This window comes from Triticum urartu, chromosome 4A, assembly GCF_056163025.1.
Source record: "Triticum urartu cultivar PI428250 chromosome 4A, HENAU_Tu73, whole genome shotgun sequence".
Taxonomy (NCBI): Eukaryota; Viridiplantae; Streptophyta; class Magnoliopsida; order Poales; family Poaceae; genus Triticum; species Triticum urartu.
The window spans coordinates 20,342,891-20,414,979 of record NC_141876.1 but is presented as its reverse complement, the minus strand read 5'-3'; the positions used below and the strand labels follow the sequence as shown (position 1 = coordinate 20,414,979).

At 44.1% G+C, this 72,089-nt stretch overlaps 2 protein-coding genes across 2 annotated transcripts; one reads left to right on the top strand and one right to left on the bottom strand.

Annotated features, from left to right (window-relative positions):
• The first annotated feature begins 62,622 nt into the window (after nt 1-62,622).
• Nucleotides 62,623-67,948, top strand: LOC147974519 (uncharacterized). The gene is made up of 3 exons (XM_087520065.1): nt 62,623-63,380; nt 65,572-66,093; nt 67,450-67,948. The coding sequence occupies exons 1-3, from the start codon at nt 62,677-62,679 to the stop codon at nt 67,508-67,510; spliced, it is 1,287 nt and encodes a 428-aa protein (XP_087376191.1). The 5' UTR covers nt 62,623-62,676; the 3' UTR covers nt 67,511-67,948.
• LOC147974520 (protein FAR1-RELATED SEQUENCE 5-like) lies at nt 63,685-65,356 on the bottom strand. The gene is made up of 3 exons (XM_087519494.1): nt 65,282-65,356; nt 65,097-65,195; nt 63,685-65,010 (listed from the first exon to the last, which is right to left on the bottom strand). The coding sequence occupies exons 1-3, from the start codon at nt 65,354-65,356 to the stop codon at nt 63,685-63,687; spliced, it is 1,500 nt and encodes a 499-aa protein (XP_087375620.1).
• Nucleotides 67,949-72,089: the final 4,141 nt, after the last annotated feature.

Here is a 72,089-nt window from a genome sequence, read left to right as displayed (position 1 = left end):
GTCTCTATTGGCAAGTTTAATTGTGACATCAATATCTTCTAACTCAGCAGGTGCAATATCATGCATAATTTCTTTGTATAAGTCAATAGGTATTGCACTAGCACTAGCACCCATATCACACAAGCCATGATAACAATGATCTCCTATTTTAACAGAAATAACAGGCATGCCTACCACAGGTCTATGTTTATCTTTAGCACAAGGTTTAGCAATTCTAGCAGTTTCATCACAGAAATAAATAACATGCCCATCAATATTATCAGCCAAGAGATCCTTAACAATATCAATATTAGGTTCAACTTTAACTTGCTCAGAGGTGTATAGGTTCTAGTATTGCTTTTACGAACCACAGTTGAAGCTTTAGCATGATCGTTTATCCTAACAGGAAAAGGTGGTTTCTCAACATAAGCAGTAGGAACAATAGGATCATTATAAGTGACTGTCTTTTCTTCAACTTTAATAGGTGCAGCTACTTTTACTTCTATGGGAGGATGATATTTAAACCACTTCTCCCTAGGGAGATCAACATGAGTATGTGACGCCCCCGATTTGACCGTACACTAATCATACACGCAAATGTGTACGATCAAGATCAAGGACTCACGGGAAGATATCACAACACAACTATAAACACAAATTAAAATAATACAAGCTTTATATTACAAGCCAGGGGCCTCGAGGGCTCGAATACATAAGCTTGAAAACACAAGAGTCAGCGGAAGCAACAATATCTGAGTACAGACATAAGTTAGACAAGTTTTCCTTAAGAAGGCTAGCACAAAAGCAACAATGATCGAAAAGGCAAGGCCTCCTGCCTCGGAGCCTCCTAACTACTCCAAGTCGTCAGCGGCCGTCACGTAGTAGTAGTCACCCTCGGGGTAGCAGTAGTCTTCAGTGGTGTCGTCTGGCTCCTGGGATCCGTCATCTGGTTGCAACAATCGGGTATGGGGGAAAAAGAAGTAGCAAAGCAACCGTGAGTACTCATCCAAAGTACTCGCAAGACTTACATCATATCTAAACTAAGTATGCATCTGTTTCAAAGGAATGGGTTGTATCTCTAGACTAAACTGCAGAATGCCAGAAGGGAAGGGGAAAGCCTAGCCTATCGAAGACTAGCATCTTTTGGAAACCACCATCTTGCAGCAACAGGAGGGAGTAGAGTAGCATAAAGTAAAGTAGCAGTAGTGTTATCAACCTCGGCCAGAGATCCTTTCTCGACTCCCTGCGAGAAAGCAATCCGAGAGCCATACTATCCAGTTATCATCACAATCCAATTCTCATCACCATCCATTAATTTCTCATCACAAGTATCCAGTTCTAGTTGTATCGATCGGGATACAACTCCAAGTGTCTGTTACCGTAGGATAGGCTATCGATAGATGTTTTCTTCCCTGCAGGGGTGCACCAACTTACCCACCACGCTCGATTAACACTGGCCGGACACACTTTCCTGGGTCATGCCCGGCCTCGGCCAAACAATACGCCGCAACCCGACCTAGACTTAATAGAGAGGTCAGCACACCGGACTAAATCTATGCCCCCAGGGGTCATGGGCCATCTCCCCGAGAACTCCTGCACGTTGCGTACGCGGCCGGTGAGCAGACCTAGCTACCTCCTTCAACAAGGTAGGTGCTTACCAGTCCAACCCGGCGCGCGCCGCTCAGTCGCTGACGTCTATTAAGTTTCGGCTGATGCATACGACGCATAACGCCCATACTATGCCCGCGTGATGGTTAGTGCTATCAGGCCAGAGGTCCCTCGGATCAAATATCCAAATCGTAGTGGATTAGGAACGCACGGTAACGAGCAGAGACTCACGATCGATGTGACCTCGTCGCCCCGTCTCGAGTACTTGCGGCAAGGGCTAAGAATGCCCGACCACGCCTCGTAAGTATCTCGCGGGCACCTTCCAGGTCTACCCGACTCCACATCACTCGCTATTAAGCTCGTGCGGGTACCCCTCAGGGTCGACCCGTCTTCAGTAACATGGATCAGTGTAAAGTCATAGTAACCATAGTAACTGTGTGTGTAACACCAAAGGGAAAATCCGAGGAATCACCCCCGGTGAATTCCACTCGATGTTGTCATCAAGGTGAACGTAAGAGGATCCACCCTCGAGGTTCATGTTTGATGGGTTGCACGACAGAGCCGTAACGGAAGTGATTAAGGAGGAAGTCACCCTCGATGACCTCGACCGTATAGCTACACTACGGAGATCTCATCAGGAGTGATTTAAGAGGTTCCACCCTCGGCACTCGATGGTAACTCTGCAGTATCGTACAACTAGGGGGGTGATGTGCGGTGTCGGGGCCTGGACGTCGATCACGTTGATCGAGTCATCGAACATAAGCGAGGCAACTGGGACAAGGTGGGGGGTCACTGATGGATCACTAACTAACCTATACTAAGCAGTTTAGGATAAGCAGTTAAGGTATGAAAGCGGGTAACAAAAACAGACTATGCATCAGAGTAGGATCATACAAAAAGTAGTAGCAGTTCTAATGCAAGCATGAGAGGGAAGAAATGGGAGATATCAGAATGCTCAAGGGGGGTTTGCTTGCCTGGTTGCTCTGGCAAGGAGGGGGGTCGTCGTCGACGTAGTCGATCACAAGGGCAGCATCGGTCTCGGGGTCTACCGGAGAGAAGAGGGGGAAGAAACAGTAAATATAAAGCAAACATAGCACCACAAAGCATAACATGGCAATAAGATGTGCCGGGTGTGACCTAACGCGGTAGGAGGTGATACCGGCAAAGGGGGGAAACATCCGGGAAAGTATCCCCGGTGTTTCGCGTTTTCGGACAGATGAACCGGAGGGGGAAAGTTGCTTGTTCGCTATGCTAGGGATACGTGGTGGACGAACGGGCTGCGTATCCGGGTCCGTCTCATCGTTCTAAGCAACTTTCATGTACAAAGTTTTTCCATCCGAGCTACGGTTTATTTTATATGATTTTCTAAAGTTTTTATGAAATTCTGGAATTTAATTATTTATTTTAACATTATCCAGAATAGTAAATGATGATGTCAGCATGACATCATGCTGACGTCAGCAGTCAACTATGCAGTTGACTGGGTCAACTACGTGTGGGTCCCGCATGTCATACACTAATTAGTTTAATTAGGGTTTAGCTAATTAATTACTGTTTACTTAAACTAACAGGTTAATTAGGTTAATTAAATAGGATTAATTAACTTAATTAATTAATTATTTTAATTATTATTTATTTATTTACTTTAATTATATATATTTTTGTAAAACGTTCTGGGGCGTGGGGCCCCCATGTCATAGGCCCTAGGAGCCTATCGGGCGCCGCTAGCGGGTTACGGGCGTAGGGCGCGTGGGCGCCAGCCCGGCAGGGCGCTCGCCCTGGCCATCCGCGGTGCAGCGAGGCGCCGGCAGCCAAGTGCCCGGCCGAAGGCGGCGACCGGACCGGCGAGCGGGAGCAGCGATGGCCGCGGGAGGGGCGAAGGAGGGCGCTACGGCGGCGGTCGCTCAGGGCGCATAGGGAGCAGGACGGTGTCAGAGCGGTGAAGTAGGGGAGCGCAGGGGGTTGCGCTGGCGAGCAGGGCTCGTGGAGGCGAGGCGCGCGCGGCTGGGCGCACCACGCGGCAAGCGAGAGCAACCGTGCGGTGAGCAAGGCAGCGGCGGCGGCAAGCGCGGGGAGGCCGAGCGAGAGTGCGGGTCCGGTAGCGGCAAGGCGCAGGGGGTGGCGACGAGCGTGTAGCGATGAGGGCGGCCAGGCGAGGTGCGGTGGGGGCGAGCCGCGACAGAAGTGGGCGGAGCCGGCACGACCATGGCGCGGCGATATTCGAGGTCGGGCGTGGGTGGGCTGCGGCCGCGGGCGCGGTGATGAGCGGCGGCGACGGTGAGCGCGGGGCACGGGAGGCAGTCGACAGCTAGCACGGACGAGGCCGTAGCGCATGGGGCAGAGAGGAGAGGAGGGCGCGGCCCTCACCAGCATGCGTGGGAAGAGGGCCGTCGAGGCTCGATGAAGCCGGCGAGGAGGAGGACGGGGACGATCCGGCGAGCGGGGGGGAGGCCCGACGATGGCGTGGCGTCGGTTGGCGGCGCTTGGTTCCTGCGAGGGGGGGCTCCGAGCGACGGCGGCGTCGAGGCCGAGCCCCAATTCCAATTCAGGGGCGGAGGGGATGAGGCGGCGCGCAGATGGGCGTCGGGGGCGAGGTGAGGCAGTGACGGCGACGGGGCACAGCGGTGGGGGCGAAGTGGTCAGGGCGGTTCGCCCGAGCCAGAACCGATCGGGGAGGAAGAGAGGAGCGAGGGGGGTCGAGGGGATCATGCGGGAGTGGGAGTGGGGGTGGATCGGTTAGGGTTTGCGGGTGGTGGCAGAATAAGGGAGGTGGCTGGGCCGGCTGGCGTGGGCCGACGGCCAGCTGGGCCGTTTGGCCCAGTGAGGCAGGGGCTTTCTCTCTCCTCCCTCTGCTTTCCTTTCCTTTTCGTTTTTTTGATTTATTCCTGTTTTGCAAATTGCTTAGCCACCATTAGAGTTTTGTGAAATATGTGACTTAGCTCAACAACTATAGTGCAATATTTACCACTGCCAAAAAAATGGTTTGGAGCCAAAATGATTTCATTTGAATTTTTAATAAATGATAAGGCACTTTAAATTTCTGGTTGATGTTGTTTCCTGTTGTTTGAGTCACATAATGAATTTAGGTGATGTTGTTTTTCTGAAGATAATTAGTTATGAATTATTTTCTATTTAATGAACATTTTAGTTTGCATGATTGAGAAATTTTGATTTTCACTCATAATTGAATTTGAATTTGACTTTGATTTTTCATCAAGTGATAAATAGCTCAATAAGCATGGTGACCTGGCACCATTAACAGGGGATTACTGTAGCATGGCACTGGGGGTGTTACAAATCTCCTCCTCTACAAGAAATCTCGTCCCGAGATTTAAGTAGTGAAGTAAATAGTAACTTCGGGAGAACTGACCCTTATAGGGTTAATTGTCTAGTGAAGAATGTGAAGATGGCAGAAGTATCTCTCGAGTTGAAACTTAAGAAAACACCGAGAGCAAAATATGAAGGTACAATAGGAAGTTTCAAGCGAATGGACAAACGATCGATACCTGAACAGAGTGTGAGAAGGGGGTTCAGAGCATCGGGAATAGATCATCTCTCAGACGGTGGCTCGTGACAACACACAAAGCCAAGAGAAAATGATACTTCGTAATAAAGGACATACAGGAGAGTCAGGTTTCAATCCTGGGGAACTGTGGGTTATGGGCCCACCATGTGGGTTAAAAGTAGAAAGGGGGCCGATAGCAAGACATGTCAGATGATAGATTGTCAGTTATGTTGCCAAAAACGTTGATACCAAGGGTGAGGGACGAAGAGAACTATTTTCCTGCTCGTTGAACGAGGCGGACCAATAGGCAAAGTTCTCATCGATCGGTGGTTACCGGAATGTCAACATCAATAATAACATGGTCTTTACTGACAGAGTTGTACATTGAGGTGCTTACCTAAGCAAGAAATTATCTCTACTGGGATAAGTTAGTTTACTGGAAAGGTTAAACAAAAGAATGGAAAGGAAAATATGGTTAGTATATTAATCAGAAGAATGGAAAGGAAAATGTGTTTAAACACAATTAACAGGAGTATATCCTTCCCAAGGACAAGCAGAGGATGATATCTATGACAGGATAGTGAGTAGATAACCAATTAGGTAAAGGGGTGAGGGAATTCATGATGTTACACGTACAATGGTGTTTGGATACATGAACAATAAACATTTAGCATTAGGCTTCCAATGTTCTTGTTGATGTTTGTGTACCACAATCATGCTTCAGGGTAGCATTGACATGGTCATCAGGTAAAGGTTGGACCTTGGATTCACAATGTATGCATCGGGAATTTCTAGAACATTTCATGTTATTTTATCAGGGAAAAGATGAGGAGGTGGCCGATGGGTTCAGTAGCAATCCATCGACATGTCAAAAAGGACGTATTCCCAAAATTAATATGATCAAGTTTGTTTTGGGGTGAAGACAAGAATGTTTTTTATGCTGACACAAATCATCGAGAGGCAAGGATGGTATTTCTAGCCATGAATTCAATTGACATCTCAGAAGAAGCCAAAGTGTTGACGGTGGTCAAGACAAATTTGTCAGGACCCCGATTCCAAGTCACATCGATCTAGCCAGTAACACCTCATATCACTTTGCGGCCTCACGCACGGTATTCCCATGGGTGTCGCCTTACCATGGCCCGGGACCGTTTGCGCCTTTTGGCTCACGCATATGATAGTGTCGCTAGCATCCATATGACAGAGAACCCGGGCCGACATGGCTAGTCGTGAACCCAAAGCGGCACCAACCTATGGGGACAGGCATACATGAATCACATCGAGCATGTCGGTCAGCAGCGTGTGAATCCGGGCTGTAGCACTGGGCTAACAGGACTCTGGGAACCCGGGCTGTAGCAGGCTAGGCAGGACTCCATATGTCACCGCGTGACATTTCCTCGAAGGGACAGACACAGGAACGAAGTGAAACACATGCCGGCCAGTCAGGTGTCCTGAGCAGTAGTGTTGGGCTAACAGGACTCCGATGAACTGGGCTGTAGCGGACTACTATGGCTCATGGAAGCACTAGACTACATTTCCCCATAAAAGAGGCTGCCAAGGATAAACAACTAGATTGTCGGATCCCACACATACCAAGCATTTCAATCATACACACAATATGCTCGATATGTGTAAATACAACATGGCATCACAACATAACTCTACGACTCAAGTATTTATTCATTAGGCTCCGAGGAGCGAGATATTACAAACATGGGTCTCATGAACCAACAATCATAGCATACAAATCAAGCACATACGGAAGCTTAACATGTCTGAGTACAGACATCTACAAATGAAAAAGGCTAAGAAGCCCGACTATCTACCAGATCCTGCCAAGGGCACAAGATCGTAGCTGAGGTATCAAGTTAAACGTCGAAGTCCACGTGGTACTACTAGCGAGACTGAAGTCTCTCTGCAAAACATAAATTAAGCAAACGTGAGTACAAAAGTACTCAGCAAGACTTACATCAGAACTATCTACATATGCATCGGTATCAACAAAGAGGGGTGGTGGAGTTTAACTGCAGCAAGCCAGCTTTGACTCGGTGGCTATCTTAAACTACGACTGCAAGTAACTCTTTTGAGGTGGCGCACACGAGTCCACATATTCACCATTCAATACACCACTATGGATCCGCTCCCGTCTCCCTACGAGAAGGCCATCCATAGCACTCACACTTATCTTGCGAGTTTTAGAGTATCCACTTTCACTTGTCTATGAACTGTTATAGGCAACCCAGAAGTCCTTTACCACGGACACGGCTATTCGAATAGATCATTTATAACCCTGCAGGGGTGTACTTCGTCACACATGTTTCCACCACTTAGCGTCTGCACACGACATGTGCTCGGCAGACTTCAAGCGAAAACCGACGTGGGTGTAGACCACGACCTGACTAAACACACAAGTCTCTAGTCCAGGTTTATCGCCTATTCGGGTTCCATCCGCAAGGAAATCCGGCCGGGGTGTCCTCAACGGCCCCAAACGATGTGTACAGGGTCCCGAGATGCCAAACGGGCGCCCGGCATACCCGGCCATAGTGTATCTACCGCATCATAGCCCACCCCTAGGGTCAGCGCTACGCACGGCCGCCAACACATAACCTACAAACACCAGAAACTAGTTGCAACTCCTGGACAGAGGACGAGAGGGGTCAATAAGTCGAGCGGGGTCATATTTCAGGGCCCAATGTGTGGTAGTAGCTGTTTCATGGATCACAAACACATAACTCAGTTCGTGAGGACGGTTTCAGTGAGACAACCCACCATGTATTCCTACATGGCCTCTCACCGCTACCTTTACCAAATCGTGTTCACACACTTAGCTCACACACCGTAGGACATGTTTACACACCTCCAATTCATCCCCGATGAACCAGACCTGACACGACTCTATGCAATAGCAGGCATGACAAACAAACATGAATGAGTAGGCACATCAGGGCTCAAACAACTCCTACTCATGCTAGTAGGTTTCATCTATTTGGAGTTACAGATTAATTTCTATGAATTTTAGAAGTTTATACTATTTCCTGGAATTTCCTGGTTATTAATAAATCTAGAAAAGTAATATTGCGTCAGCATTAGGTCATGCCGACGTCAGCAGGTCAACAGGCCCGGTCCAGGTCAAACCTGACCTGTGGGACCCACGTGTCAATGTCACATCTAACTAACAGTGCCTGTTAGTGCTAAGTAGGTGATTAACTTAACTAATCTAGGGCTGGGCCCGCATGTCAGTGGCTCATCTACTTAACTACGTTAATTAACACTAATTACCTTGCACTAATTAAACAGGGGCCCGGGCCCACACGCCAGGACGCCGGGGAGGTCAAACAGAGGTCAACCTTGCCGGCGTTGAGTCGCCGGCGAGGCCGAGACGGCGGAGGGGCTCGGATTTTGCCCTCTCGCGACCAAATTAGCGGCGGAGACCACCTACAGAGAGCTGGCACTCTCGCGCATCCATTGGAGCAAGCGAGAGAGGCTGCGGTGGAGTGAGCTCGCCGGAGTTGAGCTCGTGGCGGCGGCCGGGGCTCGGGCAACAACGTGTTTGGCGCTACGGTGCAAGGCGGGAGGATCTGGGGGTGGCTACGGTTGCGCGAAGACATGCTGAGCACGGTGGTGCGCTCGATTGCGGCTCTAGGTGACGGTGGCCACGACGGCGACATGGCTGGGCGGCGGTGAGCTTCGGGCACGGCGGCGCTAGCGCTAGGGAACGTGCGAGGCGACAGGGAGAAGGGCGAACGGAAGAGCAGCTCACTGAGGACTCGCAGAGAAGCCCAGCGGGGTCAGGGAAGCGTCGGAGGCGGCGAATCGAAGGGCGGCGATCGTCGGGGCAGAGGACGGCGATGGCGTCGACGACGGCGCTCCAGGGTGTCCGGCGTCATGTGGCTCGGCGGAGAGGACCAGGGCGTCACAGCGGAGCTCGGGGGCGCGTCGGAGAGGCTCGGAGGTGGCTCTGGCCGCGGCAACTGCAGGCGGCGGCGATGGTGGCATTCGGCCGTGTGCGTGAGAGAGAGACAGAGGAGGGGATGAGGGCGAGGGAGAGTGCGAGAGAGGTCGGGGGATGCGTGGCGTCGCGAGGGAGGGCCAGAGCGACGAGGAGGCAGCCAGGCAGGGTGGAGGTGGCGCGCGCGGCGAGCACATGCCCGGCGTCCTCCTAGCAGCAGCTGGAAGAAGACAAGGGAAGGAGGTGGGCTGGGCCAACAGTGCTGGGCCACAGCTGGGCCGCCAGGTTTGCTTTCTCTCTCTCTCTGCTTTCTGTTTTAATTTTGTTTTCTATTATTCTATAGTCTTTAGGGCTTTATTAAAAATACTTAGACACTTCCAAAAATCATGAAACTACTCATGATCACTGTTGGGAATATATCCTATAGTAAACATTTTAGTTTATGATTATTTAAGCATTTAAAATATTTAATAGCATTTAAATGCCCAAATGCAAATAGAGTATGATTTAATCCAGAGCCCAAATATGTCATGCAAAAATGTGCATCACCTCTGGTTACTGTTTCCAGCTTTTTCCAAGAATGATGAACATTTTTTAAAGCCATTTGGATTTACTGGCAATATTTTGGTTGAACCTAGTGAATTCCTTTAATGCTAGGGTTTAGGCAATCCCCATTTCAAGTTTCTTTCAAAGTTTAAACATGATGCACACATGAAGTTACCCTAGTGCAATGCTACAAGCTAGGGATGTGACAACTCACCTCCACTAAACAAGAATCTTGTCCCGAGATTCAAGACGTGAGGTATGCGGAAAGGAGGTTACAAACTATCACAGTCTTCTCGATCCAAGCTGCACCTCATAAGGTTGTTGATTCGTTGCATACATTGATCTTGATATCCTCGCTTTTGAGATCTTCATCCATGCGATGACGATGGAAAGAAACTTTACTAGGATTGATCTTCTCGAAGATCGAGCTATACAAGATCAACTCGCAGAATGAGATGTTGAAACATCTCGAGTTGAGACACAAAACACATCGAGAGGGATGGAAGAACAAACGACGAGGTTTGATTTGTGGGCAGCAATTCCATGCTTAGAAAGATGGTGGATGGTGTCAAGGTGGCGAGGAAATAATTGCCATGATCCCGTAACGGGGCACCTTGGGAAAGGTGACTCGTTGGATTGTTCCCTTAAGTGGCAAAAAGAATTACTTTTGATCCATAGATCATTGAAACTCTTCATACCAACTTAAAGCAATTTTCAATTGATCGTTTGAAAGAGCTCGAAGAAAGGGCATACTCGGACTAGGATGAATGATGTGGACTACCTAGTTGGAGACAACGCAATGGATGATTTGCTTATCATCGGAGACGGATGGGACCCATGGTAAGTCCACTTTTGAAGATGATCCTGGACAACTACTACTGAGGTGCAAGTTGGGAACAAAATGCAAATGCTGGGAATGATTCTGGTAACTGGGGAAAAACTCAACAATCGAGAGTGTTTCCAATGTTTCAATGGTTATAGAAAATCGAAGAAACTGAGAGCACAAGGATCCCTAAGGAACAACTTCTATAATAAGTCGCACGAAATCCTCATGAAAAGATGGGCAAAGATACTATAATGACAGATCTTCCGGCTAGGTGTGTCGGCCAGAACATCAACCCTGTCGGGACCTACATCATAGATCCTGGAAGAGTTCCAACCATCATATCTGCCTGAGATTCAGATCTGGTTGGTAATAGGATATTTCAGACAGCATGTCTGGAAAAGAAAGTTTGCAACACAAACCGACGAGATGACGTTGCGAGATTCTCAGAAAATGAACTACGATAGTAAGCTCCAAAACATGAGCCGGTTTTGTTACAAACCTGTGAACACGCTGTCCCAGACAAGTATGACCACATAGTAGTCTTATAATAAACACTACCGAGTCCAGATGGGGAACCATCATCGAGGATATCGAAGTCCTTGCGTAAGTCTAGCTCTTAAGAAGAAACTTCTTCTCCTTGAACAAATCAATCAGTGGCTTGGTGTGCTAGGGATTCATATAGAATGAAGGTTGCAAGTCTCCAGACCACAGAATACTTCGCACGTATGCATGACTGACTTGGGATGATTCTAGAGAAAGCGAAACAAACTTTCCCAAATTCATGGCGGCAACTTGCTTCAAATGCACGTGAACTAGAGGAAGTCACTTCTTATACCAAACATATGCTTCATGAGCTAGCATGAAGAAATGCTTTCAAAGTTTCCAACACTAGCTTAATGTTCAACATGAATCATGGATAAGATGAAAATATTGTCGATGGGATCAACAACAGGTCATCCAGATTTCCGTGAAGATGGAATTCCATAATTATGTGAACAAGGTGATAGCATTGGTCAGACCCAAAAGATATAACGGTGTATGCTCGAGGAAACAACCACGAGTAAGACAACATTATGAACATCGTTGGTTCTCATTTGACTTGACGATAGCCCACACTCAAATCAAGGTTTGGACAAGACGATAGATTCAACAACCGATCCCAAGGAACAATCAATGAAAATATCATCTTTCTTCAACACACACACACACACACACACAAGGATATCCCTTTGGAATGAACTGAGACGGACAAGCTTTCATCTTCCAACTCTCCAAGTTGTTGTTTAGCTTAACCAACTAGCTCAGGGGGGTAACCGACATAGATTCTTGGATAATGGCTGGTTTGCAAGAAACCAACTTGATCACGAACTCCACATAGCGGTCAGGTGACAACCTGGTAATACTTCCGAGAAGATATTCGGAAAATCACGAACCATCGGCATGATACTAAGCTCGAGATCAATCTTGCTCTTCAGGGCAAGACGATATGATCAAAAGAGTAAGGGTTTGGCAAAATCCTAACCCATTGATCGAAGAGTGCACTAGGAAATAAGGACTAGGTAGCACGATCAACCTTGGGGTGATGATTCAATAATCAGCACACTAAGAATGATATTAATGTCCATTAACTACCAAGCAAAGGGTTGCTAGGAGTATTGATTTCACACATCGCGATTCACTTGTCGGTATTCTGGTTGTGACAACACGACACCGAGGAATGAATAATGATGGCGAGAAGTATCACTATGTCAAGAATTCATAAGGGAAGGTGCAATGCTCATGACATTCCTGACATAAGTGGATAATACTTCAGGGTAGAACAGACCAATAGCTTGATTGCATTTGATCTACGAAATACAACTGCTTTGACCCAATCCTAGAAATGGATGAGGTACTAGAGTTTGTTTCTCCTAGTCATTCTGAAATAGAACGGCTCGATGTACCACAAGAGTAATAGGCACCAATGAATGAATGCTCACATACTCTTGACTATCAATTGATAGACGAAGATCGGAATATAATGGAAGGGGGACAACTCAAAGGAACATATAACTTTCTGAGTTGTGGATGCATAGATTAGTATGTCGAAAGAGTTCAACATATTTCTTCCGGATAACCCATGCAGAAAGGTAGGGTTGGTAGAGTCACAACATAGAATGGAGAACTCATCAGGAGCACTCTGTCGTGACCTTTTGGTTCAAAAGAACTCCTGCCAAGAATAGTTCATGATCATTGGAAGAAGGATGTACCACGAACCTCGAGGACTATCGCAAAGGTTACTAATATCCTAAAGGAACTCGAAACACTATCAACATGAGGTAAGTAGGGTGAATCTCGGTTTCAAGAACCCATGGATAGAATACCTACTACTGCATGGCATCACGGGATGCTTTCGAGAATGATGGCCAGAATCATCACACTGGGAACACAAGACATGGCTAGATTTACTAGGTGATCCTCTAAGACACCTAGGGTCATAATACTAGCTCCAACCTATATGTCGAGGCAACAGAGTGCCTCAACTCACCGATTAGTGTGGTTAATCTGGCCCAAAAGGATATCAGGAACGGGAAGAAAGGATTGCAAATGCATCAGACTAGTTAGAGACCTGGGATGACTCGGACAGCATAACGGCTGTAAATGCTCAAAAGATTTGAGACATCCTGCAAAATGGTGGCCTAACCACTCAACATCACAATATCAAGGTTCCGAGACCAATTATGAACACACGGAAGTACTGGAAACTGAACTGCGGCATGAATCCATCAATCCTATAAGTCAACGGGTTAGTAACACGTCATCCTGATAGATAGATGAGAAGGCCTAGTTTCTTAACCCCGTAGAAAGGAAGAGGGTGACTCAGATCAGAGGGCATGAGATATAAGGAGTAAAAAGAGCCTTATGTTCCCTTCCACAAACAATTCCCTTACACAACTAAAGCATTTCTAGACTCGACTTTGACCAGTTTGGCTTGGTAATCCTACAGACAGTTAGGCTCTGATACCAAAGCTGTCAGGACCCCGATTCCAAGTCACACCAATCTAGCTAGTAACACCTCATATCACTTTGCGGCCTCACGCACGGTATTCCCACGGGTGTCGCCTTACCATGGCCCGGGACCGTTTGCACCTTTTGGCTCACGTATATGATAGTGTCGCTAGCATCCATATGACAGAGAACCCGGGCCGACATGGCTAGTCGTGAACCCAAAGCGGCACCAACCTATGGGGACAGGCATACATGAATCACATCGAGCATGTCGGTCAGCAGCGTGTGAATCCGGGCTGTAGCACTGGGCTAACAGGACTCCGGGAACCCGGGCTGTAGCAGGCTAGGCAGGACTCCAGATGTCACCGCGTGACATTTCCCCGAAGGGACAGACACAGGAACAAAGTGAAACACATGCCGGCCAGTCAGGTGTCCTGAGTAGTAGTGCTGGGCTAACAGGACTCCGGTGAACCGGGCTGTAGCAGACTACTATGGCTCATGTAAGCACTAGACTACATTTCCCATAAGAGAGGCTGCCAAGGATAAACAACTAGATTGTCGGATCCCACACATACCAAGCATTTCAATCATACACACAATATGCTCGATATGTGTAAATACAACATGGCATCACAACATAACTCTACGACTCAAGTATTTATTCATTAGGATCCGAGGAGCGAGATATTACAAACATGGGTCTCATGACCCAACAATCATAGCATACAAATCAAGCACATACGGAAGCTTAACATGTCTGAGTATAGACATCTACAAATGAAAAAGGCTAAGAATCCTGACTATCTACCAGATCCTGCCAAGGGCACAAGATCGTAGCTGAGGTATCAAGCTAAACGTCGAAGTCTACGTGGTGCTACTAGCGAGACTGAAGTCTCTCTGCAAAACATAAATTAAGCAAACGTGAGTACAAAAGTACTCAGCAAGACTTACATTAGAACTAGCTACATATGCATCGGTATCAACAAAGAGGGGTGGTGGAGTTTAACTGCAGCAAGCCAGCTTTGACTCGGTGGCTATCTTAAACTACGACTACAAGTAACTCTTTTGAGGTGGCGCACACGAGTCCACATATTCACCATTCAATACACCACTATGGATCCACTCCCGTCTCCCTACGAGAAGGCCATCCATAGCACTCACACTTATCTTGCGAGTTTTAGAGTATCCACTTTCACTTGTCTATGAACTGTTATAGGAAACCCAGAAGTCCTTTACCGCGGACACGACTATTCGAATAGATCATTTATAACCCTGCAGGGGTGTACTTCGTCACACATGTTTCCACCACTTAGCATCTGCACACGACATGTGCTCGGCAGACTTCAAGCGAAAACCGACGTGGGTGTAGACCACGACCTGACTAACCACACAAGTCTCTAGTCTAGGTTTATCGCCTATTCGGGTTCCATCCGCAAGGAAATCCGGCCGGGGTGTCCTCAATGGCCCCAAACGATGTGTACAGGATCCCGAGACGCCAAACGGGTGCCCGGCATACCCGGCCAGAGTGTATCTACCGCATCATAGCCCACCCCTAGGGTCAGCGCTACGCACGGCCGCCAACACATAACCTACAAACACCAGAAACTAGTTGCAACTCCTGGACAGAGGACGAGACGGGTCAATAAGTCAAGCGGGTTCATATTTCAGGGCCCAATGTGTGGTAGTAGCTGTTTCATGGATCACAAACACATAACTCAGTTCCTGAGGACGGTTTCAGTGAGACAACCCACCATGTACTCCTACATGGCCTCTCACCGCTACCTTTACCAAATCGTGTTCACGCACTTAGCTCACACACCGTAGGACATGTTTACACACCTCCAATTCATCCCCGATGAACCAGACCTGACACGACTCTATGCAATAGCAGGCATGACAAACAAGCATGAATGAGTAGGCACATCAGGGCTCAAACAACTCCTACTCATGCTAGTGGGTTTCATCTATTTACTGTGGCAATGACAGGTCATGCAGAGGATAAGGGGTTCAACTACCGCAGCAAGTAAAAGATGAATAGTTGTTGTCCTAATCCAGTAAAAGAGAGCAGGAGCGAGAGAGTGGGATTGTATCGAAATGATCAAGGGGGTTTTGCTTGCCTGTCACTTCTGAAGATATTATAGCTCTTCATCAGTGTCATCGAACTCATCGTCGAAACCACGTCTATCGAGAGGGGACAAATACCGGCAATAGAGAAAGAAACACAATCAATGCAATGCACAATATGATGCATGATCATGACATGGTAAAATGAGTGTGTTGGGCTAATGCAACTACAACCAAATGGGTTTGAGCTATTTTGAACCAAGATTCAAAGTTCAAACTCATTTGTGATCTTAAATAGTGCTTATCATTTTTTTTCACTAAACAACAAGTTAACTTGTTTAAACATGCATGAAACTAGTACAGATGGATAGATTGGATTTTTCTAATCATTTTTCATATATAAATCTTTGCATTTGGAGTTACAGATTAATTTCTATGAATTTTAGAAGTTTATACTATTTCCTGGAATTTCCTGGTTATTAATAAATCCAGAAAAGTAATACTGCGTCAGCATTAGGTCATGCCAACGTCAGCAGGTCAACAGGCCCGGTCCAGGTCAAACCTGACCTGTGGGACCCGCGTGTCAGTGTCACATCTAACTAACAGTGCCTGCTAGTGCTAAGTAGGTGATTAACTTAACTAATCTAGGGCTGGGCCCGCATGTCAGTGGCTCATCTAGTTAACTAAGTTAATTAATACTAATTACCTAGCACTAATTAAGCAGGGGCCCGGGCCCACACGTCAGGACACCGGGGAGGTCAAACAGGGGTCAACCTTGCCGGCGTTGAGTGGCCGGCGAGGCCGAGACGGCGGAGGGGCTCGAATTTTGCCCTCCGGTGACCAAATTAGCGGCGGAAACCACCTACAGAGAGCTGGCACTCTCGCGCATCCATTGGAGCAAGCGAGAGAGGCTGCGGTGGAGTGAGCTCGCCGGAGTTGACCTCATGGCGGCGGCCGAGGCTCGGGCAACAACGGGTTCGGCGCTACGGTGCAAGGCAGGAGGATCTGGGGGTGGCTACGGTTGCGCGAAGACATGCTGAGCACGGTGGTGCGCTCGGTTGCGGCTCTAGGTGACGGTGGCCACGGCGGTGACATGGCTGGGCGGCGGTGAGCTTCGAGCACGGCGGCGCTAGCGCTAGGGAACGTGCGAGGCGACGGGGAGAAGGGCGAACGGAAGAGTAGCTCACTGAGGACTCGCAGAGAAGCCCAGCGGGGTCGGGGAAGCGTCGGAGGCGGCGAATCGAAGGGCGGCGATCATCGGGGCAGAGGACGGCGATGGCGTCAACGACGGCGCTCCAGGGCGTCCGGCGTCATGTGGCTCGGCGGAGAGGACCGGGGCGTCACGGCGGAGCTCGGGGGCGCGTCGGAGAGGCTCGGAGGTGGCTCTGGCCGCGGCAACTGCAGGCGGCGGCGATGGTGGCGTTCGGCCGTGCGCATGAGAGAGAGAGAGACAGAGGAGGGGATGAGGGCGAGGGAGAGTGCGAGAGAGGTCGGGGGATGCATGGCGTCGCGAGGGAGGGCTAGAGCGACGAGGAGGCAGCCAGGCAGGGTGGAGGTGGCGCGCGCGCGGCGAGCACACGCCCGGCGTCCTCCTGGCAGCAGCTGGAAGTAGACAAGGGAAGGAGGTGGGCTGGGCCTACAGTGCTGGGCCACAGCTGGGCCGCCAGGTTTGCTTTCTCTCTCTCTCCGCTTTCTGTTTTAATTTTGTTTTCTATTATTCTGTAGTCTTTAGGGCTTTATTAAAAATACTTAGACACTTCCAAAAATCATGAAACTACTCATAATCACTGTTGGGAATATATCCTATAGTAAACATTTTAGTTTATGATTATTTGAGCATTTAAAATATTTAATAGTATTTAAATGCCCAAATGCAAATATAGTATGATTTAATCCAGAGCCCAAATATGTCATGCAAAAATGTGCATCACCTCTGGTTACTGTTTCCAGCTTTTTCCAAGAATGATGAACATTTTTTAAAGCCATTTGGATTTACTGGCAATATTTTGGTTGAACCTAGTGAATTCCTTTAATGCTAGGGTTTAGGCAATCCCCATTTCAAGTTTCTTTCAAAGTTTAAACATGATGCACACATGAAGTTACCCTAGTGCAATGCCAGAAGCTAGGGATGTGACAAAATTTTGTCGAGAGACTCTATGAAGATGCCATTGAGTAGAAAAGGAAGGATGAAGTGAAAGGCTATGAGAACCACGGATTCGACACAAGCTCAAAGTCAAGCTTGTTGTTCGAGGTGAAATGATAAGATGAGGAATATCGAAGTAAGCTTAGCTCATCGTCGGAAGTTGCTCCGGGCATAAGGACCAGGTAGCACAGTTAAAAAGTTGACATGATAAAAATATAGCCGATCAGGCTAGGAATGATGTGAAGGGGCATAAAGCTTCCCAATATCAAGTACTAGGTGTAATGCCATCGGAGTAGAGGTTGGACGGGGGAATGATTTGCAGAGGATAAGTAATTGTAACTTACCCAGCAAATGGGATCAAGGAGGAAATATGGTCGGGACCATAACTGCAAGGGATCCAATTTACGATACCGGAAGAATATTCTAATGATTAAATATCCTTGCAAGAAGCATTCATGATAAATTCCACACCGTGTCCGTGGGCATGAACACAAGGTTCAGGCTCGACTCCCACTTCTTCAATGCATATTATTTCATTTATTTCTCGCTCTTGATGAAGCTATAGTATTGAAATTTTATCTGGCGAAAAGCCAGTAGAGTATAACCCGCATAACTTTCGAGTTCACACAGATTAGGGAAGGCATAGGTTCAACCCATCGGGGCATCTTAGGAACCTATATCATAATTTCCAAGAATAAATAACACAAGCTCAGTAGTAGAGCATGCTTGAGAAAGCGGAGGATACAATTTACCAAAAGCATTATGTATCCGAGGGAAAGCTCACAAGCTTATTGAATATGAAGGACGTTGTCGGATAAAATCTGAAAAAGGGGGTCTGGTGGTCCACCAGGGATCCGATGTGAGCATCAGTATTCAACCAGAGGAAGAAAGAATGCAAGGATACTAGATTATAGAAACAACTGACTAACTCAAAGCTCAATTGCAAAGGAATTATGAATTCCAAGACAAGGGATCAGAAGCAATGCTCTGATTAGGGATGGATAGATAGAATAGCCTTAGGGGTACAATCGATGGCGATTTGATTGATCGAGATTCAGCACATGTTAAAATGATGTCTGAGCCGGAAGGATAAATTCTAGGATCTGATTGAGGATTGCGAGCATTCACAACATATTGTATCAACGGACTCAAAATGATAATGACAAAGGCTGACAATAAGATTACTAGTCTTATGGTATTAACCATAATGCAACCAAGCAAGAAATTCAAGAACAATAGGCTGTTGAGGATTTTCACAAGAACGAATGGTATTACGAAGACTTTTGTGAAGTACAAGAATCAACTGAGGATGAGCGGATACTCAATAGGTGCACAAAGTTATCCGTAGGGGTATTCAGATGACAAGGAACTGCAAGGAAGTAAGCTCAAAGAATTCTCAGGGAAAAGAAGAGCAGTTCAGGGCATCTTGTAATAACAAGATCAATGGGATAGAATGTAAGATTGGCAAGTGTGTAGTTATCCATAAGGATATTTCGGTGGTAGGGAATTGCAAAGGCAACAGGCACAAAGTCTCGATAGAATAACGTAGAGTATCTTCGGAATCTTCTGATGCAGCAGGCGGTCATCTGAAAAAAAGGGGGGTTCTCCGAGCGGATGTGATCACGAGATCCTAATGTGCAAGTCAGTAAAACCATTTAACCCGAATAGAAGAGAGATCAGAGTCCTAGATTATAGAGGAGGAGTAAAAGATCCTAATACCACCCAATGGCGGCGTGGGCCCGTAAGCCACACAGCCATGTTGGTAAAACTGTTTTTGTAGTGACTAGACTCGACTTCGGCCAAGGAGTTGGAAAAGGGGCTACCTACAGGTAGTCGGCTCTGATACCAACTTGTGACGCCCCCGATTTGACCGTACACTAATCATACACGCAAATGTGTACGATCAAGATCAAGGACTCACGGGAAGATATCACAACACAACTATAGACACAAATTAAAATAATACAAGCTTTATATTACAAGCCAGGGGCCTCGAGGGCTCAAATACATAAGCTTGAAAACACAAGAGTCAGCGGAAGCAACAATATCTGAGTACAGACATAAGTTAGACAAGTTTTCCTTAAGAAGGCTAGCACAAAAGCAACAATGATCGAAAAGGCAAGGCCTCCTGTCTAGGAGCCTCCTAACTACTCCAAGTCATCAGCGGCCGTCACGTAGTAGTAGTCACCCTCGGGGCAGCAGTAGTCTTCAGTGGTGTCGTCTGGCTCCTGGGATCCGTCATCTGGTCGCAACAATCGGGTATGGGGGAAAAAGAAGTAGCAAAGCAACCATGGGTACTCATCCAAAGTACTCGCAAGACTTACATCATATCTAAACTAAGTATGCATCTGTTTCAAAGGAATGGGTTGTATCTCTGGACTAAATTGCAGAATGCCAGAAGGGAAGGGGAAAGCCTAGCCTATCAAAGACTAGCATCTTCTGGAAACCACCATCTTGCAGCAACAGGAGGGAGTAGAGTAGCATAAAGTAAAGTAGCAGTAGTGTTATCAAACTCGGCCAGAGATCCTTTCTCGACTCCCTGCGAGAAAGCAATCCCAGAGCCATACTATCTAGTTATCATCACAATCCAATTCTCATCACCATCCATTAATTTCTCATCACAAGTATCCAGTTCTAGTTTTATCGATCGGGATACAACTCCAAGTGTCCGTTACCGTAGGACAGGCTATCGATAGATGTTTTCTTCCCTGCACGGGTGCACCAACTTACCCACCACGCTCGATTAACTCCGGCCGGACACACTTTCCTTGGTCATGCCCGGCCTCGGCCAAACAATACGCTCCAACCCGACCTAGACTTAATAGAGAGGTCAACACGCCGGACTAAACCTATGCCCCCAGGGGTCATGGGCCATCTCCCCAGGAACTCCTGCACGTTGCGTACGCGGCCGGTGAGTAGACCTAGCTACCTCCTTCAACAAGGTAGGTGCTTACCAGTCCAACCCGGCGCGCGCCGCTCAGTCGCTGACGTCTATTAAGTTTCGGCTGATGCATATGACGCAGAACGCCCATACTATGCCCACGTGATGGTTAGTGCTATCAGGCCAGAGGCCCCTCGGATCAAATATCCAAATCGTAGTGGATTAGGAATGCGCGCTAACGAGCAGAGACTCACGATCGATGTGACCCCGTCGCCCTGTCTCGAGTACTTGTGGCTAGGGCTAAGAATGCGCGGCCACACCTCGTAAGTATCTCACAGGCACCTTCCAGGTCAACCCGACTCCACATCACTCGCTATTAAGCTCGTGTGGGTACCCCTCAGGGTCGACCCGTCTTCAGTAACATGGATCAGTGTAAAGTCATAGTAACCATAGTAACTGTGTGTCTAACACCAAAGGGAAAACCCGAGGAATCACCCCCGGTGAATTCCACTCGATGTTGTCATCAAGGTGAACGTAAGAGGATCCACCCTCGAGGTTCACGTTTGATGGGTTGCACGACAGAGCCATAACGGAAGTGATTAAGGAGGAAGTCACCCTCAATGACCTCGACCATATAGCTACACTACGGAGATCTCATCAGGAGTGATGTAAGAGGTTCCACCCTCGGCACTCGATGGTAACTCTACAGAGTCGTACAACTAGGGGGGTGATGTGCGGTGTCGGGGCCTGGACGTCGATCACGTTGATCGAGTCATCGAACATAAGCAAGGCAACTGGGACAAGGTGGGGGTCACTGATGGATCACTAACCAACCTATACTAAGCAGTTTAAGATAAGCAGGTAAGGTATGAAAGCAGGTAACAAAAACAGACTATGCATCAGAGTAGGATCATACAGAAAGTAGTAGCAGTTCTAATGCAAGCATGAGAGGGAAAGAAATGGGCGATATCGGAATGCTCAAGGGGGGTTTGCTTGCCTGGTTGCTCTGGCAAGGAGGGGGGTCGTCGTCGACGTAGTCAATCACAAGGGCAGCATCAGTCTCGGGGTCTACCGGAGAGAAGAGGGGGAAGAAACAGCAAATATAAAGCAAACATAGCACCACAAAGCATAACATGGCAATAAGATGTGTCGGGTGTGACCTAACGCGGTAGGAGGTGATACCGGCAAAGGGGGGACACATCCGGGAAAGTATCCCCGGTGTTTCGCGTTTTCGGACAGAAGAACCGGAGGGGGAAAGTTGCGTGTTCACTATGCTAGGGATGCATGGTGGACGAACGGGCTGCGTATCCGGGTTTGTCTCGTCGTTCTGAGCAACTTTCATATACAAAGTTTTTCCATCTGAGCTACGGTTTATTTTATATGATTTTCTAAAGTTTTTATTAAATTCTGGAATTTAATTATTTATTTCAACATTATCCAGAATAGTAAATGACGATGTCAGCATGACATCATGCTGATGTCAACAGTCAACTATGCAGTTGACTGGGTCAACTACGTGTGGGTCCCGCATGTCATACACTGATTAGTTTAATTAGGGTTTAGCTAATTAATTACTATTTAATTAAACTAACAGGTTAATTAGATTAATTAAATAGGATTAATTAACTTAATTAATTAATTATTTTAATTATTATTTATTTATTTACTTTAATTATATATATTTTTGTAAAACGTTCTGGGGTGTGGGACCCCCATGTCATAGGCCCTAGGAGCCTATCGGGCGCCGCTAGCGGGTTACGGGCGCAGGGCGCGTGGGCGCCAGCCCGGCAGGGCGCTCGCCCAGGCCATCCGCGGTGCAGCGAGGCGCCGGCAGCCAAGTGCCCGGCCGAAGGCGGCGACCGGACCGGCGAGCGGGAGCAGCGATGGCCAAGGGAGGGGGGAAGGAGGGCGCTGCGGCAGCGGTCGCTCGGGGCGCAGAGGGAGTAGGACGGTGTCGGAGCGGTGAAGTAGGGGAGCGCATGGGGTTGCGCTGGCGAGCAGGGCTTGTGGAGGCGAGGCGCGCGCGGCTGGGCGCACCACGCGGCGAGCGAGAGCAACCATGCGGTGAGCAAGGCAGCGGCAGCGGCAAGCGCGGGGAGGCCGAGCGGGAGTGCGGGTCCGGCAGCGGCAAGGTGTAGGGGGCTGACGATGAGCATGTAGCGATGAGGGCGGCCAGGCGAGGTGCGGTGGGGGCGAGCCGCGACAGAAGTGGGCGGAGCCGGCGCGGCCATGGCACGGCGATTGTCGAGGTCGGGCGCGGGTGGGCTGCGGCCGCGGGCGCGGTGATGAGCGGCGGCGACGGTGAGCGCAGGGCGCGGGAGGCAGTCGACAGCTAGCGCGGACGAGGCCGTAGCGCATGAGGTAGAGAGGAGCGGAGGGCGCGGCCCTCACCAGCGTGCGTGGGAAGAGGGGCGTCGAGGCTTGATGAAGCCGGCGAGGAGGAGGACGGGGACGATCCGGCGAGCGGGGGGAGGCCCGGCGACGGCGTGGCGTCGGTTGGCGGCGCTTGGTTCCTGCGAGGGGGGCTCCGAGCGGCGGCGGTGTCGAGGCCGAGCCCCAACTCCAATTCAGGGGCGGAGGGGACGAGGCGGCGCGCAGATGGGCGTCGGGGGCGAGGTGAGGCAGTGACGGCGACGGGGCACAGCGGTGGGGGCGAAGGGGTCAAGGCGGTTTGCCCGATCCAGAACCGATCGGGGAGGAAGAGAGGAGCGAGGGGGATCGAGGGTATCGTGCGGGAGTGGGAGTGGGGGTGGATCGGTTAGGGTTTGCGGGTGGTGGGGGAATAAGGGAGGTGGCTGGGCCGGCTGGCGTGGGCCGACGGCCAGCTGGGCCGTTTGGCCCAGTGAGGCAGGGGCTTTCTCTCTCCTCCCTCTGCTTTCCTTTCCTTTTCTTTTTTTTGATTTATTCCTGTTTTGCAAATTGCTTAGCCACCATTAGAGTTTTGTGAAATATATGACTTAGCTCAACAACTATAGTGCAATATTTACCACTGCCAAAAAAATGGTTTGGAGCCAAAATGATTTCATTTGAATTTTTAATAAATTATAAGGCACTTTAAATTTCTGGTTGATGCTGTTTCCTGTTGTTGATTCACATAATGAATTTAGGTGATGTTGTTTTTCTGAAGATAATTAGTTATGAATTATTTTCTATTTAGTGAACATTTTAGTTTGCATGATTGAGAAATTTTGAATTTCACTCATAATTGAATTTGAATTTGACTTTGATTTTTCATCAAGTGATAAATAGCTCAGTAAGCATGGTGACCTGGCACCATTAACAGGGGATTACTGTAGCATGGCACTGGGGGTGTTACAGAGTAGCAAAAGATTCACAGAAAGAAGCTACTATTTCAGAGTCAAGTCCATATTTAGTGCTAAATTTACGGAAAACATCGGTGTCCATAAAAGATTTAACACAATCAAACTTAGGTGTCATACCTGACTCCTTACCTTCGTCGAGGTCCCAATCTTCAGAGTTGCGTTTAATTCTTTCCAATAAATCCCATTTGAATTCAATAGTCTTCATCATAAAAGAGCCAGCACAAGAAGTATCGAGCATGGTGTGATTGTTATCAGAAAGCCTAGCATATAAATTTTGAATAATTATTTCTCTTGAGAGCTCATGATTGGGGCATGAATATAACATTGATTTAAGCCTCCCCCAAGCTTGAGCGATGCTTTTTCCTTCGCGAGGCCAAAAATTATATATATAATTGCGATCACGATGAACAAGATGCATAGGATAAAACTTCTGATGAAATTCCAATTTCAATCATTTGTAGTTCCATGATCCCATATCATCACATAGCCTATACCATGTCAATGCATCTCCCTTCAAAGATAAAGGGAAGACCTTCTTCTTAATAAGATCATCGGGCACATCTGCAAGCTTAAATAATCCACAAACTTCATCTACATATATTAGATGCTCATCGGGATGCATTGTTCCGTCTCCTGCAAAAGGATTAGCTAGCAGTTTTTCTATCATAACCGAAGGAATCTCAAAGTAGACATTTTCATTTTCAGTAGGTTTAGTAGGTTGAGGAGCAACTCTTTGCTCTACTGGTAGGGGTGAAGATACCCCGAACAAGCCCCTCAGAGGATTACTTTCCATAGTAACAAGTGACAGTAAATTTCAGCACACTATATAAATTTTTCCTTACCAAATTCCACCTATCAAAGGCGCTTCACTCTCAGGCAACGGCACCAGAAAAGAGTCATGATGACCCACAAGTATAGGGGATCTATCGTAGTCCTTTCGATAAGTAAGAGTGTCGAACCCAATGAGGAGAAGAAGGAAATGATAAGCGGTTTTCAGCAAGGTATTCTCTGCAAGCACTGAAACTATAGGTGACAGATAGTTTTGTGATAAGATAATTTGTAACAAGAAACAAGTAACAAAAGTAAATAAAGTGCAGCAAGGTGCCCCAATCCTTTTTGTAGCAAAGGACAATCCTGGACTAATTCTTATATAGAAAAAGCGCTCCCGAGGACACATGGGAATTATCGTCAAGCTAGTTTTCATCACGTTCATATGATTCGCGTTCGGTACTTTGATAATTTGGTATGTGGGTGGACTGGTCCTTGGGTATTGCCCTTACTTGGACAAGCATCCCACTTATGATTAACCTCTATTGCAAGCATCTGCAACTACAACAAAAGTATTAAGGTAAACCTAACCATAGCATGAAACATATGGATCCAAATCAGCCCCTTACGAAGCAACGCATAAACTAGGGTTTAAGCTTCTGTCACTCTAGCAACCCATCATCTAATTATTACTTCCCAATGCCTTCCTCTAGGCCCAAATAATGGTGAAGTGTCATGTAGTCGACATTCACATAACACCACTAGAGGAGAGACAACATACATCTCATCAAAATATCGAACAAATACCAAATTCACATGACTACTAATAGCAAGACTTCTCCCATGTCCCCAGGAACAAACGTAACTACTCACAAAGCATATTCATGTTCATAATCAGAGGGGTATTAATATGCATATAGGATCTGAACATATGATCTTCCACCAAATAAACCAACTAGCATCAACTACAAAAAGTAATCAACACTACTAGCAACCAACAAGTACCAATCCCGGACTTAGAGACAAGAATTGGATACAAGAGATGAACTAGGGTTTGAGAGGAGATGGTGTTGGTGAAGATGTTGATGGAGATTGACCCCCTCCCAATGAGAGGATCATTGGTGATGACGATCGCGATGATTTCCCCCTTTCGGAGGGAAGTTTCCCCGGCAGAACAGCTCCGCCAGAGCCCTAGATTGGTTCCGCCAAGGTTCCGCCTCGTGGCGGCGGAGTCTCGTCTCGAAAGCTGGCTTATGATATTTTCCTCATCGAAAGACTCCACATAGCAGAAGATGGGCATCGGAGGGCCACCAGGGGGGCCACGAGGCAGGGGGCGCGCCCCCACCCTCGTGGGTAGGGTGTGGCCCCCCTATAGAACTTCTTGCACTCAGTATTTTTATATATTCTGAAAATGACTTCCATGAAGTTTTAGGACTTTTGGAGCTGTGCAAAATAGGTCTCTAATATTTGCTCCTTTTCCAGCCCAGAATCCCAGCTGCCGGCATTCTCCCTCTTTATGTAAACCTTGTAAAATAAGAGAGAATAGGCATAAGTATTGTGACATAATGTGTAATAACAGCCCATAATGCAATAAATATCGATATAAAAGCATGATGCAAAATGGACTTATCCGTTGCCAAAGTTCATCGTGCCAAGACACCACGTGATGATCGGGTGTGATAAGCTCAACATTAATCTACAACAGGGGTAAGACAGTTTTACACACGCAGAATACTCGGGTTAAACTTGACGAGCCTAGCATATGCTGATATGGCCTCGGAACACTGAGACCGAACGGTCGAGCGTGAATCATATAGTAGATATGATCAACATAGTGATGTTCACCATTGAAAACTACTCCATCTCATGTGATGATCGGACATGGTTTAGTTGATTTGGATCACGTGATCATTTAGATGACTAGAGGGATGTCTATCTAAGTGGGAGTTCTTAAGTAATATGATTAATTGAACTTAAATTTATCATGAACTTAGTCCTGATAGTATTTGCATATCTATGTTGTAGATCAATAGCTCGCACATAGCTTCCCCGTTTATTTTTGATATGTACCTAGAGAAAAACTAAGTTGAAAGATGTTAGTAGCAATGATGCGGATTGGATCCGTGATCTGTGGATTGTCCTCATTGCTGCACAGAAGAATTATGTCCTTGATGCACCGCTAGGTGACAGACCGATTGCAGGAGCATATGCAGATGTTATGAATGTTTGGCGAGCTCGATATGATGACTATTTGATAGTTTAGTGCACCATGCTTTACGGCTAAGAATCGGGGATTCAAAGATTTTTTGAACGCCACGGAGCATATCAGATGTTCCAAGAGTTGAAATTAGTATTTCAGACTCATGCCCATGTTGAAAGGTATGAGACCTTTGACAAGCACTTTGCCTACAAGATGGAGGAGAATAGCTCAGCTAGTGAGCATGTGCTCAGAATGTCTGGGTACTACAATCACTTGAATCAAGTGGGAGTTAATCTTCCAGATAAGATAGTGATTGACAGAATTCTCTAGTCACTATCACCAAGTTACTGGAACTTCGTGATGAACTATAATATGCAAGGGATAATGGAAACGATTCCCAAGCTCTTCGTGATGCTGAAATCGACGAAGGTAGAAATCAAGAAAAGCATCAAGTGTTGATGGTTGACAAGACCACTAGTTTCAAGAAAAGGGCAAAGGGAAGAAGGGGAACTTCAAGAAGAACGGCAAGCAAGTTGCTGCTCAAGAGAAGAAGCCCAAGTCTAGACCTAAACCTGAGACTAAGTGCTTCTACTGCAAAGGGACTGGTCACTGGAAGCAGAACTGCCCCAAGTATTTGGTGGATAAGAAGGATGGCAAAGTGAACAAAGGTATATTTGATATACATGTTATTGATGTGTACTTTACTAGTGTTTATAGCAACCCCTCAGTATTTGATACTAGTTCAGTTGCTGAGATTAGTAACTCGAAACGGGAGTTGCAGAATGAACAGAGACAAATTAAGGGTGAAGTGTGTTAGCTGTGGTTCCAAGATTGATATGATCATCATCGCACACTCCCTATACTTTCAGGATTAGTGTTGAACCTAAATAAATGTTATTTGGTGTTTGCGTTAAGCATGAATATGTTTTGATCATGTTTATTGCAATACAGTTATTCATTTAAAGTCAGAGCATAATTGTTGTTCTGTTTACATGAATAAAACCTCAATGGTTATACACCCAAGGTAAATGGTTTATTGAATCTCGATCGTAGTGATACACATATTCATAATATTGAAGCCAAAAGATGCAAAGTTAATAATGATAGTGCAACTTATTTATGGCACTTCCGTTTAGGTCATATTGGTGTAAAGCGCATGAAGAAAATCCATGCTGATGGGATTTTGGAATCACTTGATGTTTGCGAACCGTGCCTCATGGGCAAGATGACTAAGACTCCCTTCTCCGGAACAATGGAGCGAGCAACAGATTGTTGGAAATAATACATGCTGATGTATGTAGTCCGATGAGTGTTGAGGCTCGCGGCAGGTATCATTATTTTCTGACCTTCACAGATGATTTGAGTAAGATATGGGTATATCTTCTTGATGAAACATAAGTCTGAAACATTTGAAAAGTTCAAAGAATTTCAGAGTGAAGTGGAAAATCATCGTAACAAGAAAATAAAGTTTCTGCGATCTGATCGTGGAGGAGAATATTTGAGTTACGAGTTTGGTCTTCATTTGAAACAATGCGGAATAGTTTCGCAACTCATGCCACCTGGAACACCACGGTGTAATGGTGTGTCCTAACGTCATAACCGTACTTTATTAGATATGGTGCGATCTATGATGTCTCTTACCGATTTATCACTATCATGTTGGGGTTATGCATTAGAGACAGTTGCATTCACGTTAAATAGGGCACCATCTAAATCCGTTGAGACGACACCATATGAACTATGGTTTGGCAAGAAACCAAAATTGTCGTTTCTTAAAGTTTGGGGCTGCGATGCTTATGTGAAAAGCTTCAACCTGATAAGCTCGAACCCAAGTCGAAGAAATGTGTCTTCATAGGATACCCAAAAGAAACAGTTAAGTACACCTTCTATCACAGATCCGAAGGCAAGATTTTTTTTGCTAAGAATGGATCCTTTTTAGAGAAGGAGTTTCTCTCGAAAGAAGTGAGTGGGAGGAAAGTAGAACTTGATGAGGTAAATGTACCTGCTCCCTTATTGGAAAGTAGTTCATCACAGAAACCGGTTCCTGTGACACCTACACCAATTAGTGAGGAAGCTTATGATGATGATCATGAAACTTCATATCAAGTTACTACCGAACCTCGTAGGTCAACCAGAGTAAGGTCTGATACGTCTCCAATGTATCTATAATTTTTGATTGCTCCATGTTATATTATCTACTGTTTTGGACATTATTGGGCTTTATTATCCACTTTTATATTATTTTTGGGACTAACCTATTAACCGGAGGCCCAACCCAGAATTCCTTTTTTTTTGCCTATTTTAGGGTTTCGAAGAAAAGGAATATCAAACGGAGTCCAAACGGAATGAAACCTTCGGGAACATGATTTTCTCACCGAACAAGACCCAGGAGACTTGGACCCTACGTCAAGCAACCAACAGGGAGGCCACGAGGTAGGGGGCACGCCTACCCCCCCAGGCACGCCCTCCACCCTCGTGGGCCCCCTGTTGCTCCACCGACGTACTTCTTCCTCCTATATATACCTACGTACCCCCAAACGATCAGATACGGAGCCAAAACCCTAATTCCACCGTCATAACTTTTTGTATCCACGAGATCCCATCTTGGGGCCTATTCCGGAGCTCCGCCGGAGGGGGCATCGATCACGGAGGGCTTCTACATCAACACCATAGCCTCTCTGATGAAGTGTGAGTAGTTTGCCTCAGACCTACGGGTCCATAGTTATTAGCTAGATGGCTTCTTCTCTCTTTTTGGATCTCAATACAAAGTTCTCCCCCTCTCTTATGGAGATCTATTCGATGTAATCTTCTTTTTGCGGTGTGTTTGTTGAGACCGATGAATTGTGGGTTTATGATCAAGCTTATCTATGAACAATATTTGAATCTTCTCTGAATTCTTTTATGTATGATTGGTTATCTTTGCAAGTCTCTGCGAATTATCAGTTTGGTTTGGCCTACTAGATTGATCTTTCTTGCAATGGGAGAAGTGCTTAGCTTTGGGTTCAATCTTGCGGTGTCCTTTCCCAGTGACAGTAGGGGCAGCAAGGCACGTATTGTATTGTTTCCATCGAGGATAACAAGATGGGGTTTTCATCATATTGCATGAGTTTATCCCTCTACATCATGTCATCTTGCTTAAGGCGTTACTATGTTCTTATGAACTTAATACTCTAGATGCATGCTGGATAGCGGTCGATGTGTGGAGTAATAGTAGTAGATGCAGGCAGGAGTCGGTCTACTTGTCTCGGACGTGATGCCTATATACATGAACATACCTAGATATTCTCATAACTATGCTCAATTCTGTCAATTGCTCAATAGTAATTCGTTCACCCACCGTAAAATACTTATGCTCTCGAGAGAAGCCACTAGTGAAACCTATGGCCCCCGGGTCTATCTTCATCGTATTAATCTTCCAATACTTTGTTATTTTCATTGCCTTTTATTTTACTTTGCATCTTTATCATAAAAATACCAAAAATATTATCTTATCAGATCTCACTCTAGTACGTGACCGTGTAGGGATTGACAACCCCTTATCGCGTTGGTTGCGAGGATTTATTTGTTTTGTGCAGGTGCGAGGGACTCGCGCGTAGCCTCCTACTGGATTGATACCTTGGTTCTCAAAAACTGAGGGAAATACTTATGCTACTTTGCTGCATCACCCTTTCCTCTTCAAGGGAAAACCAACGCAAGTGCTCAAGAGGTAGCAAGAAGGATTTCTGGCGCATTGCCGGGGAGGTCTACGCAAAAGTCAACATACCAAGTACCCATCACAAACCCTTATCTCCTGCATTACATTATTTGCCATTTGCCTCTCGTTTTCCTCTCTCCCACTTCACCCCTGTCGTTTTATTCGCCCTCTCTCTCTATCCTCCCTCTATTTCTCTATTCTCCTCTTTTTGCCCGTTTCTTGTTTGCTTATGTGTTGGATTGCCTTCTTGTCTCGATGGCTCTTCCCCGATTTGGTTATCTTCACCTTAAAAGGTTAGAAGAAATCGAAAACAACGTTAGGAGTTTTATGGTCTTGCAATTTGAGCATAATAGTTTCTTTAGAAACGAGCTAAAGGAACAAAAAAGCTTTATGCATGAGTTATATGAATAAAGAGCTCGATGATATGTCTAAGGAATTTCATGGTTTGAGATCCCAAATTGCTTGTCTTGAGAAGTTAATAGCTGAAGTTTCGGATAAGCAGGCTACCTTACTTAATAAGATGGCCGCTAAACCGGAAGACCATGATAATAAAGATGAAGATCTAAAAGTTATTGATGTGTCCCCTATTAAATCTTTGTTTTTCAATATGAATCTTGATAATGATGGGACTAAATATGATCCACCTTTACCTAGAAGACGTTCCAAAAATTCGGAGTTTCTAGATCTTGATGCTAAATTTGATAAAAGTGGGATTGAAGAGATCAAAACTCTAGATGTTAATGAACCTACTATTTTGGATTTCAAGGGATTTAATTATGATAATTGCTCTTTGATATATTGTATTTCCTTGTTGCAATCCGTGCTAAACTCTCCTCATGCTTATAGCCAAAATAAAGCGTTTACTAGACATATCGTTGATGCTTTGTTGCAATCTTATGAAAAAAACTTGAGTTGGAAGTTTATATTCCTAGAAAACTTTATGATGAGTGGGAACCAACTACTAAAATTAAAATTAAAGATCATGAATGATATGCTTTGTGTGATTTGGGTGCTAGTGTTTCCACGATTCCAAAGACTTTGTGTGATTTGTTAGGTTTCTGTGACTTTGATGATTGCTCTCTAAACTTGCACCTTGTGGATTCCACTATTAAGAAACCTATGGGAAGAATTAATGATGTTCTTATTATTGCAAATAGGAATTATGTGCCCGTAGATTTTATCTTCTTGACATATATTGCAATTCTTCATGTCCTATTATTCTTGGTAGACCTTTCCTTAGAACGATTGGTGCAATTATTGATATGAAAGAAGGGAATATTAGATTCCAATTTTCGTTAAGGAAAGGCATGGAACACTTTCCTAGAAAGAAAATTAAATTACCTTATGAATCTATTATGAGAGCCACTTATGGATTGCCTACCAAAGATGGCAATACCTAAATCTATCCTTACTTTTTATGCCTACCTAGGGGCGTTAAACGATAGCGCTTATTGGGAGGCAACCCAATTTTATTTTTTCCTTGATTTTTGCTCCTGTTTAGTAATAAATAATTTGTCTAGACTCTGTTTTGGTTGTGTTTTTATGTCTAATTAGTGTTTGTGCCAAGTAGAACCGTTGGGAAGACTTGGGGAAAGTCTTGTTAATCTTGCTGTAAAAAACAGAAACTTTAGTGCTCACGAGAACTGCTGCCATTTTTATTTGGAGTGTGATATTTAGTTAATTCCTTCTGAAGATGATTAATAGATGAGTTCCTCGCGTCCAGCAATTTATTTTAGAATTTTTGGGGTTCCATATATTGCGCTAGCTACAGATTACTACAGATTGTTCTGTTTTTGACAGATTTTGTTTTTCGTATGTTGTTTGCTTATTTTGATGAATCTATGGCTAGTAAAATAGTTTATAAACCATAGGGAAGTTGGAATACAGTAGGTTTAACACCAATACAAATAAATAATGAGTTCATTACAGTACCTTGAAGTGGTCTTTTGTTTTCTTTCGCTAACGGAGCTCACGAGATTTTCTACTTTAAGTTTTGTGTTGTGAAGTTTTCAAGTTTTGGGTAAAGATTTGATGGATTATGGAACAAGGAGTGGAAAGAGACTAAGCTTGGGGATGCCCATGGCACCCCCAAGATAATCTAAGGACACCTAAAAGCCAAAGCTTGGGGATGCCCCGGAAGGCATCCCCTCTTTCGTCTACTTCTATCGGTAACTTTACTTGGAGCTATATTTTTATTCACCACATGATATGTGTTTTGCTTGGAGCGTCTTGTATTATTTGAGTCTTTATTTGTTAGTTTACCACAATCATCCTTGATGTACACACCTTTTGAGAGAGACACACATGATTCGGAAATTGTTAGAATACTCTATGTGCTTCACTTATATCTTTTGAGTTATATAGTTTTGCTCTAGTACTTCACTTATATCTTTTAGAGCACGGTGGTGGATTTGTTTTATAGAAACTATTGATCTCTCATGCTTCACTTAGATTATTTTGAGAGTCTTAAATAGCATGGTAATTTGCTTAAACAATCCTAATATGTTAGGTATACAAGATTAATAATAAAATTCTCTTAGGAGTGTGTTGAATACTATGAGAAGTTTGATGCTTGATAATTGTTTTGAGATATGGAGATGGTGATATTAAAGATGTGATAGTTGAGTAGTTGTAAATTTGAGAAATACTTGTGTTAAAGTTTGTGATTCCCGTAGCATGCATGTATGGTGAACTGTTATGTGATGAAGTCGGAGCATGATTAATTTATTGATTGTATTCCTTATGAGTGGCTGTCGGGGATGAGTGATGATCTTTTCCTACCAATCTATCCCCCTAGGAGCATGCACGTAATACTTTGCTTTGATAACTTGTAGATTTTTGGAATAAGTATATGAGTTCTTTAGGACTAATGTTGAGTCCATGGATCATACGCACTCTCACCGTTCCACCATTGCTAGCCTCTCTAATACCGCGAACCTTTCGTCGGTATCATACACCCATCATATACCTTCCTCAAAACAGCCACCATACCTACCTATTATGGCATTTCCATAGCCATTCCGAGATATATTGCCATGCAACTTTCCACTGTTCCGTTATTATGACACACTTCATCATTGTCATATTTCTTTGCATGATCATGTAGTTGACATTGTATTTGTGGCAAAGTCACCATTCATAATTCTTTCATACATGTCACTCTTGATTCATTGCATATCCCGGTACACTGCTGGAGGCATTCACATAGAGTCATATTTTGTTCTAAGTATCGAGTTGTAATTGTTGAGTTGTAAGAAAATAAAAGTGTGATGATCATCATTATTAGAGCGTTGTCCCAGTGAGGAAAGGATGATGGAGACTATGATTCCCCCACAAGTCAGGATGAGACTCTGGACTAAAAAAAGAGGCCATAAAAAAGAGAGAAAAGGCCCAAATAAAAAAAGAGAAAAAGAGAGAAGGGACAATGCTACTATCCTTTTACCACACTTGTGCTTCAAAGTAGCACCATGATCTTCATGATAGAGAGTCTCCTATGTTGTCACTTTCATATACTAGTGGGAATTTTTCATTATAGAACTTGGCTTGTATATGCCAATGATGGGCTTCCTCAAATTGCCCTAGGTCTTCGTGAGCAAGCGAGTTGGATGCACACCCACTTAGTTTCTTTTTTGAGCTTTCATATACTTATAACTCTAGTGCATCAGTTGCATGGCAATCCCTACTCACTCACATTGATATCTATTAATGGGCATCTCCATAGCCCGCACGCCTAGTTGATGTGATACTATCTTCTCCCTTTTTGTCTTCTCCACAACCACCATTCTATTCCACCTATACTACTATGTCCATGGCTCATGCTCATGTATTGCATGAAGATTGAAAAAAGTTTGAGAATGTCAAAAGTATGAAACAATTGCTTGGCTTGTCATCGGGGTTGTGCATGATTTAAATACTTTGTGTGGTGAAGATAGAGCATAGCCAGACCATATGATGTTGTAGGGATAACTTTCTTTGGCCATGTTATTTTGAGAAGACATAATTGCTTAGTTAGTATGCTTGAAGTATTATTATTTCTATGTCAATATTGAACTTTTGTCTTGAATCTTTCGGATTTGAATATTCATACCGCAATTAAGAAGAATTACATTGAAATTATGCCGAGTAGCATTCCACATCAAAAATTATGTTTTTATCATTTACCTACTCGGGGACGAGCATGAATTAAGCTTGGGGATGCTTGATACGTCTCCAACGTATCTATAATTTTCGATTGCTCCATGCTATATTATCTACTATTTTGGACATTATTGGGCTTTATTATCCACTTTTATATTATTTTTTGGACTAACCTATTAACCGGACGCCCAGCCCAGAATTGCTGTTTTTTTTTGCCTATTTTAGGGTTTCGAAGAAAAGGAATATCAAACGGAGTCCAAACGGAATGAAACCTTCGGGAACGTGATTTTCTCATTGGACAAGACCCAGGAGACTTGGACCCTATGTAAGCAACCAACAGGGAGGCCATGAGGTAGGGGGCGCAGCTACCCCCCCCCCCAGGCGCACCCTCCACCGACGTACTTCTTCCTCCTATATGTACCTACGTACCCCCAAACGATCATATATGGAGCCAAAACCCTAATTCCACCGCCGTAACTTTCTGTATCCACGAGATCCCATCTTGGGGCCTGTTCCAGAGCTCCGGCGGAGGGGGCATCAATCACGGAGGGCTTCTACATCAACACCATAGCCTCTCCGATGAAGTGTGAGTAGTTTACCTCAGACCTACGGGTCCATAGTTATTAGCTAGATGGCTTCTTCTCTCTTTTTAGATCTCAATACAAAGTTCTCCCCCTCTCTTGTGGAGATCTATTCGATGTAATCTTCTTTTTGCGGTGTGTTTGTTGAGACTGATGAATTGTGGGTTTATGATCAAGTTTATCTATGAACAATAGTTGAATCTTCTCTGAGTTCTTTTATGTATGATTGGTTATCTTTGCAAGTCTCTTCGAATTATCAGTTTGGTTTGGCCTACTAGATTGATCTTTCTTGCAATGGGAGAAGTGCTTAGCTTTGGGTTCAATCTTGCGGTGTCCTTTCCTAGTGACAATATGGGCAGCAAGGCACGTATTGTATTGTTGCCATCGAGGATAACAAGATGGGGTTTTCATCATATTGCATGAGTTTATCCCTCTACATCATGTCATCTTGCTTAAGGCGTTACTCTGTTCTTATGAACTTAATACTCTAGATGCATGCTGGATAGCGGTCGATGTGTGGAGTAATAGTAGTAGATGCAGGCAGGGGTTGGTCTACTTGTCTCAGACGTGATGGATATATACATGATCATACCTAGATATTCTCATAACTATGCTCAATTCTGTCAATTTCTCAACAGTAATTCGTTCACCCACCGTAAAATACTTATGCTCTCGAGAGAAGCCACTAGTGAAACCTATGGCCCCCGAGTCTATCTTCATCATATTAATCTTCCAATACTTTGTTATTTTCATTGCCTTTTATTTTACTTTGCATCTTTATCATAAAAATACCAAAAATATTATCTTATCATATCTATCAGATCTCACTCTCGTAAGTGACCGTGTAGGGATTGACAACCCCTTATCGCGTTGGTTGCGAGGATTTATTTGTTTTGTGCAGGTGCGAGGGACTCGCGCGTAGCCTCCTACTGGATTGATACCTTGGTTCTCAAAAACTGAGGGAAATACTTATGCTACTTTGCTGCATCACCCTTTCCTCATCAAGGGAAAACCAACGCAAGTGCTCAAGAGGTAGCAAGGTCTGCACCAGAGTGGTACGGTAATCCTTTTTGGAAGTCATGTTACTTGACCATGACAAACCTACGAATTATGAGGAAGTGATGATGAGCCCAGATTTCGCGAAATGGCTTGAGGCCATAAAATCTGAGATGGGATCCATGTATGAGAACAAAGTATGGACTTTGATTGACTTGCCCGATGATCGGTGAGTCATTAAGAATAAATGGATCTTCAAGAGGAAGATAGACGCTGATAGTAGTGTTACTATCTACAAAGCTAGACTTGTCGAAAAAGGTTTTTGACAAGTTCAAGGTGTTGACTACAATGAGATTTTCTCACTTGTATCGATGCTAAAAGTCTGTCCGAATCATGTTAGCAATTGCCACATTTTATGAAATTTGGCAAATGGATGTCAAACCTGCATTCCTTAAATGGATTTCTTAAAGAAGAGTTGTATATGATGCAACTAGAAGGTTTTGTCGATCCTAAAGTTACTAACAAAGTGAGCAAGCTACCAGCAATCCATCTATGGACTGGTGCAAGCATCTCGGAGTTGGAATATATGCTTTGATAAAGTGATCAAAACATATGGTTTTATACAGACTTGCGGTGAAGCCTGTATTTACAAGAAAGTGAGTGGGAGCACTCCAACATTTCTGATAAGTATATGTGAATGACATATTGTTGATCGGAAATAATGTACAATTTTCTGGAAAGCATAAAAGAGTGTTTGAAAAGAGTTTTTCAAAGAAAGACCTCGATAAAGCTGCTTACACATTGAGCATCAAGATCTATAGAGATAGATCAAGACACTTGATAAGTTTTTTCAATGAGTACATACCTTGACAAGATTTTGAAGTAGTTCAAAATGGAACAGTCAAAGAAGGAGTTCTTGTGTGTGTTTCAAGGTGTGAAGTTGAGTAAAGACTTAAAACCCGACCACAACAGAAAATAGAAAGAGAATGAAAAGTCATTCCCTATGCCTCAGCCATAGGTTCTATAAAGTATGCTATGCTGTCTACCAGTCCTATTGTACTTGATTTGAATAACTTCACACCTACTGAAATATCTTTGCAAATGGCCGATAAATCAACTGCTATACCTGTCAGTATTTGTGAGGATGTGCCTGTTGTGGTTGCAAATGTTACTATTTTAACGGACTTTTTTATTCTTGATATTCCCAAGGACGATAGTATGTCTATTATTCTTGGAAGACCCTTTTTGAATACTGTAGGGGCTGTTATTGATTGCACCAAAGGCAATGTCACTTTTCATGTTAATGGTAATGAGCATATGGTACACTTTCCGAGGAAACAACCTCAAGTCCATAGTATCAATTCTATTGGAAAAATTTCAACTATTATTATTGGAGGTTTTGAATTTCCTCTTCCTACTATCAAGAAGAAATATGATATTCTTATTGTTGGGGACATGCATATCCCCGTTGAGGTAACCTAGTGTTATTTGAAAATTCTCCGGTTTCATGTTATTCGAAATGAGTTTGTTAACAGGACCTGATCAACCTTGTTAGTGGATTCCTTTTGATGAGCATGAGATGGATGAATTTAGAAAACACAACTCTCTGTACCCTCTTTTTACTTTCTATTATTTATATTAAGTAAAGCAAAAATAGTATTTTCTGTCTGTTTTCTGAATTATCCGTGCAATAAAAAATACCCAAAAAATAAAAGTTCTCCAAATGCCCTAAAAATTAAATATGATTTTTTCTAGAATATTTTAGAATATCTGGCACTGAAAACACAGCAGGGGGAGCAGCCACGTGCCCACCAGGGTGGAGGGCACTCCCACCCCCTGGGCGCGCCCCCTGCCTCGTGGACCCCACATGGGTCCCCTCCACTTATTCCAGCCACCACGCACTCCTTCTTCCTCCCAAAAAAGTCACCAACCAGCTCAAGCACGAGTTCTAGCTCATCTTGCTGCCATTTTCGATCTCCTAGCTCAAAGCTCCATTCGCAAAACTGCTTTGGGGGATTGTTCTTTGGTATGTGACTCCTCCAATGGTTCAATTAGTTTTTGTTCTAGTGCTTTATTCATTGCAAAGTTTTGCTGCTTAGGTGACCCTGTTCTTGATCTTGCATGTCAAATTTATATGGTCAAAAGTAGTTTTAATGCATGAAATATCCTCTAGGCACTTGTAGGAGTAGTTGTTATCAATTTTGTTGAGTCTGGTCCACTTTTATTTTCAAGTTGCTAAAAATTTCAGAAATTTTCAGAAAAAGATGAAGAGATTTTTTGAGGGGCTCATCGAGCCGAAGCTCGAAGGATAAGCAAAGTGAGGAGGATAAGAGGCCCAAATATAATCTCCCTCGCACCGCGGAAGTTTGGCCGTGTGAATGGCCTTGTGATGATTTCTTGAGAGCAGTCGGGATTTATGATGATTTTTATGAGTTGGCTGAGAATGCAGGCCTCACCGACTTCCTCAATGACCAACGCGAACAATATCTCTTACTCACTAATATTTTTGTGCAAAATTTTCATTTCCAAGCTAGGAGGTCACCACCTTCGTTGGATTTCTATTTATATGATGAGTATAAGGAGATGTCCCTTTTTGATTTCTGCCGGGTCTGTAAGATACCCTTTATAGGCAGCATAGAAGAACCACATCGTAGTAATGTGGAAGGGTTTATTGATATGATTGCTGTAGGGGAAACTAGGAAGGTTTCTGATGCCAGAATTACTAGCATACATTTTCCTGTTCTACGTTACTTTGCAATATTTGCTAGTAGATTCTTGATTGGTCGCGGAAACTGTGGCAACCTTAGTGCCCCTGATATTGTCATTTTGTGCCATGCCTTGTTCCGTGATGACACATTTAGTATGGGCATTATTGTTGCAAAGCGGTTAAATCTTAACCGCACTAAGGGCCCCGTCGTTGGAGGCATCTTCGCCTCGGGCCTCGCTGCACATTTTAACATACCTATTAGACAATATGAGAAAGAATAAAAGTTGATGCCTCCTGTTTTTCTAGACTATAAGAGTATGGTAGCACATGACTTTATCATTAATAATAAGGAAATGATGCTTAAATACAAGTTGATTTTTGATAAAAATCACCCTGAGACTATCACTTTGCCTGCTCCTTCCTTGTTTGACTTATCTACAGGCAAGTACCTTGTTCCGCCAGAGGCCATTCACACCTACCGAAACCCCACATCAGCTACAGAGCCAGAGTCGGAACCACATTTTGATCCTTCACGACAGTCTGTTTACCAGTGGGATCCGGAGGAGATTGCCAACCAGTGGCAACCCGAGGCTCCTTCACAGTATGACCCCAGTTACAACTTTGGATATCCGCCAGGCCAGCCGTGGACATAGACCAACTTAGGCCAAAAGCCTAAGCTTGGGGGAGTACGTACTTCTCACCAACATTACATTCCTATTCACACACTCATGCTAGTTGTCGGTGCTCATACTTTTTCATTGTAATATCCATGCTAGTTTATTTCCCTTTTTATGCTTTCTTCTTGTGTGTTTGATAAACCTTAAGAAAAACCCAAAAAATTAGTTATATCTTTTAGTTAGTTTACTTTCTATGCCTGTAGTAGTAGTAACTAAAAAAGAAAACCCAAAAAGATTTCTCGTTCTTCTCTTGCTTGTTGGGAGTTTTCCCATGTAAATAGTTTTGTTTCTTTTCTTTGGGGGTCGAGAGGAGAAGACCATAATGAAAATGTTGAGTGGCTCTCTTATGCATTATTGTTGATCTAACAAAGAGCCCATATTACCTTGTCTTCTCTCTTGAATTGAATGCTTGCAGATTCCAGCTTAGTCCAATGCACGTGCACTATTATTATTATCCACACTATTTGGTCATGCAAGTGAAAGGCAATAATGATGATTATATGATGAACTTATTGAGATGAGGAAAGCTGGTATGAACTTGACCTCTCTTGTTTTTGTAAATATGATTAGTTCATCGTTCCTGATTCAGCCTATTATGAAAGAAACATGTTTGCAATGACAATTAGAGATTATAGTTGCTTATGCCATGCTTAATTAGCTAGGAGCTTATAATGGTTTACCTTGCATGCCAACATGCTATTAAAATGGTTGTGATGTGGTATGATAGGGTGGTATCCTCCTTTGAACGATTCGAGTGGCTTGACTTGGCACATGTTCACGCATGTAGTTGAAATAAAATCAACATCGCCTCTACGATATTTATGTTCATGGTGCATTATATCCTACTCATGCTTGCATTCGGTGTTGGTTAATTTTAATGCATGTTCATGACTGTTGTCGCTCTCTAGCTGGTCGCTTCCCAGTCTTTTTTCTAGCTTTCACTTGTACTAAGCGGGATTACTGCTTGTGCATCCAATTCCATAAACCCCAAAGTTGTTCCATATGAGTCCACCATACCTACCTATATACGGTATGTACCTGGCGTTCCAAATAAATTTGTATGTGCCAAACTCTAAATCTTCAAATAAACATTATGTTTTGTATGCTCGAATAGCTCATGTATCAACTAGGGTTGTTTGTATCTTCCATGCTAGGCGGGTTATTCTCAAGAGGAGTGGACTCCGCTCCTCACTCACAAGAAAATGGCTGGTCACCGGGATGCCCAGTCCCATGCTTTAAGAAAATCAAATCAAAATAACTACAAACAAAACTCCCCCGGGACTATTGTTAGTTGGAGGCACTCGTTGTTTCGAGCAAGCCATGGATTGATGCTTGTTGGTGGAGGGGGAGTATAAACTTTACCATTCTGTTTGGGAACCGCCTATAATGTGTGTAGCATGGAAGATATCGAGATCTCTCGGTTGTTATGTTGACAATGAAAGTATACCGCTCAAAATATTATTCATATCTATTTCAAAACCGAGCTTTGGCACCTCTACAAATCCCCGCTTCCCTCTGCGAAGGGCCTATCTATTTACTTTTATGTTGAGTCATCATCCCCTTATTAAAAATCATGAGTTGGAGAGCACCGCTGTCATTTGCATCCATTACTGTTAGTTTACATTGAGTATGACTTGACTGGATCTCTTTTACCATGAATTACAATGTTTAGTCAGTCCTTGATCTTTAAAGTTGCTCTGCATTTATGTTTTGCGGTCTCAGAAAGGGCTAGCGAGATACCATCTTGTTATATCATATTATGATTGTTTTGAGAAAGTGTTGTCATCCGAGATTTATTATTATTGCTCGCTAGTTGATTATGCCATTGATATGAGTAAACATGAGACCTAAATGTCATTGCGAATGTGGTTAGTTCATATTCTTTGCTGAAAATTTGAATGCTGGCTTTACATATTTACAACAACAAGAGCAAACAGAGTTTGTAAAAGTTTTTCTTTATCACTTTCAGTTTATCAACTGAATTGCTTGAGGACAAGCAAAGGTTTAAGCTTGGGGGAGTTGATACGTCTCCGTCGTATCTACTTTTCCGAACACTTTTTCCCTTGTTTTGGACTCTAACTTGCATGATTTGAATGGAACTAACCCGGCTTGACGCTGTTTTCAGCAGAATTGCCATGGTGTTATTTTTGTGCAGAAATAAAAGTTCTCGGAATGACCTGAAAATCAACGGAGATTATTTTTGGAATATATAAAAAATACTAGAAGAAAGATCCACGTCAGGGGGCCCACACCCTGTCCACGAGGGTGGGGGTGCGCCCTACCCCCCTGGGCGCCCCCTTGCCTCATGGGCCCCCTGACGCTCCACCGACCTCAACTCCAACTCCATATATTCGTGTTTGGGGAGAAAAAAATCAGAGAGAAGGATTCATCGCGTTTTATGATACGGAGCCGCCGCCAAGCCCTAAACTCTCTCGGCTGATCTGGAGTTCGTTCAGGGCTCTGGAGAGGGGAATCTGTCGCCATCGTCATCATCAACCTTCCTCCATCACCAATTTCATGATGCTCACCGCCGTGCGTGAGTAATTCCATCATAGGCTTGCTGACCGGTGATGGGTTGGATGAGATTTATCATGTAATCGAGTTGGTTTTGTTAGGGTTTGATCCCTAGTATCCACTATGTTCTGAGATTGATGTTGCTATGACTTTGCTATGCTTAATGCTTGTCACTAGGGCCCGAGTGCCATGATTTCAGATCTGAACCTATTATGTTTTCATGAATATATGCGAGTTCTTGATCCTATCTTGCAAGTCTATAGTCACCTACTGTGTGTTATGATCCGGCAACCCCGAAGTGACAATAATCGGGATCACTCCCGGTGATGACCGTAGTTTAAGGAGTTCATGTATTCACTATGTGTTAATGCTTTGGTCCGGTACTCTATTAAAAGGAGGCCTTAATATCCCTTAGTTTCTAATTGGACCCGTTGCCACGGGAGGGTAGGACAAAAGATGTCATGCAAGTTCTTTTCCATAAGCAGGTATGACTATATTCCGAATACATGCCTACATTACATTGGTGAATTGGAGTTAGTTCTGTGTCACCCTATGTTATAATTGTTGCATGAATAATCGCATCCAACATAATTCTCCATCACCGATCCATTGCCTATGAGCTTTTCATATATTGTTCTTCTCTTATTTACTTTTCCGCTGCAACTGTTACAATAACTACAAAATCCAAAAATATTACTTTTGCTACCGTTACCACTATTATCATATTACTTTGCTACTAAACACTTTGCTACAGATATTAAGTTTCCAGGTGTGGTTGAATTGACAACTCAGCTGCTAATACTTGAGAATATTCTTTGGCTCCCCTTGTGTCGAATCAATAAATTTGGGTTGAATACTCTACCCTCGAAAACTATTGTGATCCCCTATACTTTTGGGTTATCAAACGGTTACCCTTAACCATTGGAAGTTGGCAGCCATGAGTATGATGAATAAGGTGTTCACGGAGTTGTTGAATAAATTTGTCGTGGTGTTCATTGATGACATTTTGGTATACTCGAAGAATGAAGAGGAATACAAGGAGCATTTGCGTTTAGTTCTCGAGAAGCTCAGGGAACATCAGTTATACGCCAAGTTCAGCAAATGTGAGTTTTGGTTGAAGGAAGTTGGATTCCTTGGACATGTTATATCAGGAGAAGGTATAGCAGTAGACCCTACTGAGGTTCAGTTAGTCACTGAGTTGTTGGCACCCACCTCAGTTGGAGAGATCCGCAGTTTTCTGGGACTCGCGGGATATTACCGGAGGTTCATCGAGAATTTCTCTAAGATTGCGAAGCCTATGATGGAGTTTTTGAAAAAGGAAACCAAGTTCAAATGGACAGATGAATGTGAGGCAAGTTTCCAGGAGTTGAAGAAACGTTTGGTAACAGCCCCAGTGCTGATTCTGCCGGATATACGCAAGGATTTCCAAGTGTATTGCGACGCATCTCGCTTAGGACTTGGAGGCGTACTTATGCAAGACGGAAGAGTTGTTTCATATGCCTCACTTCAGCTTCAACCGCATGAGTTGAATTATGCCACACATGATTTGGAGTTAGCAGCAGTAGTGCATGCGCTCAAGACCTGGAGACATTTTCTTATTAGAAAATCATTGTGATGTGTACACGGATCATAAGAGTTTGAAGTACATTTCCACACAGAAGGAATTGAATCTTAGGCAAAGGAGATGGTTCGAGCTTATAAAGGATTATGATATGAAGTTGCACTATCATCCATGCAAGGCCAATGTCGTAGCAGACGCTTTGAGCCGAAAGAGTTATGCCAATACCCACGTAAGCGGAGGATTACCAACAGAGTTAGCCGAAGATCTCAGGGAGCTACGTTTGGAGATAGTCCATAGAGGTTTTGTTGCAACTTTAGAAATTCAGTCGACATTATTGGGAAAGATTCGAGAAGCTCAGAAGGATGATAAGGAAATTGCTGAGATAAAGGAGAAGATGGGCAAAGGAAAAGCCAAAGGTTTTCGTGAAGATTAGCACGACACCTTATGGTTTGAGGATCGTGTTTATGTGCCCAATAATGCATAGATCAGGAAGTTAATACTTCAGGAAGCTCATGACTCACCATATTCAATACACCCCGGAAACACCAAGATGTATTTGGATTTAAAGGAGCGTTCCTGGTGGACTGGTATGAAGAAGGATATTGCCGAGTATGTAGTTGTATGTGATGTATGTCAGAGAGTGAAGGCAGAGCATCAGAAGCCAACAGGATTACTGCAGCCTATGTTGATACCCAAATGGAAGTGGGACAAGCTTGGCATGGATTTTATCACCGAATTACCCAGGACCCGATCGGGATATGATTCTGTCTGGGTAGTAGTGGATCATCTGACCAAAGTAGCTCACTTTATCCCAGTGAAAACCACCTATACAAGTGTGAAGTTGGCCAAGATATATATGACCAGGATCGTATGTCTGCATGGAGTTCCGAGGACTATCATATCAGATAGAGGAACACCGTTTACTTCAAAGTTTTGGCACCAGCTGCACCAGACTTTGGGCACCAGGCTAGAGTTCAGTACAACTTTTTATCCACAGACAGATGGACAGACCGAGAGAGTCTATCAGATTCTAGAGGACATGTTGAGAGCTTATGCGCTCGATTATGGATCTAGTTGGGATGATAATTTGCCTTGCGCAGAATTCTCTTACAACAACAGTTATCAAGCTAGTTTGAAGATGGCACCTTTCGAAGCTCTGTATGGAAGAAGGTGCAGGACACCATTAATGTGGGATGAAGTTGGAGACTGCCAGTTGTTTGGACCAGATTTGATTAAAGAATCAGACGATAAGGTTAAGTTGATTCGAGACAGGCTGGAGGTAGCTTAGTCCAGGCAGAAGAGTTATGCAGACTCAAAACACAAGGAGGTAGTCTATGAAATCGGAGACAGAGCATATCTTCGGGTATCACCCCTATGAGGAGTTAAACGCTTTGGAGTCAAGGGAAAGTTAGCCCCAAGATTTGTAGGACCATACCGAGTTTTGGAACATATGTGAGAGGTGGCATACAAGTTGGAGTTACCCGAAGGACTGTCAGGAGTTCACGATGTGTGCCACACTTCCCAGTTGAAGAAGTGCCATGCCGAGATGGCTGATATTCCTCTGAGAGATACAGTGCCCTTGGAAGCAATTCAGTTGGATAGTGATCTGACCTATGAGGAGAAACCAGCCAAGATTCTCGAGTTTGCCTGCCGAGTTACCCGCAGCAAGGTTATCAAGTTTTGCAAAGTTCAATGGAGCCACCATACCGAGGATGAAGCCACCTGGGAATGAGAGGAAGATCTACGGAAAGACCACCCACACCTATTTTCTAGCCAACCCGAATCTCGAGGACGAGATTCATCTTAAGGGGGGTAGGTTTGTAACATCCCAAATTTTCAATTTGAAATATTATACATAGGACATCATATGCATATCATATTTTATTTGCATTTTGGCGTGATCCTAAAAATCCTAAGCAACTCAAGGACCCACGAAGAGAGTTGAAGATTTTATTATTTTCATATTTGAATTTTCTCAAATATTGAAAAGTGGGTCACTTTGGTTTTAATTATTTTTCCTCTCCAAATAATATTTTCAATATTAAAAATATATGAGAGGAGATAATATGACTTCTCCAAAATAAATGAAATATTGGAGGAAAAATGTTAAAATCAAATAATAATTTTTCTTTGGATTTTATTGCTATTTTATTTGAATTAGAAAAATATGCATTTTTTAAAATTGCATTTTAGGCCAAGAAAATGTTCACTTTGTTCTAAATATTCTATTCAGATGGTGAAAATTATTTTTGGTATTTTTAGATTTTTATTTTTATTTATTTAGGATTTTTTTCTTGGCGGAATCTTATTTAAAAAAAAGTTTATTCTGGACCGAACTAGGTCGAGGCCCAGCCGCGCGCCTCCGACTCGGGAGAGGACTCCCGAGCGCCGCCGCCGCCGCCACCATGGACGTGTCCGTCCTGGACAGGTCGCCGCGCCCTCTCCCCCAAGCACCCAGCCCCCCGGCCTTTAAATACCCGTCGTCGCACCTCGCCACCACCCCGAGCCGCGCCGCCAGCCCCGCCTCCTGCGCCTAGCGCCGCCCTCGCCTAGCCCCGTCCGAGCCGCCGCCTCATGCCGCCCCGTCCGCCAGAATCGAGCCACCGGAGCCGCTGGATCCGTCGCCGGTTTTTTTTTCTGGTTTAGGTAAAATCGTTCGTTTTAAAAAAAACTAGTTTTTTTGATCGGTTTGGTTTTTTCGGTTTAGTTATTTAGCGTTCGTTCGTTTGTTTTAACAAACGAATTCGTTCTTTAGCCTCTGTTAGCGGACGTTCGTCCGATAGATTTTTCTTTTTCTGTTTATTTTTGGCCAGGGACCTATCCGTGATTGTTTTATCACAGATTAGCCCCTGATCTTCAAACCCTCGCCGTTTCTTAACCGTTTGTCCAAATCCAGTGAAACCAACGCCAAAATCTTCGTCTAGAACCCCTCTTTATGTTTAATCAACTTGAACAAGGTTTTGAAAATTTAAAACTTGGTTTCAAGCAGATTTGTTTATGAAGTTCTTTTGACCGTAGTTTCAGTTCCGTAGCTCCAATTCGATTGATTCTTTTTGCAGATCGAAGCTCTTCAGTTGAACTTTCAGTTTGGATCTTCCTATTTGAAGTTTTACCCTTGCATCTTTGCTTGAGTGCTTATGTATGCTATTGTTTGTTTGTGATAGAATTCCCGGAGTGTGCAACGTGCTACTACGAGTCTCTAGGTTTTGCGGATCATCAGCAAGGCAAGTAACACTTTGATCATACTCTTTTCTTACCCGGTTTTATGCATTAGTTACAACCCTTAATCATTGCATGAGTAGGATCTCTTAACATGTGGGTTCTGGGAAGTAGATAATGAGGTAGAACCTATTGCCCTTTTTATTATCAAACCCCTGGGAGTTACTTCTACGTTATGCTTATACCGCCATGCTATGCTCGTAGACGTGGATTGGGTTTGCGTGTATCCATGACAGATGTGAGATTGATAATTAATGGTTAACTTAAGGTGGCTACTTAAATACACATCTAGGTGGATTGGTTGCGGGCACCTGGAGAATTTAGTGTTGTCCTAGGATATCCCGGAGTACCCGTGTGATCATCCTATGGTTCGCCACCTAGGCTCAAAGGGATCATAAGATTATTCATGCTAGAAACTTCCGTGTGCAGCCACAAGCTATTATGGGCTCTAGCATAGTGGAGTAAGTTGCATGACCTCTTCCAGTGGTAGGCTAGCAGATGTAGGGGATGTAGGTTGGTACGGTCTACCCAGGGTTAGAGTTAATGCTTCTGAAAGACTGTGTCTCGGTCATCCGTTTCTCAAACACCATGTAGTGCGAGAAATCCAATGGAGGAGATCGAGTCTTGTGGGGAAAAATGTGCAAACCTTTGCAGAGTGTATAAACTAATCATGGTTAGCCGTGTCCCCGATTATGGACATCTTGAGTATCTGGATCTTGGATTATCATGTTGATCTCATCACTCTGCTAATTTAATTTGGTTGGGTTTTTAAGACTGTTTAATTTGGATTGAGTTGGAGGAACCTTCTCAATGTTTAACAATTACCATGATAGTTAAATTAAATATATTCCTTTGTTGTAGGGAAAAATTGGCTTTTCGCAAAAACATTATAACCGTAGAGCCTCCACCGGCCTCATGTGCATGTAGTGATAGTCTTGACTTGTTCATTGCTCTACTGTGTTATCTTGCCAGCACATTCCATGTGTTGACCCATTTCGGGCTGCAACCTATCATGTTGCAGACTTTCCAGACGAAGAGTAAGGTGCGCTAGGTCGTTGTCGTGCACTCAGTTATGCCGTTGGAGTTGATGGACTCACTTTATCTTCCAAGCCTTCCGATGTTATCTTAGATGGCCTTAAGCCATATTTATTGCAATAAGTTCTCTTTTGAGACTATCGATGTAATAAGTGTGTGATTGCTACTCTGTTATAAATCCTTCGAAGTACTGTGTGTGTCAGTGTTACCGATCCAGGGATGACACTTATGCACAGAGATTCGACCGTTTGAGGTTGGATCGCTACATGAACGAGTAAAGAGACTTGCCGGTAACGAGATTGAACTAGGTATGATGATACCGACTATCGAATCTCAGGCAAGTAACATACCGATAAGAAAAGGAAATGACATATGTTGTTATGCTGTTTGAACGATAAAGATCTTTGATATGTCCATTTTGCATCATGCTTTTATATCGATGTTTATTGCATTATGGGTTGTTATTACACATTATGTCACAATACTTATGCCTATTCTCTCTTATTTTACAAGGTTTACATAAAGAGGGAGAATGCCGGCAGCTGGGATTCTGGGCTGGAAAAGGAGCAAATATTAGAGACCTATTCTGCACAGCTCCAAAAGTCCTGAAACTTCATGGAAGACGTTTTGAGAATATATAAAAAATACTGAGCGCAAGAAGTTCACCAGGGGGGCACACCCTGCCCACAAGGGTGGGGGGCGTGCCCTACCCCCTGTGCGCGCCCCCTACCTCGTGGGCCCCGTGGTGGCCCTCCAATGGCCATCTTCTGCTATATGGAGTCTTTCGATGAGAAAAAAATCATAAGCCATCTTCCCTGACGAGACTCCGCCGCCACGAGGCGGAACCTTGGCGGAACAAATCTAGGGCTCTGGCGGAGCTGTTCTGCCCGGGAAACTTCCCTTCGGGAGGAGGAAATCATCGCCATCGTCATCACCAACGATCCTCTCATCAGGAGAGGGCAATCTGAAAGCACAAGTGCTCCCTAGGTGGTTTTGGTAATTAATGACAACATATCTCTTGTTGGACTAACGTTTCTATCTAGTATGTTTCAGATAAGTTCAACAATGGAGTGGCATGGACTAAAGGTTGTGGGAATTTCTCCAAGATGCTAAGGACAAAGGATTGGCTAAAGCTTAAAGCTCAAGACTCTTCATTTTACATTTTAGTGATCCAAGATCACATTGAGTCCATAGGAAAAGCCAATACTATCAAGGAGGGATGAGGTGTTGCTTAATGAGCCTCTTGCTCAAGTGCTTAATGATATGCTCCAAAATCCTCAGCTACTTTCCCACTTCCACATATGACCTAAACCCAAAGCCAAACTCGGCCTTACCGATTCTTTCAATCCGGCGCCACCGAGTTTCACTTGTCATAGCCACTGCCAGAAACCCTAATCAGTTCGATCTCACCGATGGGATCTCGGTCTCACCGAGATGGGCTTGGAAACTCTCTGTTACCTATTGCAATACTCTCAGTCCCACCGAGATATGCAATCGGCCCCACCGAGTTTGCTTGACCAACTCTCTGTTTCGCTTATTACCCAAATCGGTCCCACCGAGTTTGAGTAATCGGTCAAACCGAGTTTTGGATTTACCCTAACCCTACCATATCGGTCCTACCGAGTTGCATGTCAGTCCCACTGAAAATCTCTAACGGTCACTAGGTTTACTATTTCGGTCTGACCGAGTTTGTTGATTCGGTCCCACCGAGATTGGTAAATTGTGTGTAACGGTTGGATTTTGTGTGGAGGCTATAAATACCCCTCCACCTCCTCTTCACTCGTGGAGAGAGCCATCAGACTAAGCCTACATTTCCAGCATCCTATTTCTGAGAGAGAACTACCTACTCATGTGTTGAGGCCAAGATATTCCATTCCTACCATATGAATCTTGATCTCTAGCCTTCCCCAAGTTGCTTTCCACTCAAATCTTCTTTCCACCGAATTCAAATCCTGTGAGAGAGAGCTGAGTGTTGGGGAGACTATCATTTGAAGCACAAGAGCAAGGAGTTCATCATCAACACACCATTTGTTACTTCTTGGAGAGTGGTGTCTCCTAGATTGGCTAGGTGTCACTTGGGAGCCTCCGACAAGATTGTGGAGTTGAACCAAGGAGTTTGTAAGGGCAAGGAGATCGCCTACTTCGTGAATATCTACCGCTAGTGAGGAAAGTCCTTCGTGGGCGATGGCCCTGGTGGGATAGACAAGGTTGCTTCTTCGTGGACCCTTCGTGGGTGGAGCCCTCCGTGGACTCGCGCAACCGTTACCCTTCGTGGGTTGAAGTCTCCATCAACGTGGATGTAGGATAGCACCACCTATCCGAACCACGGGAAAAACATCCGTGTCTCCAATTGCGTTTGAATTCTCCAAACCCTTCCCTTTACATCCTTGCAAGTTGCATGCTTTACTTTCCGCTGCCTATATACTCTTTGCATGCTTGCTTGATATGTATTATGAATGTTGAAATTGTGCCTAAACTCCACTTAAACCGAAAAAGCTTAAAAACTGCAACTTTAGCATTAAGTGTCTAATCACCCCCCCCCCCTCTAGACACATCTACTTCAAGGTCCTACAAGTGGTATCAGAGCTTTGGTCTCCATTGCCTTGGTTTAATCACCATTGGAGGAAGATGGATGTGTCTACTTTAGGGAGTCTTAGACATAGAGTGCCTATTCTTGATGGAGAGTATTTTCATGAGTGAAAAATGAGATGCTTGTAATTTTCAATCAATATCATTTGAACAAGTATATTGCTAGCCCTTGTGCGCCTCATATTGATCCTTTGCATCCTACCCTAGATGAAGATATTGACATGATTCGCAATCTTAGAACTATTGAGCTCATCATTAGAGGATTGCCCAAAAATTTGATTGCTAGTTTGCCTACTCTTAATTGTGCCTATACTATATGGAAATTTCTTGAGGAACGATTTCCCGATCATTCCTTGAAAAATTTGGATGAAATTCTCCATAAATCTATTACCTTGAGTAAGATGAACTCTAGTGATCCTAGTTTTGGTGATTGTCTATTTGAGCTTACCAATCTCAAGCGTGCTAAAGGAGATGTTGGAATTATTATATCCGAAGCTATAAGAATTCATAAAAGTGACCACTTTGATGATCATTTATCTAATGAATTACCCTCTCTAGGAAATGATGAGTCACAAAATCATGGTGAACATGGATACTATGATGATGATGATGATAGTGACTTCGATCTTGATGATGCAATGAGACATTTTGGTCTTATGGCAAATCTTCGGGGATATGTGTCAGGAGGAAAGGAATGGGTTCTTGATAGTGGATGTACTGATCATATGACCGGAGATGAAGAGATGTTCCGTGAGCTTGCTGAAAATGACGGCCCTCGAAAATATGTCACCTTTGGTGATAATTCAAAGGGTAAAGTGGTTGGCCTTGGTAAGGTGGCCATCTCACATGTTAGTTCCATTCAAAATGTCATGCTCGTTGAATCTCTCGGCTACAACTTACTTTTGGTATCTAGACTTGCTGATTTCGGTTTGAATGTCCTATTTACTAAGGTAGATTGCCAAGTATTTCATCGAGACAATCATAAAATGGTCTTTACCGGTATGCGTAGAGGTGATCTTTACATTGTCGATTTCTCTAAAAAGGCACAACCTAAAACTTGCTTTATTGCTAAATCCTCAAAAGGTTGGTTGTGGCATAGACGACTAGGTCACGTTGGCATGAGAAACCTTGACAAGCTTATTAAAGGAAATCATATCCTTGGAGTTAACGATGTCATATTTGATAAGGATAGACTTTGCAGTGCTTGTCAAGCAGGTAAACAGGTTGGAGGAAGGCATCCCGTGAAGAACATCATGACCACAAGGAGGCCACTCGAGCTACTTCATATGGATCTTTTTGGTCCCAACGCCTACAAGAGTCTCGGTGGAAATTCTTTTGGTCTAGTTATAGTTGATGATTTTTCAAGATTTACGTGGGTGTTCTTTCTTAATGACAAGTCGCAGGTCCAGAAGATCTTCAAAAACTTCGCTAGGAAGGCCCAAAATCAGTTTGACGTGAAGATCAAGAAGGTTCGGAGTGACAACGGAACGGAGTTCAAGAACGCAAATGTGGACACCTTTCTTGACAAAGAAGGGATTTCACGCGAGTTCTCGGCTACGTACACACCTCAACAAAATGGAGTTGTTGAGAGGAAGAACCGGACGCTCATCGAAATGGCAAGAACGATGCTTGATGAATACAAGACGCCGAAGCACTTTTGGGCAGAAGCGGTTGAGACAGCTTGTCATGCAACAAATCGCTTGTATCTTCACAAGCTACTCGGCAAGACGGCATACGAGCTCCTCACCGGTAACAAACCCCAAGTTGGATACTTTCGAGTATTCGGCTCAAAGTGCTAAATTCTTGACAAGCATCGTCGTTCAAAGTTTGCTCCTAAATCTCATGAAGGTTTTCTACTTGGTTATGGCTCAAACTCTCACACTTACCGTGTCAAACAATTTCACCCGAAAGGTTGAAGAGACGGTAGATGTGAAGTTTGATGAATCTAATGGCTCGCAAGTAGAGCAATTGCCAATCGATGTAGGAGACAAAGACCCTTTAGAAGCAATCCAAGACTTGTCTATTGGCAAAATTCGTCCAACGGAGGTGAAGGAGAGTACCTCGTCCGTCCAAGTGGAAGCTTCTACTCCATGACAAGGTGAACCAAGAATTGATACGGAAGCATCCACAAGTGGGACACACCAAGATGAAGAAGACAAGGAAATGCATCAAGACAAACATCAACAACCTCCTTCTCCACCACGACAAGAGAACGACAACGTCAACAATGAAGAAGGCCAAGAAGAAGAACAAGATGAAGAAGATGTTCAACGAAGACCCAAGCAAAAGCTCTCACGAGTTCGATCAAGAATTGCCAAAGATCATCCCGTCGAGCAAATCTTCAATGATATACAAACCGGGAGAATCACTCGCTCAAAAACTCGTTTAGCTAACTTTTGTGAAAACTATTCATTCATCTCTAGCATTGAACCTATGAAGGTTGAAGAAGCATTGGAAGATCCGGATTGGATAAACGCTATGCATGAAGAGCTACACAACTTTGAGAGAAACCAAGTTTGGACATTGGTTGAGAAGCCCGACAACAACCACAACATCATTGGTACCAAATGGGTGTTTCGCAACAAGCAAGATGAAGATGGACAAGTGGTTCGCAACAAAGCACGTCTCGTCACCCAAGGGTACACACAAGTCGAAGGTATGGACTATGGTGAGACATATGCTCCCGTTGATAGACTTGAGTCCATTCGCATCTTACTTGCCTATGCTAATCACCATAATATCACCTTGTACCAAATGGACATTAAAAGTGCTTTTCTAAATGGTGAAATAGAGGAGGAAGTTTATGTCAAACAACCTCCCGGCTTTATCAATCCTAAGAAACCAAATCATGTTTTACAAACTTCACAAAGCTCTTTATGGTCTTAAACAAGCTCCTAGAGCATGGTATAAATGCTTGACCAAGTTCCTTATTACAAGTGGTTTTGAAATTGGTAAAATTGATTCTACTCTTTTTACTAAAAGGGTTAATGGAGAACTATGTGTATGCCAAATTTATGTTGATGATATCATATTTGGTTCAACTAACCCTCTCTTCAGTGAAAAGTTTGGAAAGCTAATGTCAGAGAAGTTTGAGATGTCTATGATGAGTGAACTCAAATTCTTTCTCGGTTTGCAAATCAAGCAAACTAAGGAAGGTACATTTGTTTCTCAAACAAAGTACACCAAGGACTTATTCAAGAAGTTCAATATGCAAGAAAGCAAAGGTATGCCTACACCCATGCCTACTAGTGGACATCTTGATTTGACCAAAGATGGTGAACCGGTTGATCAAAAGGTTTATCGCTCTATGATTGGTTCTTTGTTATACCTATGTGCTTCACGTCCCGACATTATGCTAAGTGTGTGCATGTGTGCACGTTATCAAGCTGCTCCTAAAGAATGTCATCTTAAGGCCGTGAAAAGGATAGTGAGATACTTAATTCATACACCAAACTTTGGCATTTGGTATCCTAAGAGGTCTTCTTTTGATCTTGTTGGCTATTCCGACTCGGATTATGCCGGAGACAAGGTTGATAGAAAGTCTACTTCGGGTACTTGTCAATTTCTTGGTAGATCTCTTGTGTCTTGGTCTTCCAAGAAACAAAACTCGGTATCCTTATCCACCGCCGAAGCGGAATACATTGCCGCTGGTTCATGTTGTGCTCAATTACTTTGGATGACCCAAACTCTTAAAGATTATGGGATCTATGTGAAACATGTTCCACTGCTTTGTGACAATGAAAGTGCTATCAAAAATTGGTCATAATCCTATACAAAATTCTCGAACTAAGCATATTGAAGTTCGTCATCATTTCATTCGAGACCATGTTGCTAAGGGTGACATTGATCTTAAGCATGTTCGCACCGATAAGCAATTAGCGGATATATTTACTAAACCTCTTGATGAAAAAGTATTTTGCAGGTTGAGAGGTGAATTGAACATTATTGATGCTTCGAACTTGGAGTAGGAACTCCATTGGATACATGCAAGACATGAGCTTATGACTAATCCATGATATATCTCTTATGATGACTATCTTATGTCTTGGATATATTTGTACCTTGCATGTTGTCTAACCCATGTAGGTGCTTGGTTGAATCTAATTCCATGAGATTGCGACTCACTCACATCTTGAGCAATCTCTACATCACCAAGTCTCTACACAATGGTGGTTGAAGACAAGGAAGCACAAAACCATTAAAACATATCCTTTGACAAATTCTATGTTGAGCTTCATGATTGTCATTTTTGGATACACAAGTGCTCTTCCTTGCAAGAACTAACCCATGTAGGTAGATGAACTCAAACTCCAAGTGGTTCTCCCAACTCTTGATGAGCTACATCAACCTTGAGCACCCACACAAGTTCAACTACATGAGCAAGAACCACACCACCACCCAAGGTATGTTATTCCATCTTAGAGAAGCTTTACTCCAAGACATGAGTCAAAGCAACTCAACAAGATGTGAATACATCAAGATGCTTAAACGAAACTCTAGATGAAGTTATCTTGTGTTATTGCATTTGTCTCATGCATGTTTATTTTCTTTCTCTCTTTCAAAAAAAAACTTCATCTAGATCTTTCAGTTTCTTCTCTTTTCTTTTTGTTTTTGTTCTGCATTTTCTGCATTCAATTCCTTGCAAATCTTTGTGAGATCCTACATGTCTAGTGAGCTGAGGTGACAAGTGTTTTTCTCTGTGTGAACTCGGTTTCACCGACTTGTAATTTTCGGTCCAACCGAATCTTTTCGGTACCACCAAAACATGCCACTCGGTGCCACCGACTTCGCAATAGGAAAAACAGTTTGCCACTTGTTCTATATTTCTTCTGATCCAGCTCTACTCAATGAATCTTGTCCTCTACAAGCATCATAGTTTTATCCATTGCTTTGTGCTGAGTCTCAAGGACCAAACCTATACGACGGATTCCAGAAAGCCCTTCTTGGAAATTGATGTCAAAGGGGGAGAGAGAGATCACATCAAAGCTCAAGGGGGAGAGAAAGTCTCAAGGACCAAACCCACAAGAGAGAAAGTATTAAGGGGGATAAAGAGATTTCCAGGGGGAGAGAATACTCAAGGATCCCAGATGCTTGATGTTCAAGAGGAGAGATGTCACATGTCTTTTTGGGGGAAAGACATGTTCATATGTGCTTATTTGCATTAAGTTCTATCCATTTGTATCTTTCAGCTCTGATTTTCTGTTCCCTATCTTCTCCCAATATCCCATGTAAGATTCAGGGGGAGCAAGACACCTAAGGGAAAGAAATCAGTCAAATTCATTGCATATCTTTACTCTTGGGGACATGTTGAATCCAATGTGGTACCTTGTACTCACTCTCTACATGTCATCCCAGTCTTGGTTCTCTTGTGGCTTCTTTGGTTTGCTCTGGCTAGTGGAGGTGCCTGTGTTATCTAACCTTGTTTGTGCAGGTTCATTCCATCCTAAGCCAGCTAAAGACTACAAGGTAAGTGTATGCATCAAAATCATGAGTATGAGGAATTCTTGCTTATGTACATACTGTTTGCAAGAAGGACTCATGAGCATGAAGGTATTTTCCTTGATAATCTTTTGCTCTGATGCATATGGCCAAGATACATGTAACACATTGCCTACTCTGTCATGGTTATGCTCTCACATGCCTCTATATTTCACATCTACATGAGTGCATACATGTAGGGGGAGCCTATGCTTGTTACATGTCCTTCCAAAGCTTTACTTGCTGTTCTTTATATCTTTATCTAAAGCTTTGATGTATGTTGACATCAATTACCAAAAAGGGGGAGATTGAAAGCACAAGTGCTCCCTAGGTGGTTTTGGTAATTAATGACAACATATCTCTTATTGGACTAACGTTTCTATCTAGTATGTTTCAGATAAGTTCAATAATGGAGTGGCATGGACTAAAGGTTGTGGGAAGTTCTCCAAGATGCTAAGGACAAAGGATTGGCTAAAGCTTAAAGCTCAAGACTCTTCATTTTACATTTTAGTGATCCAAGATCACATTGAGTCCATAGGAAAAGCCAATACTATCAAGGAGGGATGAGGTGTTGCTTAATGAGCCTCTTACTAAAGTGCTTAATGATATGCTCCAAAATCCTCAGCTACTTTCCCACTTCCACATATGACCTAAACCCAAAGCCAAACTCGGCCTTACCGATTCTTTCAATCTGGCGCCACCGAGTTTCACTTGTCATAGCCACTGCCAGAAACCCTAATCAGTTCGGTCTCACCGATGGGATCTCGGTCTCACCGAGATGGGCTTGCAAACTCTCTGTTACCTATTGCAATACTCTCGGTCCCACCGAGATATGCAATCGGCCCCACCGAGTTTGCTTGGCCAACTCTCTGTTTCGCTTATTACCCAAATCGGTCCCACCGAGTTTGAGTAATCGGTCAAACCGAGTTTTGGATTTACCCTAACCCTACCATATCGGTCCTACCGAGTTGCATGTCAGTCCCACCGAAAATCTCTAACGGTTACTAGGTTTACTATTTCGGTCTGACCGAGTTTGTTGATTCGGTCCCACCGAGATTGGTAAATTGTGTGTAACGGTTGGATTTTGTGTGGAGGCTATAAATACCCCTCCACCTCCTCTTCACTCGTGGAGAGAGCCATCAGACTAAGCCTACATTTCCAGCATCCTATTTCTGAGAGAGAACTACCTACTCATGTGTTGAGGCCAAGATATTCCATTCCTACCATATGAATCTTGATCTCTAGCCTTCCCCAAGTTGCTTTCCACTCAAATCTTCTTTCCACCGAATTCAAATCCTGTGAGAGAGAGCTGAGTGTTGGGGAGACTATCATTTGAAGCACAAGAGCAAGGAGTTCATCATCAACACACCATTTGTTACTTCTTGGAGAGTGGTGTCTCCTAGATTGGCTAGGTGTCACTTGGGAGCCTCCGACAAGATTGTGGAGTTGAACCAAGGAGTTTGTAAGGGCAAGGAGATAGCCTACTTCGTGAAGATCTACCGCTAGTGAGGCAAGTCCTTCGTGGGCGATGGCCATGGTGGGATAGACAAGGTTGCTTCTTCGTGGACCATTCGTGGGTGGAGCCCTCCGTGGACTCGCGCAACCGTTACCCTTCGTGGGTTGAAGTCTCCATCAACGTGGATGTAGGATAGCACCACCTATCCGAACCATGGGAAAAACATCCGTGTCTCCAATTGCGTTTGAATTCTCCAAACCCTTCCCTTTACATCCTTGCAAGTTGCATGCTTTACTTTCCGCTGCCTATATACTCTTTGCATGCTTGCTTGATATGTATTATGAATGTTGAAATTGTGCCTAAACTCCACTTAAACCGAAAAAGCTTAAAAACTGCAACTTTAGCATTAAGTGTCTAATCACCCCCCCTCTAGACACATCTACTTCAAGGTCCTACACAATCTCCATCAACATCTTCACCAGCACCATCTCCTCTCAAAACCCTAGTTCATCTCTTGTATCCAATTCTTGTCTCCAAGTCCGGGATTAGTACCCATGGGTTGCTAGTAGTGTTAATTACTCCTTGTAGTTGATGCTAGTTGGTTTATTTGGTGGAAGATCATATGTTCAGATCCTATATGCATATTAATACCCCTCTGATTATGAACATGAATATGCTTTGTGAGAAGTTACGTTTGTTCCTGAGGACATGGGATAAGTCTTGCTGTTAGTAGTCATGTGAATTTGGTATTCGTTCGATATTTTGATGAGATGCATGTTGTCTCTCCTCTAGTGGTGTTATGTGAACGTCGACTACATGACACTTCACCATTATTTGGGCCTAGAGGAAGGCATTGGGAAGTAATAAGTAGATGATGGGTTGCTAGAGTGACAGAAGCTTAAACCATAGTTTATGCGTTGCTTCGTAAGGGGCTGATTTGGATCCACATGTTTCATGCTATGGTTAGGTTTACCTTAATACTTTTGTTGTAGTTGCGGATGCTTGCAATAGAGGTTAATCATAAGTGGGATGCTTGTCCAAGTAAGGACAGTACCCAAGCACCGGTCCACCCACATATCAAATTATCAAAGTACCGAACGCGAATCATATGAACGTGATGAAAACTAGCTTGGCGATATTCCCATGTATCCTCGGGAGCGCTTTACATCATATAAGAGTTTGTCCAGGCTTGTCCTTTGCTACAAAAAGGATTGGGCCACCTTGCTGCAGTTTATTTACTTTTGTTACTTGTTACTCGTTACAAATTATCCTATCACAAAACTATCTGTTACCTATTATTTCAATGCTTGCAGAGAATACCTTGCTGAAAACCGCTTATAATTTCCTTCTGCTCCTCGTTGGGTTTGACACTCTTACTTATCAAAAGGACTACGATAGATCCCTGATACTTGTGGGTCATCAATATTCCTAGAATATGTAGGAGCCAATATGAGCATCTAGCTTCCGCTACTGGTTATTGACTGAAGATGTGGCTCGGTCATGTCTACATAGTTCTCGAACCCGTAGGGTCCGCACACTTAACGTTCGATGACGATTTGCATTATGAGTTATGTGATTTGATGACTAAAGTTTGTTTGGAGTCCCGGATGAGATCACCGACATGACGAGGAGTCTCGAAATGGTCGAGAGGTAAAGATTCATATATTGGAAGGTTGCATTTGGACATCGGAATGGTTCTGAGTGGTTCGGGCATTTTTTTTGGAGTACCGGGAGGTTATCGGACCCCTCCCCCCCCCCCCCCGGGAGAAGTATTGGGCCTATTGGGACTTATTGGAGGAAGGAGAAAGGCCACACGAGAGGGGTGCGCCCCCCTTGCCCAAACCGAATTGGACTAGGGGAGGGGGCCCGCCCCCCTCTTTCCTTCTCCCTCTCTTTCCCTTCCCCTTTTCCCTCTCCGGTGGAAGGAAGGAGGGGGCCGAATCCTACTTGGACTAGGAGTCCAAGTAGGACTCCCCCCTTATGGCGCGACCCCTTAGGCCGGCCACCTCCTCCTACCCCCTTTATATACGGAGGCGGGGGCACCCCAAAGGCACAACAGACATCTCTTAGCCGTGTGCGGTGCCCCCTCCACAGTTTACCACATCGGTCATATCGTCATAGTGCTTAGGTGAAGCCCTGCGCCGGTAACTTCATCGTCACCGTCACCACGCTATTGTGCTGACGGAACTCTCCCTCGTCCTTTACTGGATCAAGAGCTCGAGGGACGTCATCGTTCTGAACGTGTGCAGAACACAGAGGTGCTGTACGTTCGGTACTTGGATCGGTTGGATTGTGAAGACGTTCGACTACATCAACCGCGTTACTAAACGCTTTCGCTTTCGGTCTACGAGGGTACGTGGAGACACTCTCTCGTCTCGTTGCTATGCATCTCCTAGATAGATCTTGCGTGATCGTAGGAATTTTTTTGAAATACTGCGTTCCCCAATAGAGACCCCACCAACTAATGAAGGCAACACCCTCCCCTGGTTGGCCGCATGCCAATCGGGTCCACCTGACGCATGCAATTGCTGACAGCCAGACCCATCTCAACCATCGAGTGTGAAGTAGCGCGTGAGAGAGTGCACACAAGCGCGATCGGAAACACCACAGAAGGGTGGCCCTGGCCGCACCCGTGGGCCACGTGTTATGGACCTCGAGGAAATTTGTCCAGGTGTGAGGTGGCCTTTGAGATCTAAACGCACCAAGCAGCCAATCGTGCGAGGCCCGTGCGCAACAAACGGCGTGGTCGGCACTCTCGCGTCGCGAGGCCCCTAGGAGGCGGGTACTTCAACATCATTTATAGGACTAATGTATATGCTGGTAACCTCACCATTAGAATAATTGGTTAACACACTGCACTTTAGGCAACACATAACCAAACAACGACACATTGCATATGAGGAGCACATACCCGCAACCAAATGTCGTGCTTGCGTTTGTGCTGCCATGTAGTGTGGGGATTTGTGGGCAATCAAACAAAGTGTAGAACCTGGTTTAGAGCATGTATGTAGGAGGTCTGAAATTGATGCAGGGAGCAAAACCAATTACACCCAACATTGTTTTTAGGGACATTTACATTTGTGCCCCTAACTCGAACCCACTACACCGATTTACCCCTAATTTCGAAGCATTCTCAAATTTGCCCCTGTGCGGTTATGTGCCCTTACAAAAATGCCCCTCTGTGCCGTATCCACTCAGTCAAAGTCCTTTAACCGTCATTGGGGCGTTTCCTGGACATATTTGCCCATCTATTCACTTGTCACTTACATGTGGGTCCTACCCTAGGAAAAAGAGAAACAAATCTGTCTTATTCACTCTCCCTCACTAATAATATAAAAAACTCTCCCTCTCTCATAACCTCTATCTCTCCTTGACATGTGTGCCAAGGACCCACTTGCAGTGTCCACACCAGTCCACGGGCTCCAAAGCAAGGCGAGGCTCAGCAGGTGGCCGTCGCCAATGAGGGGCGGCACGCCTGCATGTGAAGACCAAGGGGACGGGCTCGGGGTGGTTTGTCGAAGGATTTGCAGGTGGTGGTCGAGGCGGATGGCGGCGAACTGCGACGCCATGCACGGGGAGCGCCTGAGACATTCCGCGGAGGACGTCGATGCTAGCTGTCTCGGTTGAAGGCTAGATCGAGGCCAAAGAGCATGGCCATGTGCCCCTCTCGCCGCCTCTCCTCTGCCCTGCGCGGTGAATTGGGCCTAGGGCCGCCTGTAGACGACGGACGGGACTCTGATCTCTGCCATGGATGTGCTTTTGAGCTCCTAAATGCGTCCACCCCGAGCCACCGTTGACCTCCTCGACCTTAGTGTCCTCGTCGCTGAAATCTAGTGGACCTACTCCCCTCTTCCACTACTCGACCCCGTTCTCGGAGCGCCCTGCCCGAAGCCGGCCGCCATGACTGACCTCGTCTGGCTCGGTCATGTGCGCGCGCCCACCTACCTACGAGTGTCGTGCCCGTGAAGATGAATTGGTGTGCAAGGAGTGCCTCACACAGCTATACTGCCCGCCTCGTGCTCTCCTCCTGCGACCGTCTATAGCCACGTACGGCGAGCCGTCGGCGAGCGCAGCCGGTCGGGCATGCGTTTGGGGACGTGTGGACCGGTGTTGACCCTGGCAGTGGATCCCATGGTCCACATGTTAGAGAGAGTGTGTGTTTTATTGTTATTTTTTATGTTTGTTGGTGTCCATCTGTAAGTTAGAGAGAGGGGATGAGATAGTGAGTTTTTTTAACTTTGGGCAGGTCCACGTGTAAGTTATATATGCATAGAAGGGCGAATATATCTAGAAAACGTCTTATTGATGGTCAAAGGCCTTTGATCAGACGAAAATGACACATAAGGACATTTTTATAAAGGCACCTAACAGGAAAGGGGCACATTTGAACACGCTTCAAAATTAGGGGTAAATCTGAATAATGGGTTCGAGTTAGGGGCTGAAATATAAATGACCCTTTTTTTTATAAGAGCAGAGATAAATGGTGTTTCCTATTTGACTAACATGCCTCAAATAGTCCCGTATTGGCACATGAGCGACCGAGTTGGGCCGACCAATTTAACGCTAGATAAATTGAATGTTGCTTCCGATTTTGGAAACCTTCTACAAGGTCCCTGGATCGGTGCGTGTCCCTTTTTTGTTTTTTATGTTTCGAAAAAAGTTACCTTAAAAAAATGTTTGTAATTTTTATAAAATGTTTTTAGATTAAGAAAAAAAACAGGTTTTTTGGTGTGTTTTCAAATATTGTTTGGAATTTATGAAATCCGCATTTTCAGAATTTGTTCACAGTAAAAAAAGCATTCTCAAAATTTGTTTTTTTAAAATGATTCCGTTTTTTAGAAAATCGTAACTTCATTTTTCAGAAATTTGAAAATTTGTTCGCATTTTCAGTAAATATTTTCTTTTACAATAAAATATATTCGTATTTCTAGAAAAGTTAGATTTGTTTCAAAAAGGTTGCTACAGTTGACCTTTTTTAGAGAATGCAACAATGAGCTTTTTGTTTTTGAGAATGATGCAACAATGAGCTTTTTTTTTGAGAGAGAATGATGCAACAATGAGCTGATTGCTACAGTACCGTGCGCTACAGAGTCCGGCCGGCCCAGTCGTTGCCTCCTCTGTGCGCCTGAGTCCCCGAGATAAAATATCGACTCGTTCAGTGTGTGCCAGCGAGCCCATCCTTAGATTCATCTCTCCCTTCCACTCCCATTCCTCCTCCGGCCGCCACCTCCGCATCGACCTCCTCGGTTGCCATGGGCATGGATGACCACGAATTCCGGCTGCTCACGATCCCTCCGCCCATCCACCCCGAGGATCCGGACTCTCCTCTTCCGGAGACCATCCTCATCGACTCGTTCGGCTACCTCAGCGACCGCACCAACGCCACCACTGCCAATGGCCGCAGGAGCAGGACCAAGAAGAAGGGCAAGCGCATCCTGGTCACCTTCTGGCCGGCTGCCCCGCCGCGCGTCTCCTGCTTCACCGTCCACTGCCCAGATCTGAAGCCCGACGCGTACGGCAGCATCCCCAAGGTCTGCTACACGGAGGACGGCCTCGCCCTGCTCTGCATCATCATCTGCCCCGAGCGCCAGGACACGTACCCCAAGAACATCCGCCACTTCGTCTACCAGGCCGGCACCAAGAATACTCCGCCGTCGGTCAAGCTCGTCCACTCGCCCCCCGACTTCACCTTCTTCGACCACGAGGTCGCGTTGCTGCGCCGCCGCGACCAGGACATGTTCTTCATCGCCGTGCTCCGCTGGGCCTTCGTTGAGTCGGAGTTCACCGACGGGCACTTTAATCTCCACCTGTACAGCTCCAAGACAAAGACATGTCACAAAATTTGGATAAAATGTTTCGCATGCACATCTCGACATCCACGTTCTCGCAAAGTCATTTCGCAAAGAACCGACAACTTTTGTGTCCCGTGTGAAAACAGCAAAATTCAGTGTGTTTAAAAAGGGCTTTTCATGAGACATCTTTTTTTTTACACAAGCCACAAAAATTATCGGTTTTCCGCGAAACTTGGCACACACACGTAGAATATTGAGATGATGCTTCAAAAGAATTTCTTCGGAATTCTGTGACATCTTGAAAAGCTTTTTCCCGTGGCAGGATTATGCGGCCATGTGCCAATGTGGATTTCTCCATCTCACATATGTTGTTAAATAAATAGTGGACAAGTCTGAGGAAATCTAGACATTTTTATCTTCTGATTGCTTCAAGCCTCACACCCAGTTAAGAGTATATCAAGGGTGTATCTAAAGCCTTTTGTGGAAAGTTTTCTTGAACACGTTGTTCATTCCTTCACTCCTTTGGGTTGATGTCATATATGCACTAAAAGAATCCCGGCGATAGATAGTAGCCCACTTCTCATGCAACTTGTACAGATTTCTTATCCAAGAATTATCCTCAATCTGATACTTAAGCAATAGCTCATTCCATCTATTCTCAAAATGTGCCAGTGATCTATCTTCATACACACACCTTTTGAATTCTTTAAGAAAATTATCATTGTCGCCGATTACTTGACTTAGATGTTTTGCAGCATTTTGATACAAATGCCATAAACAAAGACGATGTCGTGTTCTTGGGAAAACCCTTCCAATAGCATTTATAATGGTGGCACATTGATCGGTGAATATTGTTTCAGGCTGCTTACCAGACATAGCTTGTAGAAAGGTTCTAAAAACCCACTCAAAGGTATCTGCAGATTCATTAGATAGTAGTGCTGCACCAAAAAGAATAGTCTGCTTGTGATGATTAACACCAATAAACGGAGCAAATGGCATTTGAAACTTATTTGTTGAAAATGTGGTGTCAAAGGAAAGGGCGTCTCCAAAGACAGAATAGTCCATGATAGCTTGTCCATCAGTCCAAAAGATGTTCATTATTGTACCATCATCATCATCTAACTGCATGGCATAGAAAAACGAAGGGTCCTCAGCTTGCTTGTTCTTTAGATACTTCATTAATGTTTGTGCATCTTTGGTTTCCAAATACATTGAGCGCTCACTTCGCAAATAATTGTTGCAATCCATTTGCAAGAAGGGTATAGCATCTTTACCATACCAAAGCTCGCAAAAATCATATATTTCGGCTTGTTTAATTCCCGATGTCCTCATTTGCTTAATCATGTGGCGATCGGCATCTAAGAGTTGACGCTGCGATCTAAGCATGTGCCTCTTATCTGGACTTACAAGCTGGTGATTGTGGTCGAGCGTAACTTTCTGAGCAGTCCAGATTCCCTCTTGATTGATGCTGAATTGAACTCGAGCCATACAATTAGTCCTCGAAATAGCTTGCTCTTTCTTGGCCACACGTGTTGGATTAGCATTTTTCACACCTACCTTGCTACAAACAAAATATCTGGAACTTGAAGTCCCATCTGCTCTAAACTTCAAGTGGCACTTCCTAATGCTAAATCCCTTGGTTTGAGCATAAGAATTGTAAAATTGGTACGCCTCTTCTTCAGACTGAAAGCACTTCCCAACTCTTGGAGCATTATCTGCATCTTGTATGTCTTGATTATTCAATGGTGTGTTGCTCATTCTCGGCTGGCCATTAGTCTCAGTTCTTGGCAATTGCTGTAAGGTAATTGAATCAATCAAGAGATGCTTCACGAAGAGAGGATCGTGCTAGCTGTTGCATGCGTACTGGTTACTGAACTTACCACGGTCGGAGTAGCCGTGGGCAGAGAGGATTCTGGAGCAGAGGCTGCCGGTGTGCTACTCATCGAGGGCTGGCCATTAGTCTCAGTCGTTGGAAATTGCTGCAAGGTAATTGAATCAATCAAAATAGGCTTCAGGAAGAGGGGATTGTGCTTGGTGTAGCATGTGTACTGATTATTGAACTTACCCTGATTGGAGTAGCCGTGGGCAGAGAGGTGGTCTCCCGATCCAGTGCCTCGTTGCCCTCGTCGGGCTGCGCCATCTTGGCACGCCGTCGCCGGCAAGATGGAAGAGACGGAGATGGGTTTTTCCGTTTTGAAAGATGAAACAGATTAGAAGCTGAAAGGACGGTGCGTGGGGCGTAGGAAACGGAAGTGGGGTGGGCTGGGCTGGAAGCCAGGCGAACACTGCGTTGAGATTCGAACGCCAGATGTCATGCGCTCGAGGTGGTCTCCCGTTTGGCCTCGTGCGACCCAGTCGTACGAGATTTTTTTCCTTGTCTGTTCGGAACATCGTTGTCCTCCAAGGTTACATCAAGTATTTCGAGATGCACAATAATGTCAGACCGAGCTCATACACTGGAAGCTCCCCGATATTAGAAGGTTGGATTGCTGCAACGAAAAAGATAAAAATTTCAAGCATTGGTTCTGGTAGTAACTGGGAGGAGGACTGCACTATCAGATGCTGTGATGATGTCCCAGTGGATAACCCTGTGTATGCCCAAATGTTACCTAATCCGCAGGAGGGTGATGATACCAGGCCAAACCTGAAGAAAATTTGTGTAGGCTATCCTGCTCTTAGCTTGCATGATGGTGATGTTGTTTACCTCATGCACACACTTGATCCCCGTCGGGTTAAGGCCTGTGTGATTGCTCTTGATATGAGGAACAAGACTGTAAAAGGTGTGGCTAATTTTGGCTCTGGAAGACGCCTGGGTTATCACTTCACCTACCTTGAGAGTGGGATCTCCAAGCATCTGGGCATTCTCTCACCGACCAGGTAATTTTGTTTAGAGCTTTCACATTCTTGCTTAGCAAAATGAGGTACAAACTGAAGTATCAATGGTAAACCAGCTTGTATGGGCAGCAGGAGAGTACTTTAGGTACTTTTACCGAGTGGATGTTGATTTGTTACTTCTATGTTCTTATTATGTTGTGCATGTTAATCTCACAAAAGAATGTGTTCCATCGTCCATTACAATTCTGGTTTTCATTATTTATTATTTGGTTTGATCATGTGCAGCTACCAGCTAGTATTCTCTAGATCTATCTGATTTGTTGTTTCAGAATAACTACTGTATTTGTTTCAGGATGGTGAACATTGTGTCTGCATTTATCTTGTTAGCATTTACGTTTCCGTCCAAAAATTCAGCACTTGCTGCTCCCTGTTACCACATTTAAATTCTGTGGTTTCTGTTTGATGAGATGTATTAAAAAGGCTTCATTCAACGCACAAAAGTAAAAGACTGTCCAGCTTAACTTCACCGCATTGTTCCCTAACCGATGTTTCTGCTTGCTTATGGTGTGTTGCACATGAATGATTTCATGAGTGCGCGATGTGCTGTATCTTGCACGCCATGTGGTGTAACTAAACCCTATTGATCCACAACCGTTGTTGAAACGGTGCACCAAGGAAATAATCCTATAGTTGGCTTATTTGAGGGGAAAATATTGCACACCATTGGTAGGTTATCTCATGCCCAGGATTCAGCTTCCATGCATTGTGTGTTTCGTGACAATTTCCCTGGCCATTGTCTATAAACAATAAGATGCACTATGTGCACCAATAAAGCAATGTTTTCCTTTGTTGTGTGCACCTGCTTGGTACATAATCTTGCTTTTGTGTTAATCGTTTATTTCTTTTGTGGAACCAAAATTATTTCCATCACACAAAATAAGCAAAATAGGTAAGCTTAGCTAACCCAGCTGTTTCTTAGTGGGACAAAATTGGCAATCCCTATGGTTGGCTTATTTGAGGGGAAATATTGCAGTGGATCTGTGGCCCCTGTAAAAATGGCAGTACATTTAGGGTCTCCCTCTACTTCATATTAGTTGTCATTCTAGTTTTGTCCAAAGTCAAACCTTTCTTTCTATCTTGATTCTTGAATAACTATCGGTTTCTAGAAATGCGTATAGTTTAGTGTGAACTCCATTTTTCACCCGCTAGTTTAACAATTGGCCCATTTAGCAGAATTTCTTCCCACTTATCCCATTTAGTAAAAGTTGTGTCAGCTTTCACCCCCTTTTAAACTTAACCCATTCTGTAAGGTTGCACCGAGTTATCAGCTCTATGTGGCTTTGCAATATCAGAAACATATTTTGCCCTGGCATATTTAATATCCGACTACCTTCTCAGGTCCTCATCTGTACCTTTGTGTGGCAACTGTTGCTGCCACAATGTTCTCACCTTCTGCTAGCCAGATAGAACTAAACGCGAGAGCTAGCCAGAGCATAATAGGGCACTAGTAGTAGTCCACTTAAGTAGAGTATTTTGGTTGTATTTTTGGTAATTATTGTTTTTGTTCTAGTACTAGTACGTAGCATAAAATTTCTGTGTGCCATGCATGTACAGGACAAGTGTGCATGCTCTAGCTTCTCTTTTCAGGTTTCGGCCAAGCGATCGATGAAGCAAGCGACAGTAGCAACAACCAAGATCGTAGTAGAAGCAGCTAGGATTGTTGAAGTCGCGCATGCCCACGTAGACCTGATGAACGAGTCCTACCAAATATAACTGAATAAACTGGCAAATGTTTCACTAAATGGGAATGTTAACTGGTGAATGCGTTCAATAGTGTCCCTATATTCGTACCATTCGTCAGATATTAGAGTTGGACTAAATAGGGTAAACAGGAGGAATTCCTATTAAATGTGGTAATTGCTGTCACAAATATTAGACTATGGATAAAAAGTGAAATTGACTCTATAGTTTGAGATTATAAGATTTATATTTTTAGATTTGCCATGAGAATTATGCTCGCCATTATACTGTACAAATTTATAGGAATTGATGGCCAAAGATAGAAATGTTAGACTTGGGACAAATCTAGAATTTGAAACACAGGGAGTTGCATGGAATGGAAGAGAACTTGCAAGTTCCGGAAACTGGGTGTTGTATGACAAGAATACTCAATACAGTCAGAAAGAGAGGGCGTGAACAAAATTGCTAATGTTAGTAAGAGCAGAGCGGTTGTTGGAATTTTAATTTAATTGGATAATAGTTTGTTTATGGGTCTTTATAGTCAATGTTTAGATGATTTAACCTCTGCAAGTAGATATTTCATATCATCTAATAGATTTTTTTTTACTATCGTTTATACAGGCAAATATCGAATGCTGCTGAAACAATAAGGGATGTTAAGTAAGAAGCTTGTACAGCAGGCTGCTATGATTGGTGTGCAGGCTGGAAAGAAGCTTGAGTTCAAATTGTTCGAAGGCATGGTCAAAGCCCCGGTCCAAAAAAAGCTTAAGAAGTCTTTCCTACCTCATCCGTGATGTGTATGATGTGTTGCATTCCCAATGGACTTGTATTACTAAAAATCTTCTGCATTGTATCGACTATATTTGTTGGCCGTGTGTGTCCACTATGTTCTATGCTAGCCATGTGAGGTCTATATATATAGACTTGCTAAACTAAGCCTAAACCCAATCTTTTTTATCATTAATTTCCTAGTGGTAACTGGATGTACTCCCTCCGTTCATAAATACTTGTCTTTCTAGGCATTTCAACAAGTGACTACATACGGAGCAAAATGAGTGAATCTACACTCTAAAATATGTCTACATACATCCGTATGTACTAATCATTTGAAATGTCTAGAAAAACAAGTATTTAGGAACGGAGGGAGTAGTTGATAACTAATTTTAGTGAAGCCTTTACGTCCGGCGGTGCGTGCGCTGGTTTATCTGGCTCCATGGTCACGGGCTGTTAGTCCGGTAGTGAAACATTACTGCTCGTATCTTGCTCTCGTAGTCAGGGCATCTTCAAAGTCGATCCTTAAATCACTTGCCTACATCTTCAAAGTTGACCCTTAAATCACTTTCCTACAGGCATGGACCGCCATTCAATATGAGCATGTATTGGTCTGCTTACGGTTTAGACCCTCAAATCACGCGCTGTTCGTTCAGTAGTGAAACATTACTGCTCGTATCTTGCTCTCGTAGTCAGGCATCTCCAAAGTCGACAGCCAAATCACTTGCATACGTCTGGACCTTTGAAGCCATCCAACATAGGCATGAGCGGCCATCCAACGCCTTTGTATCTTGTCGTTTTTCTGCTTTCTTGTGTTGGTTTCGAGTTTGTAATCCTTACCGGTTGATGGCTTTGTTAATTCAAAATCGGCCTCTTTCTTGAGCCTCTGTTCTAAAAAAAAAGCGGCCATCCAACATGAACATGTATTGATCCGCTTGACGGTTTAGACCCTCAAATCACTTGCATACGTCCGGACTTTCGAAGCCATCCAACATAGGCATAGGCCGCCATCCAACATGAGCCTGTATTAGTTCGTTTGACGGTCTAGACGTGTGTGTGTTTTTTTTCTACAGACAAAGTGATGAACTTTTCAAAAAAAATCAATGATTTTTTTAAAATTTGCTGAACTTTTTTCAAATTCGGTGCACTTTTTTCAAAATCAATGAACCTTTTCCAGAATCGATTTTTTTCAAATTCAATGAACTTTTTCCAAAATCGATGAACTTATTTTCAAATTCGGTGAACTTTTTCCCAAATTTGATGATTTTTTTTCAAATTCAATGAAGTTTTTTCAAATCGATGATTTTTTTTCCAAATTCTATGATTTATTGAAACTCGGTGAACTTTTTCAAAACATTTATTTTTTCAAATTTGATGAACTTTTCATAATCTGTGAACATTTTGAATTCATAACTTTTTTTTATTTTTGCGAACTAAAATCATGGTTTTTCTTGGTTCAAATGGTGAACCGTTGACCTTTTCTTTTTAGCGAAGTGAACCGTTGACCAGACAACCGTAAAACGAGCGTACAGCGAGCGGGCGACCACCCAACTCGTGTAACTGGGTCGGCCCATACCAAGCCGCTGTGTGCGCCAGCTCCTGGATGAGACGCCTACAACGCCCTGTTTGATCGGTAATCCGCGCATTGAGTAAACCTAGTTCCTCTTTATTCGACAACAATCGTGGGGGTACATCAAGCCACACATGTCTACCAAGATCTAGTAAGGAAAGCTTTGCTAAACTACCAGCTTCAAAGTTTCTACGTCTACTCTAAAAAATAAAGTGCAAGAAGGATTTATGAAAAATAACACTTTATTTTTTGGGTTATATTGGGCTGATGGGCCATATTATCCCCGTTCTTTCTTGTCGACCCTTCTTTTTTCACAAAGGTCCCTAGGAGCTCCTAGTCAGCGCCAAAGACCGCCCAAATCATCTGAATTTAAAAGTTCATCAAATTTGAAAACAAATTCATCGAATTTGAAAAACATTCATAGTTTTTTTAAAACATGATTTGTTTAAAAAATAAATAAAAAGAAAACTGGAATAAAACCACCCCCGAAATGACCAGCGAATCGGTAAAAAACTGATTCGGAAAGCTTGTGTAAGCTTTCCAATACCGGTGGATTCTCGCGATTGAAGAGAGAAATAAAATAAAGGAAAAAACCTTAGAAAGCACTAATCCTTCGATGGCCTAGGGTTACCGTCATTTTCTTCGAAGAAGCTGGTTGCGAGTTTGAAGTCTGGTATTGCATTATTTTTTTGAACATTTAAAATAGAAGAAAAAAATGAAAATGGGCGGAGCCCAACTAGCGCGCCCGTAGGCGCCCTTTGCAGAAACAATAAGAACAGGGGGCGGGGGCTTTGTGGTCAGCCACACCCTTGTCTGACTGCCCTGTCCCACCAAAAAAAACCACCGCTCTCTCGTGCTTTTTATCGAACACGAGCACCGCATTCATGCTGACCTAGGGCATGCAGCAGGCGACATTGATGTCCCCAATTTGATCGTATGGGAGGGCGAAGCTGACGAACGTGACCTCTTGGGCGTCGCCGCTTCAATGCAGACACCACACCCCGAGAAACCAACTCCGGCCAGCGTCCCCGCTCCAGCGAGTCAAGGACGAGTCAGCATCACCCAAGCGCAACCGCGGCGTCCAGATCGGACACCGTGTCAAGGATGAGACGGCGTCGCCCCCGCACTACCATGGCGTCAATATCGGACGCCGGGCCAAGGACGAGTCAGCGTCATATGACATCATCTACGAGCGGACAACTAACCTACCCATACCAATGATCTTGACTAGGCGGCACCATTTGCTGCCTTCCGGGCCGATTACTCCCCCGCCAAAGCCTTCCCGCATTTCTTCGCCATTGGCGGAGGCTCCACCATTTCATCCCCCTTCGGGGCCTCCTCGTTGGCCACGCCGTCAAGCTCCTCCTCACCTCTGGAGTCTTTGGAACTGGCATCGCTCGGGATCACCTCAAAGGCGAATGGGTTTGGGTGCTCCACGCCCTCCATACCCTCGGGGATTACCCCCCACAGACCGCACGCTGTCATCATCCCGAGGATTTCTTCGTGCCTATCTTCGTGATAGAATGGCTAGGTGGTCTCCGAAAGAGCGTCAATGGCTGTCACACCCTGATTTTTGGCCCTTTCTTTTCTTTTGATTTTGTGAGATTTTTGCTTGAGTTTTTTTCTGTGGCTATGTGGTCTGGAAACTGAAGAAGATGACCTTTTATTTCTTTCCAGAGTGGCTTGTCATCCTCAAGTACATCCCAAGACCTTGCCATTTTCATCCTAGCCCAACCCCAATATTTTTTTCCTTGGAAATATTCCTTTTCCTATTAAAGGAATAACCCAATTTGCCCTAGATTGTGAAGCAACCTATATTTCCATCAGTCCTAATATTCCCAAATAATTCTCATAAATTTATTGGGTCATATATTCCTCAAATATGGCGAAATATTTCAATTGCCATGTTCCTCATCATGCTCAATCAATTCCTTTCCTATTATGTCCTGGAATGGCA

Coding starts and splice junctions, on each gene's coding strand:
- LOC147974520 (XM_087519494.1), bottom strand. CDS start 65,356: ATGGCGCAGCCCGACGAGGGCAACGAGGCACTGGATCGGGAGACCACC. Junction 65,196..65,281: donor CCACGGCTACTCCAATCAGG/GTAAGTTCAATA, acceptor ATTACCTTGCAG/CAATTTCCAACGACTGAGAC. Junction 65,011..65,096: donor CCACGGCTACTCCGACCGTG/GTAAGTTCAGTA, acceptor ATTACCTTACAG/CAATTGCCAAGAACTGAGAC.
- LOC147974519 (XM_087520065.1), top strand. CDS start 62,677: ATGGGCATGGATGACCACGAATTCCGGCTGCTCACGATCCCTCCGCCC. Junction 63,381..65,571: donor AGCAAAATTCAGTGTGTTTA/AAAAGGGCTTTT, acceptor CGTGCGACCCAG/TCGTACGAGATTTTTTTCCT. Junction 66,094..67,449: donor GGCATTCTCTCACCGACCAG/GTAATTTTGTTT, acceptor CTACCTTCTCAG/GTCCTCATCTGTACCTTTGT.